A 62367-nucleotide genomic window follows, 5' to 3' on the forward strand; every position below is an offset into this window, starting at 1 on the left:
CTTATTATCAAAAGACACAGATCAAGTTTGAATTTTGGTGGTGTCACTTTTACCTTTCTAGCGTTCTGCCCCTTTTACAAATGGAAAAAATTATGAATTTTAGGTTTTTGTTCTCTAGCTTTAGTTTGCCTAAAACAAATGTCATGAATCTTATACACAGTGCTTATTACTACAAAATGCAGATCAAGTTTGAATTTTGATGGGAACACTTTTACTGTATTAAGAGTAATGTCCCCTTACAAATGGAATAAATTGCTTCTCCAAGCGCAGCTGGATACGGCAACAGAGGTGCAGCCCTGAACAGTTGGGGCAAAAATGGTCACAATATCGCACATGATACAGGTATGAATTTGGATTGTAATTAAACATTTAACACATAATAGGTTTCTGACACAGAATAACTGAAGGCAAAGAATTTGAATTGGTTATGTGATTTGAATTTATATTCATTTTTAGCTCATGGGCCCCATGTGAGCTTATGCTATCACTCATCGTCCGTCATATAAACTATTTAAAATTCTTCTCTTCTGAAACTACTGGGCCAAATATCTACAAACTTTAACTAAATATTCCTTAGGGTATCTAGTTTTGAAAATTGTATCTGAAGTTTTGATCCATCGACAAACATGGCCACCATGGCTATAAATAGAACATAGTGGTCAAATGCAGTTTTTGGCTTATATCTCAAAAACTAAGTCTTTAAGAGCAAATCTGACATGGTAAATTTTTCAATTGGTCAAGATCTATCAGCCCTGAAATTTTCAAACGAATCAAACAACCCATTGTTTGGTTGCTGCCACTAACTTGATAGTTTTAAGGAAATTTTAAAGTTTTTGGTTACTTTCTTGAATATTATTGAAGAGAAAGATAAACTGTAAACAGCAAACATGTTCAGCAAAGAAAGATCTACAAAAAAGTTTTATATGACAAAAAATGTCAATTGACCCCTAAAGGAGTTATTGCCCTTTAAGGACAATTTTACACAAGTCAAAATGTTTGTTTTTTAATTTTAAACATCAAATGATTTATGAATCTAGTATAAATTTTGTATTTTATGTCCTTGTAAGTCAAGAAACAAAGACACTATGGCTAAAATGGAACATATGGGTAAAATGCATTTATTTGCTTTTGAAGAAAATATGACAGATACAATGAACATTTGAATGGCCTTTTTAAGCCACTCATTTTAGTATATATATAAAATATATATTGAAAAGCAAAAATAATCATTGATGAAAGACTTATGCAAAAAAATAACAGGTGAGCGATTTAAGTTCTGGAGAGCCTTTTGTTTTGCTTTTGTTGCGAATTGACCAAAAATTTTTATTTACCCCCCCCCCCCCCCCTTTTTAAAAAGATATGGTCATAATCTCACTTCAAATGTCCAATTAAGTTTGAAACCATAATAACCCATTCAAATACATCATAAAAGTCTTAAAAAACAAAATGACATACATAATAATGGCTAAAAGTTAATTACCTTCATAAGCATTTTTAACAAAGTAACTTAAAGTCATAAGAAACCTCAAATTAAAAAAAAATATGCATATGTTTTTTTTTATAGCTAAATGGATAGTTTTCATTATACAACTGATGAACATATACTTTTTTCTGAGGAAAATTCTTTAAATTGTCCACATTTAGAAGTTCACTTATTTTTAATTGCTTCCTTCTGTATGCAAAGTGACCTGAGCGTAACCCTCCTCGTAAAAATCCGGTGATTGCAATACGCATGAATCTGTCATTAAAATAAACAATTATCTGATTGTACATGTGAAACACGTGCACAATACCCATGCTTTTTGTTATTTGTTTACTATAAGGTGACAATCGGTAAAAAACGGCATTTAAGGAGGTAGACCTAAGTTAAAGGAAATAACTCTTAAATCATCAGTACGTTTGTGTCAACTATTTTCAAAAATATATTCTAAGCTTCTAGGTTACATAGATTATTTTCAATCTGTTTCAGGTAAATGCTTAAAATACATTGATGAACTTGACTTTTACAAACGCTTAACTGATTTAAAGAGTTATCTCCCTGAACCAAGGTCTACCACCTTAATGAGCAGCCATATTTGTTAAATCAGACAGAGAGAAAAAAAATTGACGATTAAACGATATATTTGCGTAAAAAATGAGAAATTCGTGCATAGAGGACTAAGTTTATGATATATACATGCATTGGTTCAAGAATTGGATAAACATTATGTTTCACCACACTCGTTTCATATGACTTTAACTTCTAAAAAAATAAACCTAAATTGACAGCTAATCACTTAAAGATATCACACTATATCATTTCTTTATACATAATTTAAAAGCAGTGAAAGGGAGGTAATTCAAACCGGGTTGTGTTTAGAATTACCTCCCTTACACTGCTTTTAAATTATGTTTTGTACTTTTAAGTAATTGTCCATAAACCACGACACCCTTGTTACCCCCCCCTAATTCCTAAACAGTTAGAGCCATAACCCCCAAAGCAAATTCTAACCATCCCTTTGTGGTATAATTTCAGAGAGATCCATACACCATTCCACAGGTTATTGTGTGACTAGATCAATGCCCTTATTCTTAAACTGTTTGGACTATAACCCCAAAAATCAATTTCAACCTTCCTTTTGTGGTCATCAACCTTGTGTTCAAATTTCATAGATTTCTGTTTACTTATACTAAAGTTATAAATGTCTTCAGACGACGATGTGATACCAATATTTTTTTGCGATTGTATAAAAATTGCTGAAGTTTTCATCTCCTTATTTAAGACTGCCTCCACCAAATGTTTTGAAACCTTTCAAAATGCATATTACTACAAAATTCAGATCAAGTCCATATTTGGGAGAATCACTTTTACTGATCTTGAGTTATGTCCCTTTACAAATTTATAACTATAACCTCCAAAATCAATCCCAATCTTCCTTTTGTGGTCAGAAACCTTGTGTTTAAATTTCAAGTCGTATAAGAACATGTGTTATGGATGCCTATGAGACAACACTCCATCAGAGACCAAATGATATATGAGGTTATCAACTTTAGGTCACTGTACAGCCTTCAACATTGAGCAAAACCCATACTACATAGCAAGTAGATGCTAGTATTAGTACAACTAAAACTCACCTGCGAAATCGCGGGCATTTAGAGGTTGGTTGAAAGTATGTAAACTGTTGTAGGGAGAATTTTTGTAAAAGATTTTATGTCTGGAGAAATTCAGAAAAGGTATCAAAATTCATAGGTACTTGGAGACAGGACAATTATTTTAAGCCCTGTCCCTTTTTTCCAAAGACCGTTCATGATTTTTTTGTTTTCTTTTAATTTCCTTTAATTTCGCGTTTCTGTAAACTATGAACGTCATACATATACTATAAATAAAGTGTATTTGATATTAACTATCATTTTCAAGTTAATTCTCCATGTGATCACTGCTATATTATATAGAGAGTCTCTATCAACGCACAAATTATTGTTGTCCCCGAGTACTCTTTTTATGTGCAAGTTTAAAACCGGAAGTCTTGTATGACTTAAAAGTTGGTCAGATGAAGGAAACAATATCTGGACGCCTTTATTTTCATTTTTCTCCCAAAATAACCCAAACTGAATAGTCATACGAATAGATGACAAATGCGACTATGCATGGTACCTAAAGAACACAGAGGCATGATGATTAATTTATTGTGGAAGGAAGAGAAGCAACACACAAAATGAGGTCTTCTCATTTAAAAGTATAGATGCTATCATTTTCTAATATCTTTCTTGCCTTGGTTCTAGTTTGTCTGTAGCTTAAAGTCCTACCTAAATTTCAAAATACAAAATTTGAAATTGGCAATGAAAACTTTATTATAGAAGTCATCAATTTAAGAATCACCAGTGACAAAAGGTTGTTTTGAATTTAGTACATGCATCATATTGGGTAAAGAACATTGTGCCATCAAAATCTGTGAGAAAAAGAACATTTATTTATGATATTTGCATAACAAATCATTTCAATGACAATCAACCTTTATCTCTTTTTCATATATAAATAAATATATTTATTCCATATTGATAAAACTTTAGTAGGTTCTTCCATATGAATGGGATTTTGAATAAATAAGCATATTCACCTGCGGAAAAAGGATATTCACAGCGCATAACGTCACATGCTTTTACCTGCACTATTTTGGTAAAAAAACGATTGATGTACAATATTGGTTTTGGTTAATAATTGCCATTACATACATTTCTCTCGGAATATGGAATAAAACAATTAATGTCTTTTGTTTCGGTAAATACGTGGTTTTTATAATTGACTTTTGAAAAACTGATATTCACTTCGGCCGTTGGCCTCAGTGAATATCAGTTTTTCAAAAGTCAATAAAGCTACACATTTACCTCATCAAAAGACAGTAATTGTATAATATTATAATTGAGAGGAAAAGTATATATATATATATAATACACGAGTTGTATATATATAATACATATATACATCAGAAAAGTCAATAAAATGTTTCTTTGGATATTCTTTGCATTGCAATGACTAATCTTAATAATCAGAAAATAAAATGTAAATGTACCAAATTGTTTTCAAATATAACAAAGCAAAACTGAAAAGGAATACAGCCATACATAATGCATTTGAAAGATTATTAAAATTATGAATTGGTAATATCATCACTAATCCCCTGTAGATATGCTCCTTATTTTAGAAAAATCAAAAATATATACATATTTAAACAATACTTTTCATTGCAAAGTTGTGGAATATTCATACCACAGTCTGAGTGTAACAATCGAGAAATATAAGAATTATTGCCAATAAATTAAGAAATATTTTGATACAGTGGAACTACTGTCATTTCAAAATTTCTAATAGTCAGCGTGGGGTAAATCACAAATGGGTGGGATAAAAATTGAAATGACACTAAGGTTATAATTTGTGACAATTAGAATTAAGGTTTAGATTATTTTACCAGAAACATTCTTTTTCTTTTCATTGTTTGCATCAATGAATACAAAACTCCTTCCCAAAACTCTGGTAGTAATCTGCATAGTATGACACCAAAAACACAGAGCGAGAATGGTACACAAATTTGTTTATAATCTATTGAAGTTTTTTACCTCAATACTTTTAACAACTTAATATAGTGGCAGTGAAACATTGGTAGAATGATACAAAGACTGTGACCAATCTTGACAATGTTAAATAATTAACAAACATAGTTATATTCTGTTTGTATGCTGTATAACAGCCTAGTGTTTCTTCATATTTGAAGTAAACATTTGTGTATCTTGACTTTGTCACATTTTAAGTAGACATATAAAGAGTTTATTTAATGCATGGCGATATCTTTTGTTTCATGGATTAAGAATTTGTGTTTTTCAACAATATTTTGTGCACATAAATATTCAAAGAAACTAGTTTAACAGTTAACACATCAAACAAAGTATTTTTAAAACTTTAGTTTGTTTTTAAACAAGAGTGCACACACTGAAATGTCTTGCCTTCTTTACTAATCATTGATATTATGTTGATAGTCCTAAATATAAAGCTTTATTACAACTGTCACATAAACTTAACATAAACCAAGACAAGAGGCTGTCACAACCACAGCAAACTGGATTTATTTACATTTATTTGTGTCCTGCCAATATCACAAAAACCATAACTAATAAACCATAACTAATGAACGGTGTAGGTGAAAATTGTCAATATCAAATTTGACCTCAATTTTGTCATCAGTATCAACATATTAAAATTTGAAATGCTTAGGTTGATTGGTTCATGCGTAAATGCAACAACATGAATGGAAACGCCATTTTTCGATTTTTCAAGAACCATAACTCCTGAACAGTAAAAGTCAAAATCGACATTATTGAACTTGACCTCCATTTTGTCATCAGTAACAACATATTAAAATTTGAAAAGCTTCGGTTGAACAGTTCATGCGTAAATGCACGGACACGACTGGAATAGTCATGTTTCAATCTTTAAGAACCATAACTCCTGAACGGTAAAGGTCAAAATCGTCATCATTGAACTTGACCTCCATTTTGTCATCAGTAACAACATATTAAAATTTGGGAAGCTTTGGTTGAACAGTTCATGCGTAAATGCACGGACACAACTGGAAATGCCATTTTTCAATCTTCCAAGAACCATAACTTCTGAACGGTAAAAGTCAAAATCGTCATTATTGAACTTGACCTTCATTTTGTTGTCAGTAACAACATATTAAAATTTAAAAAGCTTTGGTTGAACGGTTCATGAGTAAATGCACGGACAACATTTGGTTGCCACCCGACTGACCGCCCGCCCGCCGTACATCCCAAAATCAATAACCGACATTTTTGTCAAAAAAATCTGGTTAAAAACTAAACATTGACCTTTGAACCATAAAAATGATGTCAAGGTCAGATGAACCATGCCAGGCAGGTATGTACAGCTAACAATTCTTCCATACAACAAATTTAGTTGACCTTTTGCTTAAAGTTTAAGAAAAACAGACCAAAACACAACCAGGTGCACCACAGGGCGCAGCTTTATACAACCTCAGAAGTCCAACCCTGAACAGTTTGGGCAAGTATGGACACAACATTCAAGCTTGATACAGCTCTGAATTTGGATTGTGATCAAATTTTTGACATAATATGAGTTTCTGACACAAAACAAATGTTAAGATCTTACAAATCTATTTCGCAATTTTGTGTGATTTAAGATTTCTTCTTTTAACTTTAAAAAAATTTGGAATTTGAGAAATTTGAAGAAAAAAAAATACTTTAGTAGTATTGAACCTTCTTGTAAAATTTTATAGAGATCCATTCACTTAAACACAAGTTATTGTCTGTAAACTAGAAAAATGCTTCTTTTTGGCCCCTTCTTCCTACATATTCATAAAATTAAGCCAAACTAAATCCCAGCCTTCCCTGTGTTATATGGAAACTTGCAGTACAATGTCAGAGAGATCCATACAGTTACACACAAGTTATTGTCTTGAAACTAGAAAAATGCTTGTTTTTGGCCCCTTTTAGGCCCTTAATTCCTAAACTGTTTGCCCAATAAGCCTTTAAAATAACCTTCTACTTATGGTATTAAACATTGTGGTACAATTTCAGAACAATTGAAATACAAATACACAACTTTTTGTCCTGAAACTAGATAAATGCTGTTTTTGGTCCCTTTTGGGCCCCTTATTCCTAAACCTTTGGGACCATATCCCCCATAATCAATCCCAAGCTTCCTATTGTGGTTATAAACATTGTATTAAAATTTTATTGATTTCTTTTTACCTATTCAAAAGTTATTATCCAGAAACAACCCACCTTTGGACGACGACGTGATACCAATATACGACCAAACATTTTTTATAATTTTTGCGGTCGTATAAAAACTTAACACTGAGCAATGAACCGTGAAAATGAGATCAAGGTCAAATAAAACCTGTGTGACTGACATATAGATCATAAAATATTTCCATGCACCAAATACTGTAAACCAACTTATTTTTCGCGGATACTTTATTTCGCGTTTAGCCCTTTCTAGTCCATTTCACGACTCTCAAATTTACTTATTTATAATCAAAGTTTTACATATTGGCGACGATTTATACTCGCGATATTTTTCTTCTCGTGAAAGTCGCAAAAATAAATCGCTCGCAAAACTAAGTTGGTTTACAGTATAGTTGACCTATTGCATATAGTATTTGAAAAAAAAGACTAAAACTCAAAAACTTAAGTTTGACCACTGAACCATGAAAATGAGGTCAAGGTCAGATGACACCTGCTAGCTAGTCATGTACACCTTACAATCATGCATACAGTATAAGAAAAACAGACCAAAACACAAAAACTTAACTGGTCAGATGAACACCTTACAGTGCTTCCATACACCGAATATACTAGATCTATTGCTTATAGTATCTGAGATATGGACTTGACAACCAAAACTTAACCTTGTTCACTGATCCATGAAGTGGTCGAGGTCACTGTCAAATGAAAATTATCAGATGGGCATGAGGACCTAACAAGGTACGCACATACCAAATATAGTTATCCTATTACTTATAATAAGAGAGAATTTAACATTACAAAAAATTTTAACTTTTTTTTCAAGTAGTCACTGAACCATGAAAATGAGGTCAAGGACATTGGACATGTGACTGATAGAAACTTCGTAACATGAGGCATCCATAAACAAAGTATGAAGCATCCAGGTCTTCCACCTTCTAAAATATAAAGCTTTTAAGAAGTTAGCTAAAATTGCCGCCGCAGCCACCGGATCACTATCGCTATGTCCAGATTTCGACAAGAATTGAAGCATTAAGTATCAAAATTTCAAATGTTCACTTACTAAACCTTTTCCTAGTACTGATTGTTGTTGTTGCGATACTTGACCCAAACAGGAAGTTGTCTTAATGTTTTTTTCAGGGATGGACTTTAAAGCGATATGGTGTATTTAATAGCAATTGATTCAAGTTTGCTTTATTTAAGAATTCTAAGTGAAGCAAATGCTTCTTATATCACTTTTTCAATGATAAAAATCTGAGTAGATATGAACATATATCTATATTTCCCAATGAAAACTAAAGTGAAAGAAATAAAAACACAGACATTTGTGACTTATTATAACACTTCCCTCAAGTTCAAATGGTTCATTTATATACATAAGATTTAGATACAAAGTTCTATTGATATGACATTATGGAGGTGAGGGTATACGATCTGGTGGTTTATAGTCCATTATAACTCGGTTAGCTTGACGTAAATACTGCTGTTGTTTGTAGTAAATCTTTAGTACACCTTTGATTGCTATGAATCCAATACCACCCTGAAGAAGAAAAAAACAACATTTTCACACATATTTTACTTATGCATCGAGACTGCTAATGAATAACATTTTTAGTTTGTTTTTTTCTTCGTTCGTTTTTATAAGGTTACTCACGGGCAAATGGTACTTTTTGGAAGTGTTAAAGCACTGTTTCATGAGTGATACAAGCAGATCATTAAATGACAAATAGGTGACAGATGTCCGTTTCAGACTTTGAACTCTATTTTCTTTTATGTAGCATAGCTGATGGACTGTATATCACTTTTAGTAGTTGTCTTAATTTTTTTCTGTCAAAAATCTAAGTATATGTCTACTCAAGCCTGTGCAATATCTATGTACAAAACAACTCATTTAACTGATTTGTGCTTGGTTCATTCAAATGTGTAATTGTATCTCTAGATCATACCTGATAATGTAAGATAAAAACATAATATTCTAAGGGTAAAAAGATTTTTTTCAAAAAGACCTAAGCACAGTGATACTGATGGTGTGAAATATGAAAATAAAGGAAAATAAGACACAGCAAACTCATTTTATCACTAATTAGACAGGAACCATTGCTTTCAATGGACAGACAAATTAAGTGAGGTCTTCAGTATTCGACCATACTTAAGATTTGAATAAAATTTTGTATGCATAAAGGATTTATAAAACTGCTTCTGAATATTGAAAAAATTATATTAAGAGACGAATATTTAAATCTAATTAATGGTCTCAAGGGGCATTCACATTTGACATGACAATTATAACACCAATAATTTGTGATTAAAACAATTAAATTACAAACATTAAAATCTAGATGATATATATGAAGCATTAATATTTCAACATTGTGACACTCTTTCTGTGAAAAATTGCACTTTTTCATGTTTTGTTTGTATATATACTAAAACTTAGCAATTCAAACAAAAATTGAATCCCATGACACTCACATTTTGTGATATTGAAATGAAAAAAATCATTGCAATAGCATATCATATTTTAAAATAAAATTCTGTGAATTTTTTTTATTTTCTGTTGCTTTTTTGTGCATTCTATACATTTATACACACATTTTATTTGTTGTATAAAATTCTTAATGCTGCTTGTATCTATTTTGGTTTAATTAAATTGCAGCTGAAAAATTTCTTAATGCATACAAAATTTCATAAAAATACAAAATACTGCCCGTTGATATAAACAATGCCCTCCCGAAATATATTCCATTATTTATCAAGACCTACCAACAGAGTTCTTTGAAAGTTAGATCTGACAGTTCCAAACATGACTTTGCCTGCAATAGTAGCAATAGTTGGCATGATCAGAGCACCACACATCACTCGAAGAATAGAAATAGGGTCAGATAAAGGAGCTGTTTCTGCAGGTATTCTGGAATTTCTAAACGCTGAAATATAAAAATATCTATAATCAATGCAATTGGATGTTCTTATGTATAATAAGACATTTATTAATAACAAATAAGAAATGCAGATTTTTTTTTTAAATGTTAAAATAGCCAAATAAAGTATGAAGTTAAAGATCATTGAGGACCAAAAGGTGTGTGTTGTAATCTTATTATAATGACTAAAACTATGTGATTATTTTCCTTCAATTCACATGATTTTGCTTTTCTCCTGAGTAATCCTTATAAAATATGCCATCTTTTACAATCTATAGCTTGAACACAAGATTAAGTGACTTATGATTTATATAAATATCATATTTTTGGAACTTCAATTCTGAATAGTATGAACAAATTTAGTAAATTTTTTTTACATCCCCACACTTTCTTAAACCGAATAAAAGAATCTTGTTTAATACTACATTTGTTCTAATAAAAATTTCAAATTCTGTCTATGACTTTTCTGCATGGAATCTTATAATGAATCCAGAGCTTTGCAAAATTTCATGATATATGCATGAGTTATCTCTCTTTGAACCATATTAATACTCTTATCTTGATGCTTATATTTTAAGAGTATTTCAGGAATCTTTTAAATCAAGCTGGAAGATTTTAAAGCTGGAGTAGATGTTTGTTCAGGTCTGTTCCAGCTGTTTAAATCTTCTCAGAAACAAATATCTATAAATAATTGTAAATAGACAAAGAAACATAAAACAATGGTATATTAAATATCCTCAAGAACACAAATTTCTTTTTTAAGACCTTCAGAGTACAATGCTTCTAGGAATCATTGCCTAGTACTATTTATCACGTTTATATTGCAACTACATACCAAACAGTAATGGTTTATGATAAATCATTACTGTAACACTCAAATGTACCTATGATTACTAAAGAATTAACATAAAAGTGATTGGTTCATTATACAAACATATCATCCATGCTTTAAGAAATTTTTCTTATCCCTACAACTAACAACATCATTCATTCTCCTTAATTTATTTTCATAAAAGAATGCATCAAATGCTAAATTTTTCCTTTGCAAAAAACAAACAAAAAGCATAATACCAATGTCCTTTCTAATGGCATATGGCCAGCAGACATGGTCTGAAGGAGTTACATGTTAACTATATTTGATCAGCAATTTGCCTTAATCTACTGGTACATATTAACTGAGCCAGTGATGTGTGATGCATAGTATAATGTTATATAATATCCAACCCTCCATTGTTTTGTACTGACCCAGTCCTGTAATGATCAATACCATTTGAAAGTAATTACAGGGTAATTATATCTAGATAACCGTCAAATAGTTATCATCAAATAATTACAAACTCAACTCTGATTGTTATAAGACCATTAATTTCATATCAACCAAATCAATTCATGAATCTAAAATCTAATTTTAAATAAAAAATGTATTGTCTTGTGAAAGTTATATAAAGTTCTATTATGACAAGTCAGAATTTAACAAATAGTTCACTCTACCCAAAGTCGATGATACTTTGTACGTTGTTTTTGTTTACTTTTTCCACAAAATTTATCAACAATACATCTTCTGTACATTCAAAGGTTAAAAAAAACCACTAGAAATCCAAGCATGTTAATAAGAGGACAAAAAATATACATTACTTTGCCAATTCATAAAACACATTAAAAAGATAATCTTTATAAACTGGGCCAGTGCACTTAACTTATCAATTAGCCATTTCATTTTCCCCCTGCTACCTAAATATTGCATTGTAGCAAACTGTTATTGAACTTGGTCTTAAAATGAAAAGTTGATTATGCATCTAGAGGCAAAGCATTGTACTAAACTTTCATCAGTGTAGATTTCATATCAAAGTGAACAATTTCTGTTTTTATTCGTTTAATAATGCAGAAAATGATTGTATTTCAAGTAGTTTTATATGACAAGTTGTTGAACAATCGACAAATTAAGTAATTCTTCAAACGGCAATGGACCAAGATGCAATACAAAACTCGATACTGACATCAATTTATATGGAAATGACTTACAGGGAAAAAATTTATAATATTGATAATAAGGTTAATAACAATAGTTGCAAACAATTGAAGCTTTGATTATATTCATTGGCAATACAAATCTATAAAGGGTATAAGGTAATTAAACTGTTGGATACTTTCATCACAAAATGTTTCTGTTCAAAATAACTTAACAACAATATATGCATACTCTGCATATACAATTTCCTGTTGTCTGAGTTCTCAACAAATTTCCTGTTATTCAATTGTGTGATTTGAACATTTGTTTTAAACAAAATGATAAATAAGCAAATACATGTAATTTTTTTGAATTTCCAAACATGCTTGGTTTGCATGTAAAATATTTGTTAAATTGAGCTCAATGCCTCTGGATTAGAATGCTTATCATAAAGATTGCTATTAAGTACAAACTGACCATTATTGATATTTTCTACTGTTTTCTCTGTTTTATTCAATAACAAAATATTAATTTTTTTTGTCATCTTTAAAAAAAAATATACCGTATTCAAAAATAAATCACCAGACTTTATAATTTAAGTGTCAATGCTAGACCATTTAATACATAAAACAAAATAATTTGCATTTATTATTAATAATCCTATTTGTTACATCAATAAAGACAGATCTAATGCTATAAAATCAAGCCAAGAGAATAAGATATCCCTAGGCGACAGTCTGTCAGTAAGTAAAGGCTAGGCTACTCTTCTAAGAAAATACACAAAGGAATCATGAAGTGAAAGTTTGATGTTTTGTCATTTTTTACTTTATAGAGTAAAGCAACAGTGGTTTAGCAAGTCCATAGTTCAGCCTAATTTCCCCTGTGAAAATGACTTGTACGCTGAACCACTGTATAGATAATCAATAAAACTCTGTTTAAATATCGTTAACAATTGCCTCGTATTGCACTATGATGCTAAATATTGACGTTACATCAATATCCTATTTACAATAGAACAATTATCTCATATTTGATAGATTCTGTCTATTTGGAGAAGACCTCGACTCTAACCAATAATAGCTTATCTTCAGTAAATGCTTCCTAGTGAAAACAAAGGGAGTTAATCCATAAAGCTTCAGAATGTTTGATTGCTTTTATCATAAACTGAAGATCTGCGAGTGGGTGTTGATGAATGGTTAAAATATTAATCTGCGTTAATATGACATTTCTGACGCCAAATAAAATTTGTATCAACCGTTTCAAGCAGTTATACAAAAATTAAAAGCATCCCTCCTTACTATCACGATATAGTGGTTAACAATCCAAAACATTTTGTATGGTGAAGAATTGTTGACAAACGAAATTATAATCTATACATTAATATTTAATTTAAAAAAAAAATTCTTTGAAAGCTTGCCTTTGATCAAATCTGGGTGTAAGTGAGAGCCTCCCCTTTTACCTAATAGCTTTGATTCATATTTTCATTCAACTTAACTTTAATGTTAATGTATTCGTGTAATAAAGGCATTAAAATATCAACAAAGGGTTCTTTGATATAGCATTATTTACTATTGAATCAATGTACCAGTAGTAGCTTTTTTGTCATCTGCAATACCAATATTTTTTAATAAAGTGCTTTTAAACAGAATAATTTGACTAAGGTTAGAATAGGAGGTTAGGGTGTTAAAAAAAAAAGGTTAACCCCATCATATGATGATTTTGTGGAATAACCTTGATGGTTGTCACTATTATGTTAAGAATTGCTGTCAGTTGTTTTCTCTATTAATTTTTGTCATAGCTGAGGGTGTGGATGGACTTTACCAGTGGCGGATCCAGAAATTTTCATAAGTGGGGGCCCACTGACAGCCTAAGAGGGGGCCTGCTCCAGTCATGCTTCTGCGATTCCCTATATAATCAACCAAATTTTTCCCTGAAAAGGGGGGGGGGGGGGGGCAGTTAGCATCTATTTATTTGACCGAGATCACCAAACGAAACGAATAAATAAACATTAGACATCAAAATTGAGATGGTTTTCAACAGAATTAACCATAAAAATGTGTGTATGCCACTTAAATCAAATTCTGCAATAACATCTTCCCTGGAACTATTGTTCTGATATACAAGGTAGTTGTGGCCTGGTGGGTGTAGTAAACAAATTATGTTAACATTAAAAACACTTGTTACCAAATGTTTTCAAATACAATGCTGCCAATCTAATTCAAGTCAATTAATTCCCTTGTAACTAATGACATTTGAAAATTTAACTGCAAATTTATTTTTTTTCAATTTATTTGAAACAGAACAAGGAACTAGAACTACATTAAAGTACTGTAATCCTCCAAGTCTGATGAGGAAATATATAGTAATAACAATTTAAGGACCTTCACTTGACATGCCAAGCAACAATTCATTCTTTCTACACCAGGATTCAGTTACAGTTAATAATTCAAGTCAATCATTTCAGTTCTAATTTACTGATCATTTTTACACTGTAATCAAATGAATTTATATCAAGTGTTACAGTTAAATGTATCTGGCCCTTGGTTTTTGTCTGAATCTGAAGAATTGTATAATGTGACAAAATTCAACTAAGTTTAATGACAGATCTCAAATTTATTACTTTTTCTCAGTATTTTGAAAATAAAATATGAATACCTTTTCTTTATAGCTGTTCTTCATCTCGAGAAACCCTGCCACATATACAATTTTGTAAATGTGCTTGTCCCATAATAACAATAATATTTTGTCTGTGTGGAATTTATGCTATTTCCCGAATCCTGACACTTGTTGAAGACTGAATGGTGCTCACTTAATATCTTATTTTGAGGTAAACTTGTGTTGGGGAGTTACTGTCTCATTGAATTTACCCACATCTCCAATTCCTATTTAGTATAATTTAATCAGAAATTCCAATCATTTGTAAATAGTGCTATGGAGTGAATATATTAAAAGGTGATTTACAGCATACACAATACCAGTCTGGCTAGGTGTTCACGAAGACTTCAATACTATTTCATTTTTCATTTCAAAAATGTAAGGTGTTGAGAAATAAGTTGTTCTGATGTAACTAATGTAAAAGTATGGTCCAGTTACCGGAATCAAGCTGTTTCACCTGTACTGTATTGATTTTTGTAATTGGCTCTTGTTAAAATTTAATACAACCCAACAATTGAAAGAGAATGGTTAAAGCTGTGGTATATCAACATCTGGTAAAGGAAGATAATCTGAAGCCATTGTATAGACATTTGTCTTTTGTTAAAGACTGTTCACTTCTTTTATGTGAAATAGAAATTCATTTTTTTAAAAGCCAAATGTTGCTTCATCTTTCATGTTTTTGGAGTGGTTCAGCTCACAAAAACTGAGCAAATTCAATACACTAGCCGTAATACTAAACGTTCTAAAACATATATAGAGCTTTGTTAAGGGCATTTTTGACAAAACTTGAATGGTGTACCCGTCCAAAATCAACCCATCCTTTTTAAAAGGTATATATGAAATAAACCATTAGTTATAAAAAGAAATTAAAAAAAATACACACAGCCTTGGATTAAAACCGTTTTCTAGAAGTAAAATTAAAAACATTCTCTAGAGGTAAACAAACTTCACAGTTAATTCTGTTATTTATAATAAAGCTTTGACATTTGGATTGGGGTAATCATACACTTTAATGGATAGTGTCTAGTAGTAAAGAACTCAGTCAACAGGACATATTGTTAACCTAATCACAATTAATTATCAGATAATCAACTCTAGAGAGACCTGTAGCAATTGTTCTCCATACACCATAGAAATTCATCAATATTGTTTAATACCATCCCAGAATCGTAAAAAAATATGTAAAAAGTCCCTATAAGTACCAATAGCGTTAAATATTCATTCCCGACTTTCAATTCCTTTGTCAAGCAATTGATCAACAAGGAGGAAAATCCAACTAACAGCTATTACTAGTGACATTATATATAAACTGCCGTTTATGTCATAGATGTAAACAATGAAGCATGTTTAAAGTTAGTTACAGATTTGATTATATCACAGACCATGAATGGTTAATCTAAAAGAATCTTATTGATTCTTGTGAAAACAATAAAACAGTTTTCCTTGAAAAGTGAACATGTTGTATACTGTTAGAGGCTGGTCTAGTAATCGAGAAAAAAAGGGAGAATTCTTGGTTGACCTTATAGAACTAAGTTGTGAACCTATACCAGTTCTAAATCATGAACTTCATCAGTTGTTTAATATCCCATCTTGTTGTTGTTGGTGGTTTTTTTTACATTTGAACTATCCTTTTGACATTTCTATTGAAAGAAGATATCTTATAAGTTTAATAGACTTGTTGTTAGAGTTTTTTGTATTGTTATTTTGGTGACAGAAAAACTAATTTGCAGCTAAACATATGGAGTTGTCTCATTGTCAAGCAATCCATATCTCTTTATTTTAATATATGAACACTGGAATATAACTTGTGTCTATCTTATGCATGTACTGTAAATTCAGAAATATCTAAATTTTGTCAATAATGTGAGAGAGTTGTTATGATTATTACATTATCTAAGTTGTTTCTGTACGACAGATGTAAGTACAGTGGTTGATTTTAAGAGTTAGCTGTCAGTAACATTAATAAAGTCTTATAAAGTAGGGTTTTGTTATCTATCAGGTGCGTAGCAACCCATAAGCAAAAACGCAGTTGCGTACACATCGAAAATTTCACAAAAATAAAAATATGGTAAATCTAGTAAGACTATAACCATGATAACTAAAGTAATGAAGTTAATAAAAAAAAAATATATACAAATATGTTAATGATCTGACGCTTTGTAGCTATATTCTTCTGAAAACTAGTCTTCCCTTTTCATTTACGAAACCAGCATTGTGATTCTGTTGCTGATGCAAACAATTTAAAATGGGTGAGTCCTCCGGGTGTCAAAACACCATTGTCATGTCTTTTATGCCTCCCTACCCTGACATGCATCTTTTCTGAAGATTTCAAAATAACTGATGAAATAAAATATGACATTCTTAAGAGACCATGGACATCAACTCATTTTTATGAAACTGAAAATGTAGAATGTATCTACCTTTCGTCGATCATTTGATAGCAAAGTTGAGCGGCCCCCAGACCCCCTGCCGTATGAATTCCTTCTCTGGCATTGCGTACACATCAAAATTGCCTAGCTGTCTATAGTACCAATTCTATAAGTGCTATTCCTGGGTAAGTTTGTATTGTATGTTTTTGTGTCATTTTCTTCCTCAAACTGGAAGAATATAACTACCGTCATTTGCTTGCTTAAAGCTTGTAAGAGAGTGCTTATGTTGACCCCTGTATGAATGTAGGTTAAAAATAGAAGTCCTGTAAAATGTATTTTCTATAGTCCTCAAATAGAAGTCCTGTAAAATATATTTTCTATAGTCCTCAAATAGTTGTCCTGTATAATATATCTACATTCGACCTAAAATAGAAGTCCTGTAAACTATATCTTAATCTGACATGTTTTACAAAACAGCACTATCTATTAAAGAGTTTGGTCCTATTTGGTAGACTAGCTGTGATAGAAAAAATTCAAATTACTTTCAAATAATGAAACTATCCTTTATCAGCATCTAGCTGTATAGTTCTACAACACATACATTTCCATTTCAGCAAGTCTGTGTGATTCCTAATTCAAATCTAATAATGTTGTTGAAATTTCACTTTAAATCTTCACAACAGTGATTTACTACCCACTTAATTGCAGAAAACATGCTAAAATCACTAATGCAATAAAGTGAGAAAAAAAAAATCAAAGGTTTTATATTAATTACATGCTTTCAATTTACAATGATACCTGGATAACAAACAGCATATTATTCAGGGATGATTCCAGGTGTTTTCAAATGGGTCCCTTGAATATCAAATTGGGAATTTTTATTCTAATTGGGAATATTTTAAGCATAAAATCTAAGACAAAAATAACATTATTATCCTGTTAAAACGGAAAATGTATATTATTAAGTTTAACTTGTACACTGATGTTCATGTAAGTTGTAACATTTTGAATAATTCTGGATGGGCTACTGTTATTACATGAATATCATTGAACATAATGCACAAGTCTATCATCTTAGCTATACTTACCTAGGCCTATTACAAAAACATATTTCAGCTAACATAAACCAGGTGCTCCGCAGGGCGCAGCTTTATACGACCGCAGAGGTCGAACCCTGAATAGTTGGGGCAAGTATGGACAAAACATTCAAGCGTGATACAGCTCTGAATTTGGATTGTGATCAAATTTTTGACATTACATGGGTTTTTTTACACAAAACAAATGTCAAGATTTTACAAATCAATCAAAGATTTCTTCTTCAAACTTTTTAAATCTAAAATTAAATAGTTGACACAGCATAGGTTTCTGACACAGAATGAATGTGGTCTAATGAACTTAAAAGTTTTTTTTTGCCTTTGAGCAATTCACTATGCTGTTGAATATTAATCCTCTCAAAAAAATGTTTGAAGAAATTTTCTTTTTATTTATGAAATCTGAAATGAGAAAAATTTAACCCCCCCCCTTTTTTTTCACATCCCCGTTTCCCTTTTTCCAAAACTGATATCAATTCAAATTTCTAATGGAGTTTGCAACAATAACTACTCTTTTAAATACATCATAAAATATTAAAATGTAAAATAAAGTGCTTGTTATCACTGAATGGTAAAGATTGGTTGGTAGTAAAAGTGAATATACATTGTTTATTGTATAAAACAATAAAAAAAACTTCATCAGCAACATTTTATATTGGCAAATTTCCAATGAAGTTATTTACATAAAGTTATTGGCAAATAAAAATAGAAAATGACATCATAGTCATGTCTGGCAAATGTCCAACATACATTATCTAAAAACATTTTAGATAAGATAAGGAAAAAAAGCTTCATCAGCAACATTTTATATTGGCAAATTTCCAATGAAGTTATTTACATAAAGTTATTGGCAAATAAAAATAGAAAATGACATCATAGTCATGTCTGGCAAATTTCCAACATATATTATCAACTACTATTCTATACAAAGAAAGATAACTCCAATTGAAAATTAATTGCTATTGCACAATATTGTGCAATTAGATATTTCTTGCTATTGTGCAATACTGTGCAATTGAAAATTTCTTGCTATTGCACAAATAATCAAAAATCAAAGTACATCAGTGTTCTCCCCAGGCCATTTTAGCGTCGCGGTACCGTGACGCTATAATTTCTTCCCGCGACGCTATAATAATTACCGCGATGCTATAATTATTTTGAGGATGTTATTTTCCTCGTTTCTATAATGCAAAGCCATGTCCTAAATTTTGAACTTTCATCTTATAATCATAAAAAAATAAATCACCTTTGACCCTTCAAGTCGGACAATAGACAATTAAGAGTGATCAAATAGGTGTTAATTGCCCTTTGGGGATAACTGTTTGGATAGGAATACCCCAAGCTGTCACTTGTGACATGATAAATACCACGTGGTTTGCAAAATATTACAGTAGTAATTACTTTCTTTCTCTTCCTATCACTTTTTGTAAATCGAGAGTGAAAAGTTTGATTATGAGCTAAATAAGTTTTGGTCTTTCTTTGAAAATGATCATAATTGGCTTTAGTTTATGTTTCATCCATTTAATGCATTAAAAACGCCATATTCATTCCAAATCTCTTGTCAAACATTGTTTATTTTCGTATTTTTCATTGCTTTCGGCTGCCATTTAATATTTGAGTGTAAACTACTGGTCGAAATGACAAAAATCCGTATTTTCCGCTAATAATTACATTTGCACAAATGGCACAGTAGACAGAAAACAATGATACCTAAAGAGAAAACTTAGCATTAAAAGACTTTTTGTTGGATAACTTTGATAAGAATATATATCATTTTTATAAAAAGAAACAACTGGGACTGATTCATTGAATACCATGAACCAATATATTTCATAGACATGATAAAGATTTTTTTTAACTGGGTAGGTAGGGTAACTGGAACCACACATATATTTTTTCTTTGGCTTAAGAGGAAAAAATAATTCTTGAACTATAAATGAATATAGAAAACATAAACTGAGAATACTGTTATCATGGTTATAGTTTAATTGTATTCTCAGTCATGAATTCAACAATATTGACACAAAGAATAGGGTTGAAAAGAATATTTTATTCACCAAATAAGGACCTATAGCATACAAAAAATATAATACATTTTGTAATAAGCAATAACACATATATATCATAATGGAAATAGAGCATTGTCGCGACGCGACAAATTACATTGAAAAAAATACATTTTTTTACGCCAAATGTGATGCTATCCAAAATTTCTGGGGAGAACACTGTACATGTTTAGATAAAGCATATCAAATAAGCCCAAGAATTTAATTTTTGTTAAAATCAAACTTAGTTTAATTTTGGACCCTTTGGACCTTAATGTAGACCAATTTGAAAACTGGACCAAATTTAAGAATCTACATACACAGTTAAATTTGGCATATCAAAGAACCCATTTATTCAATTTTTGATGAAATCAAACAAAGTTTAATTTTGGACCCCCATTTGGACCAACTTGAAAACTAGGCCAATAATTAACCAGATGCTCCGCAGGGCGTAGCTTTATACGACCACAGAGGTTGAACCCTGAACGGTTAGGGCAAGTATGGACACAACATTCAAGCTGGATTCAGCTCTAAATTTGGATTGTGATTAAATAGTTGACACAGCATAGGTTTCTGACACAGAATGAATGTGTTCTAATGAACTTAAAATTTTTGTTTCTCTTAGAGCAATTCACTATGCTGTTGAATATTAATCCTCTCAAAAAAATGTTTGAAGAAATTTTCTTTTTTATTTATGAAATTTCAAATGAGAAAAATTGAACCCAATTTTTTTAATCACATCCCCCTTTCCCTTATTCCAAAACTAATCTCAATTAAAATTTCTAATGGAGTTTGCAACAATAACTACTCATTTAAATACATCATAAAATATTAAGATGTAAAAAAACTGCTTGTTATCACTGAATGGTAAAGATTATTTTAATTTATCAGTTGGTAGTAAAAAGTGAATATACATTGTATATTGTATATAACAAAGATTTAAGTTGATTCTGGACAAAGAAAGATAACTCCAATTAAAAAAAAATCTTGCTATTGCACAATATTTTGCAATTAGATATTTCTTGCTTACTATTCTGGACAAAGAAAGATAACTCTAATTAAAAAAAAAATTGCTATTTCACAATACTGTGCAATTAGATATTTCTTGCCATTGCGCAATACTGTGCAATTGAAAAGACTTGCTATTGCACAATACTTAATATAATAATTTTAGATCCTGATTTGGACCAACTTGAAAACTGGGCCCATAATAAAAAATCTAAGTACATTTTTGGATTCAGCATATCAAAGAACTTCAAGATTTCAATTTTTGTTAAAATCAGACTAAAGTTTAATTTTGGACCCTTTGGACTTTAGTGTAGACCAATTTGAAAACAGGACCAAAAATGAAGAATCTACATACACAGTTAGATTTGGTATATCAAAGAACCCCATTTATTCAATTTTTGATGAAATCAAACAAAGTTTAATTTTGGACCCCGATTTGGACCAACTTGAAAACTGGGCCAATAATCAAGAATCTAAGTACATTTTTAGATTCAGCATATCAAAGAACCTAACTGATTCATTTTTTGTCAAAATCAAACTAAGTTTAATTTTGGACCCTTTGGACCTTAATGTAGACCAATTTGAAAACGGGACCAAAAGTTAAGAATCTACATACACAGTCATGACAGTTAAGATTCAGCATATCAAAGAACCCCAATTATTCAATTTTGATGAAATCAAACAAAAGTTTAATTTTGGACCCTTTGGGCCCCTTATTATGTTGGGACCAAAACTCCCAAAATCAAACCCAACCTTTCTTTTATGGTCATAAACCTTGTGTTTAAATTTCATAGATTTCTATTTACTTATACTAACGTTATGGTGCGAAAACCAAGAAAAATGCTTTTGTGGGTCCCTTTTTGGCCCCTAATTCCTAAACTGTTGGGACCTAAACTCCCAAAATCAATACCAACCTTCCTTTTGTAGTCATTAACATTGTGTTTAAATTTCATTGATTTCTATTTACTTAAACTAATGTTATTGTGCGAAAACCAAGAATAATGCTTATTTGGGCCCTTTTTTGGCCCCTAATTCCTAAACTGTTGAGACCAAAACTCCCGAAATCAATCCCAACCGTTCTTTTGTGGTCATAAACCTTGTGTCAAAATTTCATAGATTTCTATTAACTTAAACTACAGTTATAGTGCGAAAACCAAGAAAATGCTTATTTGGGCCCTTTTTGGCCCCTAATTCCTAAAATGTTGGGACCAAAACTCCCAAAATCAATACCAACCTTCCTTTTGTGGTCATAAACCTTGTGTTAAAATTTCATAGATTTCCATTCACTTTTACTAAAGTTAGAGTGTGAAAACTAAAAGTATTCGGACGCCGGACGACGACGACGACGATGCCGACGCCAACGTGATAGCAATATACGACGAAATTTTTTTCAAAATTTGCGGTCGTATAAAAATCTAAGTACATTTTTAAATTCAGCATATATAAGAACCCCAAGGATTTAATTTTTGTCAAAATCAAACTAAGTTTAATTTTAGACCCTTTGGACCTTAATGTAGACCAATTTGAAAACGGGACCAAAAATTAAGAATCTACATACACAGTTAGATTCGGCATATCAAAGAACCCCAATTATTCAATTCTTGATGAAATCAAACAAAGTTCAATTTTGGACCCTTTGGGCCCCTTATTCCTAAACTGTTGGGACCAAACCTCCCAAAATCAAACCCAACCTTCCGTTTATGGTCATTAACCTTGTGTTTAAATTTCATAGATTTCTATTTACTTATACTAAAGTTATGGTGCAAAAACCAAAAATAATGCTTATTTGTGCCACTTTTTGGCCCCTAATTCATAAACTGTTGTGACCTCAACTCCAAAAATCAATCCCAACCTTCCTTTTGTGGTCATAAACCTTGTGTTTAAATTTCATTGATTTCTATTTACTTATACTAAAGTTATTGTGCGAAAACCAAGAATAATGCTTATTTGGGCCCTTTTTTGGCCCTTAATTCCTAAACTGTTGGAACCAAAACTCCCAAAATCAATCCCAACCGTCCTTTTGTGGTCATAAACCTTGTGTTAAAATTTCATCGATTTCTATTCACTTAAACTAAAGTTATAGTGCGAAAACCAAGAAAATGCTTATTTGGGCCCTTTTTGGCCCCTAATTCCTAAAATATTGGGACCAAAACTCCCAAAATCAATCCCAACCTTCCTTTTGTGGTCATAAACCTTGTGTTAAAATTTCATTGATTTCTATTCACTTTTACTTAAGTTAGAGTGCGAAAACTAAAAGTATTCGGACGACGACGACGACGCAGACGACGACGCCAACGTGATAGCAATATACGACCAAAAAATTAAAATTTTTGTGGTCGTATAAAAACCACTGAAAAAAACCATTAATCAGGTATTTTTTCAACAGCAGGTCATCTCTATGAATTTACCTTGATTCAAATGGATGTCAAATTGAACTGGTCAATTGTCGAATTCAGAAAACCAATTACAAAAGTTCATATACTTAATTGATAAGATATTCAAAGCCAATATTGAACCAGTGTTCTTTAAAATTATTTGGATCATCTTCTAAACTTTTGAAATAGTTCCATAATGATGACATCGTATTTCATGAATGGTCTATGATCAACATTATTTTCAAAAAACGCTCAAACTTTTGTCTTTTGAGGAAATAATTTCATTTACAAAACAAGTTTTCATCATATCATATGACCGGCTCTGCTGGGCGATCTGCTTTTACGAGATCTGCGCCCATTAAATTTTATCCATCAATTATCGTCTCCTAGGAGACGATATAAAGAATTGAACGATGGACAGTCGGTGCGTGAATCATATCCAGAAATCAACGCCACTTTGCTTATTTGAATATTATACTAAAGAAATCGGATACGGGTCACGGAAATTATATTGAAATGATAGGGAATTTTTAATAAAATGCCTGTTTTAACTTTAATTTAAGTGATAGACAGAATGCCGGGGCAGAAAATAAATATACATTGTACACAACAATATACACAATTCAAACGAAACATAATGACTGTTGTTGCAAAAATACAGATTCCTGAGCTATTTTCAAATTCGAAGCGAGAGGCTTTTAACAATGCAGTATAAAATACAGGCTAAAATGGCTAAACGTCAAATTTGCAAACTTCGTGATGAAAATTGGCTAACAATGTCATTAGACAAACAGGTTGCCGGGGTGAAATTTGAAACTTGAATGTCCAAAGAATAAGCAAGTCCAAACCTTGTATGTGTAGTCGTTGAACTATAGGTTCCCACGTAATGTTAAAATGACCCTTTTTTAAGAAGAATAACCTCACGAAAACATGAAAAATTCACTAAATACGCGTTCATTGTTTTGATTTTGACCGCCTGACAACTTTACGGAAATATCAAAGTGATTGTAAATAAGGACTCTGTGATGGGCAACTTATTATAATATCCGTGTTTTAAAGATTTTAGTGATATCAAGCAAGTCCAGTTCAAACTACTATCACGTGGTACAATTCTCATTTACATATTATGAATATTAATTAGCAAAAGCACTACTAATAAATTTCTGGCTATGTGCTTTTTACTACCTGATTGGAAGATATTACGAGACGTGAATAATCAAAGTTTATTAATTGGTTAGGACAATCCAAACCTAGTAAATGTCCTTCAATCCCGTAGAGTATCGAATTTGTCCTCTCTATTTTAGCAATTAGATTTTGCCTGGTCATTAATCATGCATATTCATGATATTGGCACACAGGTAACTGTTATCTATAAATAGCCGAATCTTCTGGAGTTTCGTAAACAACAACGTTAAACGATATATACTACTTTATAAAGTGTGACCTCACGTATGTGGTAAAATTTGTTGATTGATGCATGTGGCTATTCTAGTAAAGGAATTAATCTACAAAGCGAGAGCACTTTCCATTTTAGTCAGCTAAGAGACGACTAGCCCTTTTTGAAAGGCTAATACTTGTGTTATATCAAAAATTGAATTTGCTCTCTGCCAAGGTCTGCTTTGACACCCATGTTTTATCAACCTGCTTGGCGATCTGCTTTTACAAGATCGAATACTCCCATAACATATTAATCAATTGAATTCGACTGCTAAAATTATTTGCCACATGTTGACATAATCAAATCGTTGTAAATAAAATGCAATCGTAAACAGCATTCTTATCCGGATTTTAAAACGTTTTGACAACAAACTATGAAAAATTATAGTTAACTTAATCGGAATCCAGAAATATCGATTTTTATTTTATTTTCCTGAATTGGGAATTCATTTTTATGCCCAAAATTTTTTGGGGCTGCCGGCCTATTTAAGCCGCCCTAAACTATATAGTGGAATCATCCCTGTTATTATCCATTAAAATAGCACATGTCAGTCATTTATTGAAAAAATAGTGGTCAATTTCACATAAAAATTATCAAAATGTCATTTGAAAATAAGTTTAGATTTGTGTTAATTTAATTGACAAATTGATTATTCCAGGGAGAACAACAGTGGTAGGAGTTGATTAAATTACTGTTTAAGAGTCCATATGTCTCAAATCAATAAGATATGTTCTGTTTTTTGTCCTTTTATGATGGATAGCACTCAATCTAGTTTGTAATAAATCATACATATTCTGATTATTGATGGTTGTGTAATAAAACCCTCTGTTTTCTGTCACTTAGAAACTCTCTTTCATTATAAGGGTAAAATCAAAACTTATGGGAAAAGGGGGGAGAAGTACATGGGAGGAAAATAAATTCTAGCAAGAAAAGGGAACTTGTAAAAAAAATCTTCTTACCAGTATTAACATTTTGTCTCTGATTTTCTAGCTTTGTTTTCAGGGAAAGATGATTATATTGTAAAACACAAGCTATGAGGACTATTGTCATGATCACCAAGATTTCAACATTCAGGCCAGAGCGTTGCCAACCATTCAGTTTTGTACATATTATTGATGTGTTGTTGTGTTAAGAAATCTATCGACTTTTACCATATATTTATCCTTAACAATAACATGTATGTGTATCTATTCTTAGGGCAGCTATTTTTATCTTTTTTTCTACATTAGTTTAGTTAAAAAATTTATCAATTTAAAATGTCACATGTGTTCAGATCTTTTCTTAATTATATAAATGTCTTCTTTGATGCCGTAAAACAGTTTTGTTTTTATTGAATTCTCGTTTGTAGCTAAAATATTTTAGACTGAATTTTCTCAACTGCGTCCCAATTCCCATCACCTTTAATATTCCAATTTAAACAACCTTTTATTTTCAATCAATATAATACCTGTGACAATTGATTTTATTCCGCCTATTTGCATTTATCATCATTATTCAATTAAAATCATCAAAATTGTTGATTAAATGCTTTTCAATAATCAAATTCATGATTCATATCCAAGTGAAAGGATGTGCCATGCTATTAAAAATAATTTTTCCAAAATTTTTAATGAACAAATATTTTCTGTCAGCTTTTTCTTTATAGTTTTAGACAGATTTTCAGAGGATTTTTCTACTGATAAATTAGACCAATTGGCAGTTTTAAACAAATTGAATATTCAGAAATTCTATGAAACTAAAACATTTAATGATGAAAAATGCATAGAACTAATTCTTGCAGACAAGATAAAATAAACCAAAGGTTTTCAATGGATCTTATTGATTCATCCTTGATTAATTTCTCATTTGGCATCTCTCTATATATATTTTTGTATTAGTTTTTCATCAATGCAATCAACATTCCTAATTAGAATTCTCATTAATAAACATCCTTTATCTGTGTATTCACAGCTCTACTTGGCTCAATACTGAACACTTCAGATTGAAAAATTTCACTATAAATTGCCAAAACTTATGAAAAACATACAGACTCTCTTATTTAGCTTTTGCATAAACAAATTTGCACACATTGTTGTGCATAGTGTACCCCCCTTTAAAGACTAACTGACAGGCAAATAGTGCAACAAAGTCAATGCAGTTTAACAACCTCACATTCAAATTATCAATTAGGGATTAATCAAATATTTTTATTTAAGTCAAAACAACCAATATTGCATTACAAAATGCATAGCTTTATTTCTATCGTATATGATTATTATCAGAAATACATTACTATACATTTGTAATCCTAACAAACCAGCAATGGACTTCTGTTTTATATACATTCTGGGAGTAGTTTTAAAATAGGATTTCCAGGAACTCTACAAAGCTTATAGCTATTTTACTATTTTTTTCAAAAAATTTATCATTCTGATTGTATTCAACATGTGCTTACATTGTATAAAGTGAAATCCTAATACATTGTACAAAACCTGATTAATGAAGCCTAAAAATAAGTTTTATCATAAGCATCCTCCATACAATTTTGGGGTAACCATGTCACAAAGTGAAAGTAGGAATGAAGTATTTTTAATTGTTTATGCTACATTATCATTTTTTTAAAATAATACCTTAGACTCCCGTTGCAAGTTTTTCTCAACAGATATTGAACCTGTGGCTTAATTATTTCATGAGATTTAAGGTCATATCTCAAAAGTCTACATCATAATGAACAATGTGTAATAGTAGGGGCCATCTTAAACTCGCAGTGAGGTAAGATTTTTATTTGTTCTGTGTTGAAGGCCTCGTTGTGACATGGAGAACAACAAATAATTTGGGCTGTTCCTTTGCTTTTTGTGTGTTTTTTGCTGTGCATGTACAATGTACTGATTTTGTTATTGATAAATACCGTTTATCCTTAAGTAATAAGTTGATGTGTCCACAATTTCATTGATAACAACCATAAACAAAACTTTAACATGTTTAGTGAAATGCGACACCTATGTCAAAACCCTAATTTGTCATATATTTTCATAAAGATGTGACCATAAATTCTTGGTTTACTGCCTAAAATTTTTAATTTGATTTGGGATAGATGAATGGTTGGATGGATAGAAAAACTTGAAAACAGAATGCTACCTCCTTTCATTGATGGGGCATACATGTACAAATGCTAATAATTATGGCTCACCATCAGGAAACAAGTTAGTATAAAATGGAAGTTTGGCAGAATGTTTTCTCCACAATCGCAGTACATAGTCTTCCCATCGTACCATTTTACACAGAATCATCATTATGGGAATAGTTGGCAATGTAATCAGGAGAAAAAGTGGATCAGCCACCTGCATGACATGTACCCCTTCTTCGCTACCTAACACCTGAAAATGAGAAGTACATATGGAATCAGTCGAAAGTGACACCAGAAAAATTAAAAACAAGAATGTGTCCATAGTACACGGATGCCCCACTCGCACTATCATTTTACATGTTCACTGGACCGTGAAATTGGGGTCAATACATTAAAATTAGAAAGATCATATCATAGTTAACATGTGTACTAAGTTTCAAGTTGATTGGACTTCAACTTCATCAAAAACTACCTTGACCAAAAACTTTAACCTGAGCTTCACACTATCTTTTTCTTTGTTCAGTGGACCATGAAATTGGGGTCAATACTTTAATTTGACATTAAAATTAGAAAGATCATATCATAGGGAACATGTGTACTAAGTTTCAAGTTGATTGGACTTCAACTTCATCAAAAACTACCTCGACCAAAAACTTTAACCTGAAGCGGGACGAACAAACGGCCGAACGGAGGCACAGACCAGAAAACATAATGCCCCTCTACTATCGTAGGTGGGGCATAAAAATAACCCATCATAAATCAGTCTTCCATTTTTGAAGGCCTTTACAAGTAAAGCATGCACCAGTCTCAACATTGTATCTGTCATGTACCTGCACATGTTAATTATATTATACATCATATTTTATCAAACTGAAACCAGATGCTCCGCAGGGCGTAGCTTTATACGACCGCAGAGGTTGAACCCTGAAGGGTTGGGGCAAGTATGGACCATACTTGCCCCAACCGTTCAGGGTTCAACCTCTGCGGTCGTATAAAGCTACGCCCTGCGATTGGACACAACATTCAAGCTGGATTCAGCTCTAAATTTGGATTGTGATTAAATAGTTGACACAGCATAGGTTTCTGACACAGAATGAATGTGTTCTAATGAACTTAAAATTTTTGTTTTCTCTTAGAGCAATTCACTATGCTGTTGAATATTAATCCTCTCAAAAAAATGTTTGAAGAAATTTTCTTTTTTATTTATGAAATTTTAAATGAGAAAAATTGAACCCAATTTTTTTAATCACATCCCCCTTTCCCTTATTCCAAAACTAATCTCAATTAGAATTTCTAATGGAGTTTGCAACAATAACTACTCATTTAAATACATCATAAAATATTAAGATGTAAAAAAACTGCTTGATATCACTGAATGGTAAAGATTATTTTAATTTATCAGTTGGTAGTAAAAAGTGAATATACATTGTATATTGTATATAACAAAGATTTAAGTTGATTCTGGACAAAGAAAGATAACTCCAATTAAAAAAAAAATCTTGCTATTGCACAATATTTTGCAATTAGATATTTCTTGCTTACTATTCTGGACAAAGAAAGATAACTCTAATTAAAAAAAAATTTGCTATTTCACAATATTGTGCAATTAGATATTTCTTGCCATTGCGCAATACTGTGCAATTGAAAAGACTTGCTATTGCACAATACTTAATATATAATAATTTTAGATCCTGATTTGGACCAACTTGAAAACTGGGCCCATAATAAAAAATCTAAGTACATTTTTGGATTCAGCATATCAAAGAACCCCAAAATTTCAATTTTTGTTAAAATCAGACTAAGTTTAATTTTGGACCCTTTGGACTTTAGTGTAGACCAATTTGAAAACAGGACCAAAAATGAAGAATCTACATACACAGTTAGATTTGGTATATCAAAGAACCCCATTTATTCAATTTTTGATGAACTCAAACAAAGTTTAATTTTGGACCCCGATTTGGACCAACTTGAAAACTGGGCCAATAATCAAGAATCTAAGTACATTTTTAGATTCAGCATATCAAAGAACCTAACTGATTCATTTTTTGTCAAAATCAAACTAAGTTTAATTTTGGACCCTTTGGACCTGAATGTAGACCAATTTGAAAACTGGACCAAAAGTTAAGAATCTACAAACACAGTCATAACAGTTAGATTCGGCATATCAAAGAACCCCAATTATTCAATTTTGATGAAATCAAACAAAGTTTAATTTTGGACCCTTTGGGCCCCTTATTATGTTGGGACCAAAACTCCCAAAATCAATACCAACCTTCCTTTTATGGTCATAAACCTTGTGTTTAAATTTCATAGATTTCTATTTACTTATACTAACGTTATGGTGCGAAAACCAAGAAAAATGCTTATTTGGGTCCCTTTTTGGCCCCTAATTCCTAAACTGTTGGGACTAAACTCCCAAAATCAATACCAACCTTCCTTTTGTAGTCATTAACATTGTGTTTAAATTTCATTGATTTCTATTTACTTTAACTTAAGTTATTGTGCGAAAACCAAGAATAATGCTTATTTGGGCCCTTTTTTGGCCCCTAATTCCTAAACTGTTGAAACCAAAACTCCCAAAATCAATCCCAACCGTTCTTTTGTGGTCATAAACCTTGTGTCAAAATTTCATAGATTTCTATTAACTTAAACTAAAGTTATAGTGCGAAAACCAAGAAAATGCTTATTTGGGCCCTTTTTGGCCCCTAATTCCTAAAATGTTGGGACCAAAACTCCCAAAATCAATACCAACCTTCCTTTTGTGGTCATAAACCTTGTGTTAAAATTTCATAGATTTCCATTCACTTTTACTAAAGTTAGAGTGCGAAAACTAAAAGTATTCGGACGACGACGACGACGCAGACGACGACGCCAACGTGATAGCAATATACGACGAAAAATTTTTCAAATTTTGTGGTAGTATAAAAATTCAAAATTACTGTTTATCTTTAATTCATAACATATATATGTAACACTCAGAAAGGTGTCCTTCCCCCCAAACGTGTCCGATACTCCCAAAAGTGTCCACATCGACGTCACTGAACTGCAAAACATGTCTTGTTGTACAAAGGGCGTCAAACAAGGCGTGTCATAGGTATTGTTTAAACGCCTAAACGTGTCCATTTTTTAATAAACACCCAAACGTGCCCAATCCCCCAAACTTGTCCTATAATATAAAGGGAACTAAAAGATAAAACACTGATATTCCGTAACCAGATGCTCCGCAGGGCGTAGCTTTATACGACCGCAGAGGTTGAACCCTGAACGGTTGGGGCAAGTATGGACACAACATTCAAGCTGGATTCAGCTCTAAATTTGGATTGTGATTAAATAGTTGACACAGCATAGGTTTCTGACACAGAATGAATGTGTTCTAATGAACTTAAAATTTTTGTTTTCTCTTAGAGCAATTCACTATGCTGTTGAATATTAATCCTCTCAAAACAAGAATGTGTCCTCAGTACACGAATGCCCCACTCGCACTATCATTTTCCATGTTCAGTGGACCGTGAAATTGGGGTAAAAACTCTAATTTGGCATTAAAATTAGAAAGATCATATCATAGGGGACATGTGTACTAAGTTTGAAGTCGATTGGACTTAAACTTCATCAAAAACTACCTTGACCAAAAACTTTAACCTGAAGCGGGACAGACGGACGGACGGACGAACGAACGGACAGACGGACGGACGGACACACAGACCAGAAAACATAATGCCCCTCTACTATCATAGGTGGGGCATAAAAATGTTTGAAGAAATTTTCTTTTTTATTTATGAAATTTCAAATGAGAAAAATTGAACCCAATTTTTTTAATCACATCCCCCTTTCCCTTATTCCAAAACTAATCTCAATTAAAATTTCTAATGGAGTTTGCAACAATAACTACTCATTTAAATACATCATAAAATATTAAGATGTAAAAAAAACTGCTTGTTATCACTGAATGTTATTTATTATAATTTATCAGTTGGTAGTAAAAAGTGAATATACATTGTATATTGTATATAACAAAGATTTAAGTTGATTCTGGACAAAGAAAGATAACTCCAATTAAAAAAAAATCTTGCTATTGCACAATATTTTGCAATTAGATATTTCTTGCTTACTATTCTGGACAAAGAAAGATAACTCTAATTAAAAAAAAATTTGCTATTTCACAATATTGTGCAATTAGATATTTCTTGCCATTGCGCAATACTGTGCAATTGAAAAGACTTGCTATTGCACAACACTTAATATAATAATTTTAGATCCTGATTTGGACCAACTTGAAAACTGGGCCCATAAAAAAAAATCTAAGTACATTTTTGGATTCAGCATATCAAAGAACCCCAAGATTTCAATTTTTGTTGAAATCAGACTAAGTTTAATTTTGGACCCTTTGGACTTTAGTGTAGACCAATTTGAAAACAGGACCAAAAATGAAGAATCTACATACACAGTTAGATTTGGTATATCAAAGAACCCCATTTATTCAATTTTTGATGAAATCAAACAAAGTTTAATTTTGGACCCCGATTTGGACCAACTTGAAAACTGGGCCAATAATCAAGAATCTAAGTACATTTTAAGATTTAGCATATCAAAGAACCTAACTGATTCATTTTTTGTCAAAATCAAACTAAGTTTAATTTTGGACCCTTTGGACCTTAATGTAGACCAATTTGAAAACGGGACCAAAAGTTAAGAATCTACATACACAGTCATGACAGTTAGATTCGGCATATCAAAGAACCCCAATTATTCAATTTTGATGAAATCAAACAAAGTTTAATTTTGGACCCTTTGGGCCCCTTATTCTGTTGGGACCAAAACTCCCAAAATCAATACCAACCTTCCTTTTATGGTCATAAACCTTGTGTTTAAATTTCATAGATTTCTATTTACTTATACTAACGTTATGGTGCGAAAACCAAGAAAAATGCTTATTTGGGTCCCTTTTTGGCCCCTAATTCCTAAACTGTTGGGACCTAAACTCCCAAAATCAATACCAACCTTCCTTTTGTAGTCATTAACATTGTGTTTAAATTTCATTGATTTCTATTTACTTAAACTAAAGTTATTGTGCGAAAACCAAGAATAATGCTTATTTGGGCCCTTTTTTGGCCCCTAATTCCTAAACTGTTGAAACCTAAACTCCCAAAATCAATCCCAACCGTTCTTTTGTGGTCATAAACCTTGTGTCAAAATTTCATAGATTTCTATTAACTTAAACTAAATTTATAGTGCGAAAACCAAGAAAATGCTTATTTGGGCCCTTTTTGGCCCCTAATTCCTAAAATGTTGGGACCAAAACTCCCAAAATCAATACCAACCTTCCTTTTGTGGTCATAAACCTTGTGTTAAAATTTCATAGATTTCCATTCACTTTTACTAAAGTTAGAGTGCGAAAACTAAAAGTATTCGGACGCCGGACGACGACGACGACGACGCCGACGCCAACGTGATAGCAATATACGACGAAAATTTTTTCAAATTTTGCGGTCGTATAAAAATAAAACTGTCCTTTTCCGCTCCAAAAAAATATAATTTGATTTTGAGTTACGATTAGTGTAGATTCCTTATAACCGTAAAGTGTAAATTTTTAATAACTGTACAAAATTCATTTAGGCCTAATCCCAAATTCCCGGAATAATTAAGGTACAATCCAAGAGTTCCGGCAAATATTCTTCCGCATCTCATTATATAACTTATCCAAAGTATGTTGTCGTCCTGTCCATGCATGAAATATTTGCCACTGGACATAGTTTCTCTTGTTTGCGTGTATTTAAGTGATGCTCGAAACTAAAAGTTCATAATATAAAACCTTACTACCAGTTTATAATTTTAGAGCTTTTTTTCCATTTTTTGAGAGAATCAAATAGTTTCTTAGTGAAGTTATAAAAAAAATCAGTCTTTTTTTTAAGTTTAACGAATGTTTATCACGAATAATCGTAAACAAATTTAGACCCGTTCCTAAATCCCCGGTATGATAATAAAACTTATGTAAAGTATTTATTGTTAATATGATATCGTTCAAATAAGTCATGAAATATTTGGCACTGGAATTATGACTCTTGTTTGTATGTCTTCACTTTAGTAGTGATGCTGGAAATCTAAAATTTATTAAAATACCTGATAACCAGTTTATGATTTGAATATCTTTTAAAATATCAGAACTGTTGAAAAAAAGGGAAGTCAATTCTTTTAAAATCCTACTGTGCAGTATTCGCGGATTACAGTTGATTTCCTAATGCTTGCAAAGTAAAACTTTGTATGGCTTGCTTGCTTTTTTGTGTAATTGTTAATACAAGCTTTGTAAATAAGATTGACATCTTTAAACAATATATATATAGGCATAGTTTAACCTGAATATATTGTATTTGAATTTAATTGGGTGTTATCCTATGGTAAACGCTTAATCCAACTGAACTAGAATTGTTTGTACATGTTTGTGCGCTCTAAACGAGCACAATACTTGCAACTGGACTATAAGCAATTTCAGTCAAAAGTCGATTTATATGTTACAGATTAAATTTGCAATAACAAGCGGCATTGAACCAACTAGTACTAATAAATTACCACTTCATCAACTGTGTCCCCCATTATAGAATAGCCGTAAAAGTTATTGATTTTATTCATGTATTAGCGCTAAAAGACTCGAGACGTTCTGGCGTTAAATAGTGGACACGTTTTGGCAAATAACAATTTTCTGACACGTTTTAGGGGTTATAAAATCAGACACGTTTGGGGAATATTGGATATTATGGACACGTTTAGCGAGAATAGACACGTTTGGGGGAATCGGACACGTTTGGGGGAATCGGACACGTTTGAGGGACAGGACACGTTTGGGAGTGTTACATATATATAGTCTAATTTTTCAAGGTCATGTAGAGAAAACTGTTAAACTACTTTTATATTACATATTTACAGTTTAAATTTAAATTATTCATGGTACCATCCTAACTGACTGTTTTATTCATTCAATGTAATTAGCTATAGCTTACAAATGAAAATGCTTAACCTCCCTTTCGCCATTTAACATTAAAAATGCATGGAATATGGAGCTTTAGATTTGTGAAAAAATTACTCATTTGTGACCAAAAAAAAAATAATCAAATGGGATTTCTTCTTATCAATAAATCCTATTTTATTAATATAACATTTATTTTCCAAAAACCAAAAGCAAACATAAATTTATTTGATTTTTATACACATTGATGTATTTTTTGGGAAATGCTTTAAAAATCGATATGTTTGGTAGGAAGCTATTTAAACATGGTTTTATTTGGTAAGCTTCCACTTTTAAGAAATGATCAGCTGATAATTTGTACATGTTTTATTGAACAATATGTTGTTATTGATTAATGTCACACCTGAAATCAATTTCATCACTGCAGAACAATCAGCTTGATTAATGTTAGGTAAGGTTATCTCACTGGATCTGATGGACAGCCCTGAACCATGTATAAAATCTATATGCAAATGAGTATTGATTGCATATGTAAATGGCAGTTAAATAAAACAAGGGTCCCACAGATGTCTCTTAACACACAACATCTGGTACCAAATCAATACTGTAATTACTCTAGGATTTTCCTGTATATCTGTTCAATCAAATTACATATTGTAGTGAAAAATGAAAGCTAGTTATGTTAATGTTTGTATACATTAAATATTGTATATGCCTTTTCCTCTATCAGGGCTTCAATAAATTTTAACATTTTTGTCGGTTTTTTCATATGATTATAGCAGTGAATCTCTGATATCAAACAAGTGTAGGTTCAATGAACTGTTAAATAATTCAATTTTTTTTAACAATTGTTTAAAAACTGCAATGGTCTGACTAATTTTACGCATCTTTCAGCGTATCAATTTTTTCATAATTTTGACATTTTTTCAAAAATTCATAAATAAAATTTGACACAAGTCATTTCTCATTCAAGCATTATTTTTCATTCTCCAATTTTGAATATTTATCTAAACCAGATTTGAGTCTAACCAAAGATAATGCTTTGCCAAATTTGAGTTTGATATTTTTGGGATCACACTATTCAGAGAGAATTTTTCTGAAATATCTTAAAGATAAAGTTAAATGAAAAACTAATAAATCATAACCCTTCAGGTTAATCTTGGCTACTGCAATATTATAATTGTAAATATTTAAACATAATCATTTCCTTATGCAATCTAAGTACTTGTATAATTGGTTACCATTACTTGTAATTTTTCAATTGTATATTTAACTAGAACAAGTACACACCCGGGATATCGCGGGTCCGTGACTGAATTAAAGTATATAACTATGCCTAAGCCTTATTTTAGTAATTGGTATTGTCATCTGATAAGTCATGTCGATTATAAGATACACAGTTTTCTCTGCTTTCAAATCTTTCTGTTTGAACCCGTCGACCTGGAACTTATCAGTTATTGGAAATATTAATTATTTGGAAAACAAAAGGTCCTGGCTATCCAGGAATGGAGTATTTTTTAATCAACAGCATTGTCCTATATTAGTTATCTTAGAAAGTCTTACTGATTGCTGAATAAAACTACAATAGGGAACAATTGTCAGTCCTTTGATTATGACCCGTGTATATATCAAAATCCTAAATACACCGTTTGGTGGTGCGCCTGTCAAATGCGGAACGTACAGATAAGGTAATAGCTGAATATACTATTTGTATCGGTATCGGATTCGACCCGGAACTTGCTAATTATTGGCAATATTAATTATGCTGAAAACAAAAGGTCTGGAGTGGTGTAATTTTTAATCTACACCATTGTCCTATATTAGTTATATATAGAGTTGAATTCTTTGATTTGTCGTTTTTACCCGATGACGGCTGACAAATTGGACCTCACCTCGTAATTTTAGTATTATAGATGCTCAATTTGTAAATGTTATTGAGTCTCTACTTTAAATAAATCCTCACTTTATTTTTTATATATATATAAATGTACAATTGTCGGATGTGTTTTAAAGTGTCTCATAAGTCTATTCTAAGGCTGGATATTTGACCTCTGTTTGTATTATGAATTGTTGAATATATATATTGTCTGATCAATATGTGACACTATAATAAAATAATTATTTATTAAAAACTAAATTTAAGGAATTGAGAGCAGCAAAGGATCCTGGATATTCCTCAACTACTTCAAGTTTCAGTTTTGGTCTTGTTTTGCTGGTTATCTTTTTAATTGTTTTTAGGTCTTTAAGCATTTTCTTTTTCTTTCACTCAATAACATAAATTTATTCAAATATTCGCAACTGAAATGGTAAATAAAACTCATCCACAAAAAGGATTTTATCATTCAGCCATTCTTCTTTTATGCTCCTATGCATGTTTTTTTTTTAAATCATACTTAGTTTTGAGCCCAATAAAAAAAAGGATGTGAGCAAAATTGAAGTTTAAATTGTGTGTGTGATCCAGAGTGATTTTCCTCAAATATCAAAAAATATATCATATGAAGAATGATCGATGAATGTAGTCCATTCCACTTAAATTATAATTCTTTGAATAACAGTTAACTTAACTTATAATTCTTTGAATAACAGTTAATTTCAAACATACACTTAATGAAAGTTTTATATCAACTTAAAAGATATTTCTGGTACATTTTAAAGTTGTCCAGCATAACAGTCATGACTTTATCTAATAACATTTTCAATCAGAAACTAATTGCTAAAACTTTCATTAAAAGGATTATTTATGTCCTGACAGAATTTCTCTTACAATTATTTCTAACATTTATAAGTGGGAGATCAGATTTAAATTTGTCAAATCGTTAAATGTGCATAAATTATTTGCATGTTTGTGCAAAATCTGTACAATTAAATCATTTGCAAAGCATGCATTTCTGTAAGTTCAACTTTAGGTGGACACCAGGTGCTCCGCAGTGCGCAGCTTTATACGACCCCAGTGGTTGAACAGTTTGGGCAAATTTGGTCACAAATTCAAGCTTGATTCTGTCTGAATTTGGATTGTGATCAAATTTTTGACATAATGTAGGTTTTTGTCACAAAATTAATGTGGTCAAAGATTAACAAGTCTATTGCACAATACTGTGCAATTGAAGATTTCTTCTTGAAACTTTTCAAAATTCGTAATTTGAAAATTTTTGAAACTAGAGGCTCTAAAGAGCCTGTGTCGCTCACCTTGGTCCATGTGAATATTAAACAATGGACACAGATGGATTCATGACAAAATTGTGTTTTGGTGATGGTGATGTGTTTGTAGATCTTACTTTACTAAACATTCTTGCTGCTTACAATTATCTCTATCTATAACAGTACTTTCTGTGGAAAATGTTATTGAAAATCTTCAAATTTTAAGAAAATTGTTAAAAATTGACTATGAAGGGCAATAACTCCTTAGGGGGTCAATTGACTATTTTGGTCAGACTGACTTATTTTTAGTTCTTACTTTGCTGTACATTATTGCTGTTTACAGTTTATCTCTATCTATAATAATATTCAAGATAATAACAAAAAAACAGCAAAATTTCCTCAAAATTACCAATTCAGGGGCAGCAACCTAACAACCGATTATCTGATTCATCTGAAAATTTCAGGGCAGATAGATCGTGACCTGATCAACAATTTTACTTCCTCTCAGATTTGCTCTTAATGCTTTGGTTTTTGAGTTATAAGCCAAAAACTGCATTTTACCCCCATGTTCTATTTTTAGCCAAGGTGGCCATCTTGGTTTGTTTGCCGAGTTACCGGACACATTTTTTTAACTAGATACCAAATGATGATTATGGCTAAGTTTGGTTAAATTTGGCACAGTAGTTTCAGGAGAAGATTTTTCTAAAAGATTACTTAGATTTACGAAAAATGGTTAAAAATTGACTATAAAAGGCAATAACTCCTAAAGTGGTCAACTGACCATTTTGGTTTTGTTGTCGTATTTGTAGATCTTACTTTGCTGAACATTATTGCTGTTTACAGTTTATCTCTATCTATAATAATATTCAAGATAATAACCAAAAACAGCAAAATTTCCTTAAAATTACCATTTCAGGGGCAGCAACCCAACAACGGAATGTCCGATTCATCTGAAAATTTCAGGGCAGACAGATCTTGACCTGATGAACAATTTTATTCATGTCAGATTTGCTCTAAATGCTTTAGTTTTTGAGTTATAAGCCAAAAACTGCATTTTACCCCTATGTTCTATTTTTAGCCATGGTGGCCATCTTGGTTGGTTGGCCGGGTCACTGGACACATTTTTAAATCTAGATACCACAATGATGATTATGGCCAAGTTTGGTTAAATTTGGCCCAGTAGTTTCAGAGGAGAAGATTTTTCTAAAAGATTACTAAGATTTACGAAAAATTGTTAAAAAATTGACTATAAAGGGCAATAACTCCTAAAGTGGTCAACTGACCATTTTGGTCATGTTGACTTATTTGTAGATCTTACTTTGCTGAACATTATTGCTGTTTACAGTTTATCTCTATCTATAATAATATTCAAGATAATAACCAAAAAAAGCAAAATTTCCTTAAAATTACCATTTCAGGGGCAGCAACCCAACAACGGAATGTCAGATTCATCTGAAAATTTCAGGGCAGATAGATCTTGACCTGATGAACAATTTTACTGAGAGTCAGATTTGCTCTAAATGCTTTGGTTTTTGAGTTATAAGCCAAAAACTGCATTTTACCCCATTGTTCTATTTTTAGCCATGGCGGCCATCTTGGTTGGTTGGGCGGGGCACTGGACACATTTTTTAAACTAGATACCCCAATGATGATTATGGCCAAGTTTGGTTAAATTTGACCCAGCAGTTTCAGAGGAGAAGATTTTTCTAAAAGATTACTAAGATTTACGAAAAATGGTTAAAAATTGACTATAAAGGGCAATAACTCCTAAAGTGGTCAACTGACCATTTTGATCATGTTGACTTATTTGTAGATCTTACTTTGCTGAACATTATTGCTGTTTACAGTTTATCTCTATCTATAATAATATTCAAGATAATAACCGAAAACAGCAAAATTTCCTTAAAATTACCATTTCAGGGGCAGCAACCCAACAACGAAATGTCCGATTCATCTGAAAATTTCAGGGCAGATAGATCTTGACCTGTTGAACAATATTACCCATGTCAGATTTGCTCTAAATGCTTTGGTTTTTGAGTTATAAGCCAAAAACTGCATTTTACCCCTATGTTCTATTTTTAGCCATGGCGGCCATCTTGGTTGGTTGGCCGGGTCACCGGACACATTTTTTAAACTAGATACCCCAATGATGATTGTGGCCAAGTTTGGTTAAATTTGGCCCAGTAGTTTCAGAGGAGAAGATTTTTGTAAAAGTTAACGCAGGACGACGACGGACGCCGGACGCCAAGTGATGAGAAAAGCTCACTTGGCCCTTTGGGCCAGGTGAGCTAAAAAAGGAAGCCCTTCAAAAAATGATAAACAACCCTCCCCCCCCAACTTTTTGAAACCCCCTTGGAGCAATAACCCTTAAACTGAATCCCATGTTTACCTTTGTAGTATTGAACCTTGTAGTACAATTTAAGAGAGATCCATACACTTAAACACAAGTTATTGTCATGATTGTTTGGAAACTAGAAACATGCTTCTTTTTTGCCCTTTTTTGGCCCCTAATTCCTACATGTTTTGGGCAATTAACCCAAAACTTAATCCCAGCCTCCCCTTTGTTATATGGTACATTGTGGTACAATTTAAGATAGATCCATAAAATTACACACAAGTTATTGTCTTGAAAGTAGAACCAGATGCTCCGCAGGGCGTAGCTTTATACGACCACAGAGGTTGAACCCTGAACGGTTGGGGCAAGTATGGACACAACATTCAACTGGATTCAGCTCTAAATTTGGATTGTGATTAAATAGTTGACACAGCATAGGTTTCTGACACAGAATGAATGTGTTCTAATGAACTTAAAATTTTTGTTTTCTCTTAGAGCAATTCACTATGCTGTTGAATATTAATCCTCTCAAAACAAGAATGTGTCCTCAGTACACGAATGCCCCACTCGCACTATCATTTTCCATGTTCAGTGGACCGTGAAATTGGGGTAAAAACTCTAATTTGGCATTAAAATTTGAAAGATCATATCATAGGGGACATGTGTACTAAGTTTGAAGTCGATTGGACTTAAACTTCATCAAAAACTACCTTGACCAAAAACTTTAACCTTGAAGCGGGACAGACGGACGGACGAACGGACGGACGAACGAACGGACAGACGGACGGACGGACGCACAGACCAGAAAACATAATGCCCCTCTACTATCGTAGGTGGGGCATAAAAATGTTTGAAGAAATTTTCTTTTTTATTTATGAAATTTCAAATGAGAAAAATTGAACCCAATTTTTTTAATCACATCCCCCTTTCCCTTATTCCAAAACTAATCTCAATTAAAATTTCTAATGAAGTTTGCAACAATAACTACTCATTTAAATACATCATAAAATATTAAGATGTAAAAAAAACTGCTTGTTATCACTGAATGTTATTTATTATAATTTATCAGTTGGTAGTAAAAAGTGAATATACATTGTATATTGTATATAACAAAGATTTAAGTTGATTCTGGACAAAGAAAGATAACTCCAATTAAAAAAAAATCTTGCTATTGCACAATATTTTGCAATTAGATATTTCTTGCTTACTATTCTGGACAAAGAAAGATAACTCTAATTAAAAAAAAATTTGCTATTTCACAATATTGTGCAATTAGATATTTCTTGCCATTGCGCAATACTGTGCAATTGAAAAGACTTGCTATTGCACAATACTTAATATAATAATTTTAGATCCTGATTTGGACCAACTTGAAAACTGGGCCCATAATAAAAAATCTAAGTACATTTTTGGATTCAGCATATCAAAGAACCCCAAGATTTCAATTTTTGTTGAAATCAGACTAAGTTTAATTTTGGACCCTTTGGACTTTAGAGTAGACCAATTTGAAAACAGGACCAAAAATGAAGAATCTACATACACAGTTAGATTTGGTATATCAAAGAACCCCATTTATTCAATTTTTGATGAAATCAAACAAAGTTTAATTTTGGACCCCGATTTGGACCAACTTGAAAACTGGGCCAATAATCAAGAATCTAAGTACATTTTTAGATTCAGCATATCAAAGAACCTAACTGATTCATTTTTTGTCAAAATCAAACTAAGTTTAATTTTGGACCCTTTGGACCTTAATGTAGACCAATTTGAAAACGGGACCAAAAGTTAAGAATCTACATACACAGTCATGACAGTTAGATTCGGCATATCAAAGAACCCCAATTATTCAATTTTGATGAAATCAAACAAAGTTAAATTTTGGACCCTTTGGGCCCCTTATTCTGTTGGGACCAAAACTCCCAAAATCAATACCAACCTTCCTTTTATGGTCATAAACCTTGTGTTTAAATTTCATAGATTTCTATTTACTTATACTAACGTTATGGTGCGAAAACCAAGAAAAATGCTTATTTGTGTCCCTTTTTGGCCCCTTATTCCTAAACTGTTGGGACCTCAACTCCCAAAATCAATACCAACCTTCCTTTTGTAGTCATTAACATTGTGTTTAAATTTCATTGATTTCTATTTACTTAAACTAAAGTTATTGTGCGAAAACCAAGAATAATGCTTATTTGGGCCCTTTTTTGGCCCCTAATTCCTAAACTGTTGAAACCTAAACTCCCAAAATCAATCCCAACCATTCTTTTGTGGTCATAAACCTTGTGTAAAAATTTCATAGATTTCTATTAACTTAGACTAAAGTTATAGTGCGAAAACCAAGAAAATGCTTATTTGGGCCCTTTTTGGCCCCTAATTCCTAAAATGTTGGGACCAAAACTCCCAAAATCAATACCAACCTTCCTTTTGTGGTCATAAACCTTGTGTTAAAATTTCATAGATTTCCATTCACTTTTACTTAAGTTAGAGTGCGAAAACTAAAAGTATTCAGACGCCGGACGACGACGACGACGCCAACGACGCCAACGACGCCAACGACGCCAACGTGATAGCAATATACGACGAAAAATTTTTCAAATTTTGCGGTCGTATAAAAATGCTTGTTTTGACCCCTTTTTGGCCCTTAATTCCTAAACTTTGGCCCCATAACCCCTAAAATGAATCCAAACCTTCTACTTGTGGTTTTAAACATTTGCAGTATAATTTCAGAGCAATTGAAATACTTCTACACAAGTTATAATCCTGAAACTAGAAAAATGCTTGTTTTCTGCCCCTTTTGGGCCCCTAATTCCTAATCGGTTGGGACCATCATCCCCAAAATCAATCCCAACCTTCTTTTTCTGGTATTGAACCTTCTGAAAAAATTTCATGAAGATCTATTCACTTAAACTAAAGTTATTATCTGGAAACCAATGTGTCTTCGGACGACAGAAAACTTCAGGCTCTAACAATGCAAGTTACTTGTAGGAATATAGATTTGTTCATGACTTACATAAATGTACAACCAATTTTAGTTATAAGATAGTTTTTGAGAAATGCAGGCTGACTTATATAAACCCTGAAACCAAATTTCAGAAATCCTTGTATTGTAGTTCCTGAGAAAAATGTGACGGAAAAAAAATGTGACGGAAATTTTCAACTTGGCTATCATGTGTAAAATCAGACAAGTGTTCGGTAGACAGGAAGTTGTCAAGTGATGAATCTGAAAACGCATCACACGGTATGGCTGACATATATAAATGTTGATACCAAAATTACAAAAAGGGTGGATGTGTAGTTCCTGAGAAAAATGTGACGAAAGTTTCATGGGACGGACTGACTGACGGACGGACGGACTGATGGACGGACGGACTGACGGACTGACTGACAGACAGAGGTAAAACAGTATACCCCCCCTTTTTTAAAGCGGGGGTATAAATATTTCTTCCTCAATTAACTTTTTATCAAATTGCCAATTACCTCCTTTTCAAAAAGTAAGACTGGAATAGTTTTTGAATTAATTCTGCAGAAGCTCAAAGCTATAATCAAGAGTCTGAAAATAACAGGTATGTATATGTACAATGTATTATAGCATAAAATTTGACTGCTGCTGGTTACCAATTTGATTGATAGATTGTTCGTGCTTAACATTCTGTGGCTATTATTGAGGACAACTTGGACATGAAACTATTCAAAATTTTACATGATAGCTAGGTTCTACAAGGTCTGATGGATAGCAGGGCAAAATGGTGTAAAATCTTGACTGCCACTAGAAACCCATGGCATGGATAGAATTCGAAATTGTGCCTTGAAACAGGCTACCTAAAGATTCTCACCTCATTGAATTGGTCATGCACATTACCAAAAAAACAAAATTTATTCAGAACCTCCATAAGCTTGTTTCAATGTTTGGAACATATATTTGAAATTTTCAACATTTTGACCATATTTGGCCTCTTGACGCTTATAAATTTGACCTTTCACAAAGAACAAAACAACATAAATCGGAAATCCTAAAAGCAATTAATCTTTCTTGCTTTGTTCTAAAGAGGTTTTGCAATGTCTAGAAAAATTTCCAATTCAAAATCAAGAACAGGCCAAACAATGCTCACTGATGATACTGCCGCCCAAATACTGGACAGTAAACAGTAAACAGGAAGTTGTTATAAACAATAAGGTGAGAATCTTTAGGTAGCCTGTTTCAAGGCACAATTTCGAATTTTATCCATGCCATGGGTTTCTAGTGGCATAAAGATTTTACACCATTTTGCCCTGCTATCCATCAGACCTTGTAGAACCTAGCTATCATGTAAAAATTTTAATAGTTTCATGTCCAAGTTGTCCTCAATAATAGTCACAGAATGTTAAGCAAGAACAATCTATCAATCAAATTGGTAACCAGCAGCAGTCAAATTTTATGCTATGACACATATACATACCTGTTATTTTCAGACTCTTGATTATAGCTTCCTTCATAGAAGTTGTTATGTGATGAATCTGAAAACCCATCACACAGTATAGCTGACTGATATAAACCATGAAACCAAATTCAGAAATCCTTGTAATATAGTTCCTGAGAAAAATGTGACGAAAATTTTCAACTTGGATGTCATGTGTAATATGATGTAGGTGTTTGGTAAACAGGAAGTTGTTGAGTGATGAATCTGAAAACGCATCACACAGTATACAAATGTAGCTGACTTATATGAACCCTGAAACCAAATTTCAGACTTCCTTGTAATGTAGTTCCTGAGAAAATTGTGACAAAAAATATTCATGGGACGGACGGATGAATGGACAGACAGAGGTAAAACAGTATACCCCCACTTTTTCACAGCGAGAGTATAAAATTGGTCAAAAGGATTATAGATTAATAAGGATTTTATTCAACATTTGTATGGTACACTATATTATTGACGTTTATATTAAAAACAGAAGACAAGAGTGCACACACTGAAATGTCTCTCCTTTTATACTAATCATTGATATTATGTTGCTAGTCCTAAGTATAAAGCTAAGCTTTATTACAACTGTCACATAAACTTAACATTAACCAAGATAACTAAACAAAAACCAATGAACCTTGAAAATGAGGTCAAGGTCAGATGAACCATGCCAGGCAGACATGTACAGCTAACAATACTTCTATACAACATATATAGTTGACCTATTACTTATAGTTTAAGAAAAATAGACCAAAACACAAAAACTTAACACTGTGCAATGAACCGTGAAAATGAGGTCACGGTCAAATAAAACCTGCGTGACTGACATAATGATCATAAAATATTTCCATACACCAAATATAGTTGACATATGGCATATTGTATTAGATAAAAAGACCAAAACTCAAAAACTTAACTTTGACCACTGAACCATGAAAATGAGGTCAAGGTCACATGACATCTGCCCGCTAGACATGTACACCTTACAATCATTCCATACAACAAATATAGTAGACCTATTGCATATAGTATGAGAAAAACAGACCAAAACACAAAAATTTAACTATAACCACTGAACCATAAAAATGAGGTCAAGGTCAGATGACACCTGCCAGTTGGACATGTACACCTTACAGTCCTTTCATACACCGAATATACTAGCCCTATAGCTTATAGTATCTGAGATATGGACTTGACCACCAAAACCTAACCTTGTTCACTGATCCATGAAATGAGGTCGAGGTCAAGTGAAAACTGTCTGACAGACATGAGGACCTTGCAAGGTACGAACATATCAAATATAGTTATCCTATTACTTATAATAAGAGAATTCAACATTACAAAAAATCTGAACTTTTTTTTCAAGTGGTCACTGAACCATGAAAATGAGGTCAAGGACATTGGACATGTGACTGACGGAAACTTTGTAACATGAGGCATCTATATACAAAGTATGAAGCATCCAGGTCTTCCACCTTCTAAAATATAAAGCTTTTAAGAAGTGAGCTAACGCCCCCGCATCACTATCCCTATGTCGAGCTTTCTGCAACAAAAGTTGCAAGCTCAACAAAAACTATTAAAAACTTTTAGGAGAACTTGATAACATACCTGCATGACTGTTATGGCACCATAAGTAACAGCTGTCCACCATAAAGAACCAACAATAACACTACCAGCCAGGAATGGGCAAATCATGTTAGCTATTTTATCACATTTCTCTAATATATATACAACAGGGCCTGTAATATAAATACATTTCTCTATTATATATGTAGGACTCTAAAGTGCGATGGTTCTCTAAAGTGCAATGGTCACGCTAAAGTGCGATGGTCTACGCTAAAGTATGATGGTGTCTCACGCTAAAGTGCGATGGTTGTTTGTTTGCTTAAGTACAATGGATTATCACGCTAAAGTGTGATGGACCAAAAGGGTAATGAATGTTAAATGGCTTAAAATGTTAAAGAACACGGATGTTTATAAATAGTCTTTTTTGCAAAAGCTAGTATGCTAAGTTTTATAACATATGGGATAGGCTTTATAATGTATCGGTAGACTTAAGTGATTGTTAAAATGGTAATTTAAGTGTGACAATAATCTATGTATCTGGTGTATGATTTTTTTTAAATTCGGTCGTATCAAATTTTTTGATAATTAGCGTTGCTTGCAGTTCACATGTAGTCTATCTCTTATGTGAACATCTCACCTTAAAGTCCACATCCTAAATTACAAATACAAAATTCGTTCATTGTGTAACATTCATTTATTAAAATCTTAATCTAAATGAGAGAGAAATGCAATGTTATTCAAGCTTTCTCCTTTTTTCGCAGCGAGTACAGGTTGTATTTTCCTACAATGTACAAAATAATGTTTTGGCGGACAATTTATGATTTACGCACGAAAACCTGTACCTTTATTTTACCGACTTTAATTTTCAATAAAATCAACAATATTGTAACGGGGACCGCAAAGTAAACTGCAACATAAACAATGATTTCAATATATCCGTTAGCTTCTAATAGAAACAAGATAAAGGATACTTATGTGTATACTTTTGTATCTGTATAGTAAAATGGGTGTCTGCAGGACACAAGTGCTTCTTCCAGCACTCAGAAAAAAACCAACCTTTGCCTCAGCCAACAAAGCACAGTAAGGTTTACATTAAGTAAGGTAGGGACATTTGGTTTAAAATTGTTAAACAAAATTCTACATTTAGCTTTCGGCATGTTCATTTTTTTTTTTTGTATAAACAACTGTTCACGTCAAAATCCATAGTACGTTTATCATGTCTATACTTCATGAACCATCCCACTTTAGCGTGTGTTGGCAACGCACTTTAGCGAATCAAGAGGACACATCTGTGTCTGTATTGAAAAAATTGCCAGATTAGGATGAACATACTTTAGTTTATCATCGTTCAACTGATCCATTTTGCCAAAAAAATGCATAACCTTGATCCTGTAATGTTAAGAAAACAGACAAATTAGGAAAAAAAGAGGTTAATAACTCCAAAACTGGTTGTCAATAGATAAAATCATGTGCTGAACACTTTTTGAGGCACCCTTTTACTCTAACCCTTCAAACTTTCAAAAACTTACAGCAAAACAAACAATGGAAATTTTCCTTTTATTTTTAAAAACTTTGTTGATGGATGGAAGAACTGAGAGACAGAAAAGGGGATAACAAGGACTAAGTTTATAACAGGGTAACTCTTTTTAACATACTTGAATTTCCACAAATCTTTTTCACATTAAACAGGCAAATGAGTGTATTCTACTATACTAACCAACTTTAGGGAATAAAATGATATATTCCATATTACACTGTGGACAAGCTACTTTGGCAGTACTGTTTCCCTTTTGCTTCTCATCTATCCATCTCTGAAGACAGTATTGGTGGACCCATTTTGTTGTTCCTTTGCACATACATGGCTGGACCCAACCTGCCTCCATGTCATCTTCATCTGTAGCAAAACACACCCAGCATGATCTCCTGTTATATACATAATACAGATGTAATAATTTACTTTAAACAAGAGGCTGTCACAACAACAGCAAACCGGATTTATTAACATTTATTTGTGTCCTGGCAATATCACAAGAACCATTACTGATGAATGGTGAAAGTGAAAATCGTCAATATCAAATTTGACCTCCATTTTGTCATCAGTATCAACATATTAAAATTTGAAAAGCTTAGATTGAAAGGTTCATGAGTAAATGCAACAACGTGAATGGAAACGTCATTTTACGATCTTTCAAGAACCATAACTCCTGAACGGTAAAAGTCAAAATCGTCATTATTGAACTTGACCTCTATTTTGTCATCAGTAACAACATATTATAATTTCAAAAGCTTTGGTTGAATGGTTCATGAGAAAATGCACGGACATGGCGGGAAACACCATTTTTCAATCTTTCAAGAACCATAACTCCTGAACGGTAAAAGTCAAAATCGTCATTATTGTACTTGACCTCCATTTTGTCATCAGTAACAGCATATTAAAATTTCGGAAGCTTTGGTAGAACAGTTCATGCATAAATGCACGGACACGACTGGAAACTCAATTTTTCAATCTTTCAAGAACCATAACTCCTGAACGGTAAAAGTCAAAATCGTCACTATTGAACTTGACCTCTATTTTGTCATCAGTAACAAAAATATTAAAATTTCAAAAGCTTTGGTTGAATGGTTCATGAGAAAATGCATGGACACGACGGGAAACACCATTTTTCAATCTTTCAAGAACCATAACTCCTGAACGGTTAAAGTCAAAATCGCCATTATTTAACTTGACCTTCGTATAGTTGTCAGTAATAAAATATTAAAATTTTAAAAGCTTTGATTGAACGGTTCATGAGTTAATGCACAGACAACATTTGATTGCCGCCCGCCGTACATCCCCAAATCAATAACCGACATTTTTGTCACAAAAATCCGGTTAAAAATACAAATTAAAAAGATTGCTTCACTGACAGCAGCTAGATACGACCGCAAAGGTCCAACCCTGAACAGTTGAGGCAACAATGGACAAAATTATAAGTGCTTGATACAGGTCAGACACAGAATAATTGTAGTTAAAGAACTTAGATTAGTTATCTATACTATTAAACGAGAAGACCTCATTTTGTGTGTCGCTTCTCTTCCTTCAGCATATATATTAATCATCATGACTCTGTGTCCTATAGGTACCATGCAAAGTCGCATTTCTCATCCATTCTTATGATTATTCAGTTTGGGTTATTTTGGGAGAAAAACAAAAAAAAAGTGTTCGGATATTTTTTCTGTCTTCAGACCGACTTTTAAACTTTTAACATAATTTTCATAATAGAATCACAATGCAAATGTGCCCACCTAGAATCTAAAACTTCACAAACTTGTAATGTCATTATTCATTTATCTAGCTAGATCAACTGGGGTGGTTCTTTTGAGACTGAAACACCCTGATATAATGTTACCTTAAAATACAGTCCCCTTGTCTGAAGTATAAGGCCATACATTACATATAATGTTGATCTCAGTGTGACAGGGGATTGGCTGATTTAATGTAAGTGTTACATGTGTACTTCTACTTCTTCTACTTCTATGTGGTTAATCTGCAGTTGAAATTTCCATAACGCAGATATATTGTGCGCATGTGTCAACCAGTACACGCCAAGTGAAAATAAACAAAACCTTGTGTATTTACAGGAACAAAAACAAATAAAATTATATGATGTGTGCAGCAACTGTACAGGTATAAAATCAGGTATCAATAGTTACGCCAGGAACTGCCACACACAGACCCAGAAGGTGTCTGTTGTGGGGGCTTGGATTGCACTTTCAGGTAGTTGAAATTAGTATTAGTCAAATTGTTGTGCATAATTTATACAAAAAGGAAACAAAGTCAGGCATTAGAAATCAAGGTGCAATTCAGAAATCTGACAAAATAATAAGTGGAATCCTGGATCATAACCCCTCAATGAGACACCCTGTAAAGAGTAAGGTTTCATTTTATTCAGAACATTACCTGTCTTCCTCAGACAATCTGTGGTATAGTTTAGCAACAGACGACATAATCAGATCAGAGTCAAGGCATTTTTAATCACAGGAACATAAGTTTGATTGGTTTTATAAATCAAAATTCAGTAAGTTTCAGTCACAATTCAGAGATATTTACGACAGAAGTATGATCAACATCAGTGAAAAAACTTCAAATTATCGTATGTGCAGTCTCTGACACTGCAGATGGAAGAAGTTCAATCTTTCTTCCCCTTATCGGCTTATGACATTATTTCTACGCAAATTTATGGAATTCTGAAACCAAAATGTGTTTCCTCTCGTTTCCTAAGGTTTCTTAAGTGTTTGACTGCAATATGCAGGTAAGAAAGACAGTAGCACGCAGAATATTTTCAGAAAAATGAACCGGAAGTCCGTAGCAACACTAGGTTCAGTTCTTATGTGTCTTCCTCCTCTGCTTTTAGGAGCACCGTCGTTTAACATGTTCAACTATTTTAATTTTAAAGACTAAACCTCTATATCAATAGTCTATTTTCATATAACACACTTAAAAACTATCGGTTTAATTTTAGATTTTCCTGATCTAAGAATTTACGTTTCAGAGTTATGGGGGGTTATCCTATTTTAAAAAGAGGGATTTTCCAGTTTTTCGGACACTGATAACCGAGTCTAAACTCACCAGTCCAATTTGAATGAAACTTGTTATTTTCTGAGATACTCTTAAACATTCCTTTAAATAGCAATTAATGTCAATATAATGGCGTTTTGTGAAAAAATATTATGCCGGTATTCACAGGCACATGTCTCTGCGGCAAACTTTTCTCAGAAAAAAATATCTCTATATTGACCTGAAAGTGAGGTTAAGGTACATAGATATATGTTCATCGTATAAGTTCTATTACCTTTCTGTTTGTGATATCTTTTATTAAACTGGTAAGATTTTATCTTTTTCGTAATATCAGAGACATATATACACATATATGTCTCTGGTAATATGTGCACTTTGGCATGTCAATTAGCATTGTCCTTGGTGCCTCTTGCAGTTGTGTCACTTTAAATAGTATTGACTCCTCTGCACCAGGCACGAGGATGACATACCAGATCATACCAGTTATGTGCAACTTCTTACAATATCTTACCATATCATTAATTTCCCGATACACATTTTAATATGCACCCACCATGCAATATAGCACCGTCCCTTGGTGCCTCCTGCAGTTCAGCTAGATATATTTAGCCTACTAACTTTTTTGTTACTGGCTTTCTAGAGGTGTGCCTGAGACGAAGGTTTTATATATATGTTCCAGACCGTATGAGTATTTGGACCGTACGCGTACGGTCCAGACCGTATACGTATACTCGTACGGTCCGACCATACGCGTACGGTCGGACCGTATGAGTATACGCGTATGGTCCAGTATGAGCTGACCATACATGTTATTGGATAAGATGGATAAAATGAACTACCTAACAATTTAAATTAGATATTTGTTTAATTGTATATCTGAATCCTATTTTGAAACTCTCGTCAAAGGTGACACTCGCTACCAAAAGTATATTTTTCATATTTACATTTTTTCAGTTCATGCATGTTCCTTTCGATTAGCATTTTTTTTTAAAAGTTGCTCAATATTCTAAAGCAATTGTCCTCCCACATTATTCGCATTCAATTTCAGTGAGAATAATTGTCATAATTCAATTAGTGTATTATGTATGACTGATCTACATGCTAAATACTAGAGATTTACAGATTTAATTAGCGTGAATTTTTTAAATAGTTAAAATGTAAAGTTTTTATTTCAATTACAATTGATTTTTTTTCTATTTATTTGAGAGTTAAGTTATGTTGATCTGTTATATGTATTTGTATCTAGTACAATTGACCAACTCCTTGATATTAGTCAGACCGTACGCGTACGGTCCGACCGTATGAGTATTTCGAAAAAGTACGCATACGGTCCAGACCGTACGCGTACGGTCCAAATACTCATACGGTCTGGAACATATATACTAGTAATATGTGAAAACTGTTTGTAACTATGTATACTGTATTGTTTATTATATTTGTAAAAGATGATAAATTAATATTATAATGATATTATATTATGCTCCTTGTGAGCCCATTTTATGGGAATAAAGCATTTTCTCTGTATCTGTATCTGTATAATACTGGAAATAACCTCAAAATACTGAGTAAAACTTATCCAGGAAATGTGTGGGTGCCACTGATGAATCTAGTCGCGCGATATAACTGCCTTAAAACTTTCCACATGCAGCTTTACAGTTCTTCTTCATCTATATATTTATTTATTAATGAAATGCACATTTATACCCCTGGGGGTTGAAGGCATATACAAACAATACAATACAATATACACAATAGAAAAATTAACATATCAAACATCATATATAAAGTGGTAAAACAGTAATATTTATGCAGGCGTTGTGTCCACTCCCCTCAGTGCAAATGACTTTCTAATGAACGGAACAGTAAGCTGCATAATATCAAATGAAGATAGAATTAATTGTAATTTATCTGTTTCAGACAAATTAAAGTATTCTGGACATATATTATTTATATCTTTTTCAAGCTGATTACGTAAAGATTTATTAATTTTACATTTTAAGAAAAAGTGGGTTTCATCTTCAACCGCATTTAAATTACAATGTTTACATATTCTATTTTCTCTTTGAATTCTTTTATATCTACCCCTCTCTATTTCCAAGAAATGGTCACTTACTCGCATTTTACATAATAATTTTCTATTTTCAAGACTATTTTTAGAAATGTATTTGTCTATTTCATATTTTGTTTTTATTTTACTGTACAAGAATATTTTACTGGTTTCATTAGTTAATTTTAATTTTTCAAAGAAAATATTTTCAAAGCTATCTTTAAGTTCTTTTCTAATATTTTTTGAGAATGACCTCTTCTCTTGTTTATAGTTTATATCCTGAATTTTATTTATGCCTAATTTATTTACATTGGCTATATTTTCTACATATGAAAACCATGAAAATATACCGTTAGTGCTAAGCCATTTAGATAAACAAAATGCATCATATAATAAAGGGTTATTTTCATCACTAGAAATTCTTGCTAAGTACTTCAATGATTGTACTTTAATAAAGACATCTATGGGATACTGAGCTAGTTCTGCTCTTGCAGCTATATTGACAGATTGTTTACTAAGCCCAAGTATATATTTGCAAAATTTTAAATGTGTCTTCTCCACTTGGCTACTATCAATCATTGACAAAATATCAAATTTACTCATGTCCTTAATTTGAGCCCGTTTTTCAGCTCTTATTATTTTTTCATAAAAATCCATATACCAAATTTCAGAGTTATACATAAGAATAGGTTTAACTAGTGATTCGAACAATTTTTTGTATACTTTTATAGACACATTTTCTAAAGGAGAAAGATACTTAAAAATAGAAAACAAAACTTTAGTACCTTTCTTAGCCAATTCAGTGTGTGATGAAGTCAATTTCCCAGATGCTTCAATTATATTTCCAAGATATTTATATTTTAAAACTTTTTCTAGTTTGTCACCATTTAAGTAAAAATCATATTTATTATATAAAATGTTTTTCTGTTGAAAGACCATTATCTTAGTTTTTTGTGTATTTATTGTGAGCTGCCACTTATTACAATAAAAATTTAGTTTATTTATAGAGTTCTGTAAACCTTCAGGAGTTTCAGATAATAACAAAATGTCATCTGCAAACATAAGGCAGCTGATTGACATATTTTGCAGAGTCACTGGTTTACAACTTTCATCAAATATTTCTGGTAGATCATTTATATAAACATTAAATAAGTTTGGACTCATATTATCCCCTTGTTTCACTCCTCTATCAATAGAGACATATTCAGATATATTCTCCTTTAATTTTACTGAAGCTTCAGTATTCTTATACATATTTTTTATCAAATTGTAAAATTTTACACCAATTTTCTCATTTTTTGTTATTTTGTACAAAAGACCTAACCTCCACACTGAATCGAATGCCTTTTTTAGGTCTACAAAACAACCATAAATCTTTTTCTTTTTATAATTTATATATTTATTAAACAGAGTCTTTACAATAAAGACACCATCTGAAGTCCTACTATTCTTCTTAAAGCCTAGTTGATGGTGACATATATTATTTTCAAATAAAGTAAGTAATCTACAATTTATAACCATATTAAATAATTTACTTAGACAGCTCATCAGAGAAATTCCTCTGTAGTTTGAAGGATCAAGATGATCCCCACTTTTAAATAATGGAATTATAAATGATTTATTATAGTTATATTTATCATATACTTAGCATTAATATGATAGCTTTTGCATATGTGTAATGGGCGGAAGTGCACAAGCCATATCTTCCCACCCGGGCTGATAACCCATATCAAGTGCCTCTCGTGCAAAAAACCCATATCAGTGCCTCTCGTGCAAGTTACTTCCGGTGTTTCCGGTATCGGTTGTTTACTTTTCCATTGTGACGTCAGATATTTTTTATGACGACGTCAAAATTTACGTGAACTTTTGTGGGGTAGTTTAGTACTTGCTAACAAATGCCAATGACAATTATGAATCATTTTATAGTACAACAAACATGGAGTAGTAATGATCATAAAACTCTTCCAAAATTTCAATGTTTCAAAATGCCTCTATAGGAAATGTTACTATTATTATATAAGGAGGTATAGTGCTGCTGTTGTTGAACAATTATAGTATATTTTATTCATAATTTAACTTCTTTATAAAGTTTTTGACTGTTTTAGTTATTGCATTTATTCATTTGCCTTACATAAAACTATTGTCGGAAGTATATGATAAAGCGATTAATACATGGCCTTTTCCATATCAGCCTGGGTATCATCCCTCGACCCATATCAGCACCTCGACTCCGTCTCGGGCTGATATGGGGGTCTCGGGATGATACCCAGGCTGATATGGAAAAGGCCATGTATTAATCTCTATATAATGTCATCCATTTGTATATATCATTCTTTATTAAATGATATGAGCAAATAAGCCCTAATACGGATAAATCAGCATGTGCAATACTAAAAACGTTCCACTGTCGATATAAATCAAGATTTAATATTGCTCTTCGAACAGGGCCAATACGGAAAAAAACAGGGCCAATACAGAAAAAAGCGGGGAAAAAGCCGTATTAGCCCTAGGGCTAATACAGGAGGTTCACTTCCGCTTTTCAATTTTCTTACGCCATTACTTAACTTTGGAAGTATCGTTATGCATAAAAACATTTGTATAATATTTTTTAAATTAAAGTCATAAAATAAACAGGTTTAATGATGTGCAATGTTTTGTAACGTCTTAAAGTTTTAAAACGGAAAAAACAGGGCCAATACAGAAAAAAGCGGGAAAAAAGCTGTATTGGCCCATGTCATACGGGACGTTTACTTCCGGTTTTTAATTCTCTTATAATCATTTAATAAAAGTGTTATTAACTGGCTGTTTCTGTATTGGCACTGGTATATATTCTCGGTCAGCTGTATTGGCCCTCGACCCTACGGGTCTCGAGGCCAATACAGCAAACCTTGAATCTATACCAGTGCCAATACAGAAACACCCTACGGGTCTCGAGGCCAATACAGCAAACCTTGAATCTATACCAGTGCCAATACAGAAACAGCCAGTTAATAACACTATAATATTCTACTATTCTAATACTAGTTAGTGCAGTTCAAGTGCATGGTGGACACTCCATCTGTAATAAATTAATGCGTTTTTCTGATAGATTGAATTTGACACAAATGTTTGAGTAGACATTCATTTTTTCCCGAAAAACGTTCTTGAGATATTCTTCGGCATGCGTAACCACCACTTTTTGATATTCTTGATTTGTTATTGATATACATATTTATGCCAAAACATTTTCATATTATTTATCTATATATGTTCTTAAAAAAAAATTTGATGAATATTTATTGATGAAATTAATGTATAACAATTAAGCGACAAGGAATGTTCTTTCGCAATCGATACTTTCCGCGTAATTATACGAAATACGTTGGGTTATCAGTCAAAAACGCAAGTCACGTGAGAAGAAATGTCTGAGGCCATAATGCACCGGAATGCCCTCACGGTCATCCGCTTTCAAAACCAAAGACAAATGCCCGCGCCTGCATTTCATGCACTATATCTAGTTTCAAACTTTATTCTAAAATTATACTCATCAGTTTAAGTCTTTGGTATCACCTGTTTTGATGCTTCGTTCCGTAATTGGTATGTGCGACTGAAATTGTTAACGGTTATATTATGATTTCTCTATTTTCCATACTGGCTACTACTCCCAGGAACATATGTATTGACGAGGTATACTGTTCCCAGCTCCTCCCAAACAAAAAAATACACCATTATGCTCCAGACTGCCAAAATACATTTAAATATTTCTTCCAGATTTCTTGCTAATATCAGAGACATATGTGTTAATATGTTTTAAATGTTAACTATAATAGAGGTTTTTAAAATGATATGAAATTTCAAATCTAAAAAAAGTTGAAAAATGTTTGATAAACTTAATGATGGATAAGTTTTACTAGAAAACAAGCTTACGTTTCTTAGATTTCTTTTACTAGTGTAAAAAGAAAATCCTTCAAAGTATTAAAATCTTCATAGTGTTACGGTACTGCTAGAATCTACTGAATTATTGTCTTCCCGTACTCTAATTCGCCGATAATTTCTCGAATCGCCAATGACCTTACCGACTGACCTCTCGTTCTATCAACCAATTAAGTTCTGCTTTCAAAATTTTAAGGGTGTTATAATCCAATAAACCAGAGGATAATATCGAAAGGGTACTCTTTACAGTTATGAGTCTCAGTTGAGGTTATAGACTAAATAAATCACAACTTGGTATATTTTTAAAAATACATGCAGATATATCTAGAAGATAACTTTTCTGTACTGTTATGGGCAAACAATCCAGAGGTTTTTTTTACCCATATCTTCATTAGCCTTCATGAATCCGGGCCAACTTCAAAAGGGACTGATATCCTTTTATTCGATTTACATCAGTTTTCTAGCTGACAATGATGTTCTGTATAACACATCTAAATTAATAAATAGTACATTTCTTATTTTGTTTGATTTGCTTTTAGCAGCGACATCTAAAATTTCAAGATAAGATAAATTTGAATTAAAAAAAAACCTTTTATAAATGTTATAAATTGCATGGCCAAACGTTTATTAAATGCATTGCATCACAGACTCATATGCTAGAATTTAATCCAACAGGCATCATGATTTCTGTATATAGAAAGTGGTATATCACGAATTTTTTGTAGAACAATACTGTGATTTCATTTATAAGTTATAGTTATTGACCAAGCAAGTCGGTATATTTGATTTAAATCTGCACGGCTCGTGTGACCCTAATTAACCCGAAAGGCTCAGGAGTTCGGGTTAAAGGGTCACACGACCCCTGCAGATTAAATCCAATATACCGATTTGGTTGGGCAATAACTGTTTTAACACATGACGCAATCAAATATAAGTGAACGTTTTAGAAATGTGAACGATTTCCGCAATCCACGGATCCTCGAAAAGTTTCTTGTAGGGTAAAGAAAGGGGGGATACGACTTTGGTAAGTTTATAATATTATTTTTTTATATTTAGTCTTATTCTAAAATTGCGATTCAATAGTAGATCTTTTTATCGTTTCTGTTTTATTCCCAATTTTTATTTAAGTTATAGTGACGATTAAGACATTTACAAATTGTGTACTTTCAAATCGGTGTATGAAAAAAATCTTAACTGAAAGGGTTATTGAGTTTGGATTATAGTGCCTAACAAGATTTTGTGAGGTAGACGAAATTGACTTTAAAACGATCGTATTGACTTTTGATGTCCAAAAATAGGCAGATCGGACATATTTTGACTTCATATACCTACTACTTAAGTTTGGGAGTTATTGTAATTAACATATTCCAATGAGACTGAATAATGCTTTTTTTGTTATGATAACTAATAACTTTACCTGCCGTAGCTGTGCGTAAAATGTATTTCGGCATTTCTCTTAAGAAAATGACTTGTTTAATGGAACAAAACGTCTTATTTGTAAACTTTCTCTTTTATCTCCACAATAGGCTTTTAAAAAATAATCTATCAACTGTGTAGTCGGAAAATTTTGTGAAAATAGAAGAAGTGGCAATTCTTACCTTTCATACCTTAACTTTCATTGATAAAACATAATATTGACTCGTCCAGTGTCCAGTTTGAAGGTCATTTTAGTTACCGTACACATACATGCACGTTTTTATTATTTTTATTATCAATAGTCATGTATGAAAAGCATAAACAAGTTTGAAGGTAAACTAATTACAAGTTAATCCAATCAAATTGCGTACGAATTAATAACAATGACCAGTCCACATCATAAAAAATATTAGGGGTAAACTGGGTAGGGAGAAAATGTCAGATATTTTAAGTTCATTATTTTGCAATAACGATAGAAATTTGTAAACCAAAAGATTTGCTATAATTCCATAAACATGTCGTTCTGTATTGGTATAGTTTGTGGATCTTTTATTTGCGTATTTAAGGCTGTAGAAAGTTTGGGCTTCAAAAGTCAACATAATTATTGACTTTATACAGAAAATTCGCCTTTTTAAAACATTGAATGTTTCAAAAATAATACGCGACAACAAAGTAAAATCATTTTTTAAAACACTGCAAAAATAATCATACAGATTGATGCAGTGGTATTGTCATAAATTGCGTTGGAGTGAACAGTGGTACAGCAAACGTCGAATTCCCTCACACAATGTTATCACACACTATAATTGCTTTTGAATTTCTTTCCCTCAATGTTATGCTTAGAGAATATGAAAGGAGGAAGATATTATATTACCTAGATTTAAAATGTTAAATTAACAGAACATACATTTCTCTTTCCAATCTTTTACTCACCCAACCCCACAAATTTCTCTTTATCTAGTAATATCTACTGTATTAATCTTTAAGACACGTCCATCTAAATGAAGCCTGGTTGATCTCCAGCTCCCCCCCCCCCCCCCCTTGTTTTGAAACAAACTTAAATATGATCATCATTAAATTCGATCCAAAAATAGTTACTTTATATAGAAATAGATATTCAAAAAGTCGTTATATATAAATTCCATTGAGTCTAAAACTAATCCAAATCAGATTTCTGTTATTCGGATATTCTTAGATTTCTTTTTTGGCAGAAATTACCAAGTCTTTCTGACTTTAAAACACTGATTTAAGATTTGCATTGTACACAAAATATGATGAAATATTTTATGTCACACAGCTTAGATAAAAAAAAAATGAAACTACGATGTTTGTACAAAGTTCAACTTTGTCGTAATTTTAATGCAGATGGCGGATTCGGGGGTGGGGCGAATAGGTCGTCCACCCTTTAATTGGATTGGACAAAGTATCGTGTTATACTGCATAAAATCGTCAATATTGTTTTTAGTTTCGCTACACTCGGTGATATTTTTTAATATTTTTTATAGAATAACCATAACGCCCCTTTCAAAATCCATGAACCGCCCCTAAAGGTAAAAATAGATTTGAACTGTGCAGTATATCTAAGGTAGTTATTGCACACCTTTGCTGTGCATTATCCAGATTATAGCACAGTAAGAACATGGAGATCTTACCCATGTCATGTGTTAAGGATAGCAAATTCAGTAATTGCCTTTTATATAATTCGTTATTTTTGGCTGGATAGACTTATTGAAAAATGTAATGATTTTACTGTTATTCCCAGAATCGTCGAGTCCGGAATTGGTTATGAGCGAAATATCAAATGGCTTATTAAAAAATTGTAGTCAGGCTATTTCTTAAATGTTTTTTTTTTTTTACATCGCGATGACCTTATGTAAATTAGTTTAGGGTTTGTAACCGATCTATAAACATGATAAATACACGCACATAAACGAGTGCAAAATAACATTCCTTATCGTTTGATATAAATACATGTATTCAACGAATACTGATAAAAATATTTTTGTTTACAACATAAATTAATAATATTAAATGTTTTGTAGTATATGTAAGTAAAAAATCATTGATAATATCAATGCACACGTCCCGAAAAATTGTGTTAAAGCATGCGGAAGAATATCTCAAAGAACGTTTTGCGACACTCCCGGCAAGGACCAGTAACTCTGTGATCGTTTTTGCGGGAAAACTTAAATGCCTATACTCGTATCCAATCTTTTAAAAAAATCGAATTTTTACAGAAAAGTGTCCACCATGCACTGGCATTGCACTATTATTAGAATAGTAGAATAGAATGGATAGAAATCCTATACACATGTAACTGTTATTTTAATCTGGGACTATAATACCAGTATAATAGTCCCAGTTTTAATATAATATATAACAACTATATAATAGTTATTACGGTGAAGTCGAACTTCCTGTCATTTATTCATCATCCACGCACGAACTTGTCTCAGAAAAAAATATTTCTCTGTACATTAACCTCAATTTCAAGTAGAGAGATATGTGATTTTTTTTTCTGAGACAAGTGCTTTTGGCCATCCACAAGAACTTGTGGTCATCCGATGTTCAGTACTTCAGTACTTTGATTATTTTCATGCTTTGAAAATTCTAAACAGGTTTGTTCTGGACGATGATTGCACAATATCATGTCTTTTTTTTTTCTCTATTTATGACTTTTAACTTACTTTCAGCCTAACTGTGAACATTCTTCAATTCGGTAAACTATTGTTAATTATTGATTTGTCCGTATACGTCTTGTATTTTTGAATCTATTGTATAACGTTGATTTGTTTTGCATTTGGTCAAGTCTGATCACATTTGTCATCGGTGGGTTGCTATTTCAAAGGCGTGTAATCTCATTTATTTCGTATAAAAGCAAATAGTTGGTGCCAATACATTATATAAACAATGCTAGTCAATTATGATCACGCATTCACGGTGTAATATTTGCCAGATTTGTTCAATCTAATTAGAATTTCAATATTTCTGATTTCGTGACACTCAAACGAGCACACGAGTATGGAAAAGTAAAATAAACATTTCTCGCTACATTGAAGACCCATTGGTGGCCTTCGGCTGTTGTATGATCTATGGTCGGGTTGTTGTCGCTTTGACACATTCCCCATTTCCTTTCTCAATTTTAAAATTACCGAACTCCAAGAAACTTAATATATTGTAAACTGGCATGTATAGATGAGACTTTAGACTTTGAAACTTTCAAAATGGCTGCCGTTGCCATGGAAATGGCAAAAATGTCATATTTTTAAAAATGATCTAAATGTACTGAAAATTTACAGAAAAATGTATAGCCATGCAAATATGTGCATTCACTGTTAAAAGTTTTTGAAATGGCTGCCGCTTAGTGGCAATGGGGGGAAGGGTGACATCCGCGCTATTGCTTGCAATGGCAATTCTAGTTTCATTTCTATTTTCTAGTTCATCTTAAAAGGACAAAACAGTTTCTGAAACATGCATGTCTCGAGTTGTTTTTAATAAAACTACTTTCTTTCCGAATGCAGTTGTAAAACAATTAGCTTCATATGTTACTTCAACGGTTTGATCAAACTCTTGTATCGAATTTTTTCAGTCCAGAAACTGGCTTACGATGCGTCTATAATAATGATTCTTGGAAATACAATTCTTTAGTTTAAGCAGGACGTATTTAGAAAAAGGGTGACAGAACAACATTAGGAGTTTGACATTCAGGGAAATTCCGTTTACATTTACAACAAATTGCTTCGCAGAGCGCAGATGGATACGACCGCAGAGGTCCAACCCTA

General features: G+C 32.2%; 1 protein-coding gene across 1 annotated transcript; it reads right to left on the reverse strand.

The window, feature by feature from the left end:
• Nucleotides 1–3813: 3813 nt before the first annotated feature.
• LOC139521917 (E3 ubiquitin-protein ligase MARCHF5-like) lies at nucleotides 3814–51036 on the reverse strand. The gene is made up of 9 exons (XM_071315648.1): nucleotides 50593–51036; nucleotides 48370–48575; nucleotides 46695–46825; nucleotides 28277–28463; nucleotides 10024–10184; nucleotides 7780–8800; nucleotides 6350–6632; nucleotides 4435–5572; nucleotides 3814–4044 (listed from the first exon to the last, which is right to left on the reverse strand). Exons 1-6 carry the CDS (start codon nucleotides 50637–50639, stop codon nucleotides 8672–8674), a joined length of 861 nt encoding a protein of 286 aa, XP_071171749.1. The 5' UTR covers nucleotides 50640–51036; the 3' UTR covers nucleotides 3814–4044; nucleotides 4435–5572; nucleotides 6350–6632; nucleotides 7780–8671.
• Between the last annotated feature and the right edge of the window lie 11331 nt (nucleotides 51037–62367).

This window comes from Mytilus edulis, chromosome 4 (genome assembly GCF_963676685.1).
Source record: "Mytilus edulis chromosome 4, xbMytEdul2.2, whole genome shotgun sequence".
Classification (NCBI taxonomy): Eukaryota; Metazoa; Mollusca; class Bivalvia; order Mytilida; family Mytilidae; genus Mytilus; species Mytilus edulis.

Bases quoted from the DNA above. Each gene is read 5' to 3' on its own strand.
- LOC139521917 (XM_071315648.1), bottom strand. From the start codon at position 50,639: ATGTCGTCTGTTGCTAAACTATACCACAGATTGTCTGAGGAAGACAG. The intron at 28,464-46,694 runs GTATGTTATCAA...TCTCATTTTCAG, and splicing joins GTGCCATAACAGTCATGCAG to GTGTTAGGTAGCGAAGAAGG. The intron at 10,185-28,276 runs GTGAGCCATAAT...TTTATATTTCAG, and splicing joins TACTAACTTGTTTCCTGATG to CGTTTAGAAATTCCAGAATA.